This window comes from Dromiciops gliroides, chromosome 3 (genome assembly GCF_019393635.1).
Source record: "Dromiciops gliroides isolate mDroGli1 chromosome 3, mDroGli1.pri, whole genome shotgun sequence".
In the NCBI taxonomy this organism is placed as follows: domain Eukaryota; kingdom Metazoa; phylum Chordata; class Mammalia; order Microbiotheria; family Microbiotheriidae; genus Dromiciops; species Dromiciops gliroides.
The window spans coordinates 618,514,036-618,584,986 of NC_057863.1; the positions used below are offsets into that span (position 1 = coordinate 618,514,036).

Sequence of the window (70,951 nt, forward strand, 5' to 3'; positions counted from 1 at the left end):
AAAGGACTGGATGGATGGACTAGTGGACAGATGGATGGATGGGTGGGTGGACAGATAGGTTGGGGCTGGCTAGGTGAAACTGCTTGAGTAAGTGGAAGGTGACATAGAAGGACTGTAATTGTACAGGGGTGTTGAGAGAGGCAAGGACAGATGGGTGGATGGATGGATGGATGGATGGATGGATGGATGGATGGATGGATGGATGGATAGGTGGATGGACAAATGATGAAAGAGCTGAGAAAACGGTATGACCTTGGAGGGGGTGGAGGGCAGTAGATGGATGGGTTGACAGCTACTGTGCTACCGGAGACAGGAGTACTACAAGCAGACAAGAGGGTGGAGGCGGGAGTGGAGGGAGGAAAGGGAATCTGAGTCTATCTTTTCTGTCACTGGAGCTTGTCAGCAGGCTTGAATGGAGAGAGGCAGAAAAGGAAGGGGGGAAGGGGAAGAGGTTTCCTTGAGAGAGTGAGAGCCCCCGTCCAGTCCCCCCATCCCCCACCCACTGACCACTGGGGCTTCTCTGAAAAGATCTTCAGGGCAGTGATATGGAGAGGAAAGAGCCCTGACCTGGATTTGGGAGACCTGCATTCAGATCCTGATGCTGGGGCTTATTAATGATATGACCTTGGGCCAGTCACTTTCCCTTGGAGTTTCGATTTCCTTATCTATAATATGGGGATATGCTCCTTATTTCACAGGGTTGTCTGGGGAAAGTGCTCTGTAAACCTAAAAGCATTGCAAGACTTGAGTTGTCATAAGTATTGTGGGTATGTTCATATGTGTGTGTACCCACAGGGGTCATATAGATATGTTGTGTCCATAGCACCAGTCATATGCTGGACATGTGTGAGTATGGTGTGCATGTGCATGGGAGCTCCTCCTTCCCCTACCCAACCTCCCAGCTGGCAGGATGGGGGTCTTCCGCCTATGTTTGTGCAGTGGGCCCTGGGGGAGGAGAGAAGGCAGCCCTGGGGAGACCTCCTGATGGATAGACACTTCAATGTGTGAAGTGATAACCGGAAGGCGGGGCAGGGCACCCAGGTGTCAGATCTGCAGGCTCCTCCTTGGCAGGAAACCCACAAACCCAGCTCTTCCCATCCCACCGTCCCTCCCTCTCACTCCCCCTCCCCCCAGTCCCGCAGCCAGAGAACACGAACAATCTATGGATCAGTTAAACAACTGGAATTTCTGGAGAGCCTGTTGTGTGTCAGACCCTGGGCTCAGGCAGAATCACAGAATTGAGAAGGGACTTCAGAGGCCACTAAGTCTATTCCTAGAACTATGTACATTAAAGCAACCCCCACTATTACATGCCTGCCAAAGAGTCACCCTTTGCTGCATGGTCTTCGATGAGGGAGAGGCCACTACCTTCCAGGGCAACTCATTCTACTTCTGAACAGTCTGAATCCTTAGGAAGTTTTTTACTGCCAAATTAGCTGCTCTGCGATTTCTACCCACTGCTCCTGGTTCTGCCTTCTGGGGGCAAGCAGAACATGTCTAATCTCCCACATGAAAGCACTTCAATTAGTGGAAAACAGATATCAAGGTTCCCCTGAGTCATCTCTTCTCCAGGATAAACAATCCCAGTTTCTTCAACCGCTCTTGAAGATCGTGTCTACTCAGCACATACATACAACAAATTAGAAAATATAGGAGATAACGTATACTATATATACACACATACATACATACATACATACGTATATAACATAATATAAATTATAATAATATCTACAATATCTATAGACACTAAGTATATATCTTTATGCATACATATTCAGTGATGGGGGCAGAGGCAAAATGAACAAATAAAGAAATCAGTTAAGGGTTCATGTAGCAAGTGACATGTGAACTGAGCCTTGAATGCAGTTAGGGATTATAGGAGGTGGAGGTGAGGAAGGAGTACATGCAGGCATGGCAACAACCCTGGGCAAAGCCATGGAGATAGTAGATGGAATCTTCAAAAGGGAACAACAAATCGACCAGTTTGGCTGAAACATAGAGTAAGGGAGGGAGGGAATAGTCAATCAGCCTGGAAAGATAGGACAGAACTGGATTGTAACATTAACAATTGTATTTAACTACTACGCATAGATTTATTAGCTCTTTTTTGATACTATTTATGTTTTATCTATGAACTTGTTGCTCTTTGAGAGTAGGGATTGTTTCATTCTTGGTCTTTGTGTCTCCAGGACCTAGCACATAGTAGGTGCCTAATGAATGCTTATTGATTGATAATATCACTTTAAGGTTTACAGTACTGCAGGTAGTATTATTCCCATTTTATAGATGAGGAACCTGAGGACCAGAGAGGTTAAGCTTGCCTATGGTTCCACAGCTAGTGTCAGAGGCAGGATTTGAACCCACATCTCCCCAATTTCAAGGTCAAAGCCTCTTTTCTCTATACCACACTATCTCTCATAGGTATTTTAAGACCATAGGATCATAGACTTAGAGCTAAAAGGGACCTTAGCAACCACATAGTCAAAGCCCTCCCCACTCACCCCAATATGTAAGAAGGAATCTTAATCAGATTTGCTCAGACTCCTCCTTCCTCCATTTTACAGATAAAGAAATTGAGACCCAGAAAGGGAAAATTACTTGTCTGTGCCCAGATCCTTCACATCCTCTTATAGCCCTCACATCTTTATCCTTGAAGGAGATGGTCCAGAGCACAGGGGATTGGGGGCACATCTATCCAGATGTTTCCAGATGCTGTTCCCAGCAGTGTGGGGGAGGGAAGGGAAGATTAGGAGCTCGAGGGAATTTTAAGAGCTTATAAAAACAGCTCCATTAATACAAACACTTAACGTCACAATGTGCTTTCTATTACTGCTTCCTCAGCCCTGTGAGGGAAAGCAGGGCAGAGATGACTACCCCAAACGACAGAGGAAACTGAGGGCCACAGGGGGTGACTTGTCCTCAGTTATACAGCAAGAAACCACAGAATCTGGCCTGGGTGTCTGGAGCTAAGGCCTCCTGTTCTTCCTTGTCCTGCCAACGTTCTATCCACGTGCACGTATGGGACAGTGGAACAAAGGTTAGTGGTGGCAAACTGGGCATGTGGAGTTTTGGGATTTCAGAGAGGCGATGTCCCAAGGTACGCTCTTCCCTACCTGATCAGCTGTTTTTCTTCAGGTTCTACAGTTTGGTAACATAGCCTCCTTCCCCATGCCACCTTGGGTTTTATGGTCAGGGCTTGGGTGGAGTTTGGGTAGTATGAGTAGGCACTGATTGGAATTGGAGGTGGGGGGAAGAGTCCAATGTTGGGAGCTAGGTGACTTGGTTTGAGTTTTGGCTCGGATCTATGCTACAGGAGTTGCTTCTCTCCTGACCTCAGTTTCCCTACCTGTAAAACGAGGGGATTGAACAAATGGTCTTTGAGGCTCCTTCTAGCTCAGACATTTCATGTTCTAAATTCAAGTTTCTCGTATCTCTGACATTCTTAGTTCTAAGGTCAGTGTTCAAATGTCCACCTGGTTCTTATGAATTCCAATTCTTTTTTTTCCTTTTTTTCTTTTTCTTTTTAATTTTTTCCCCAATTCTTTAATGAATGAATATTTATTGAGTACCAAACATGAGCCGGCTGAGCTCTGTGCAAGGTATTCTGGAAGATGAAAGAGAAGCAGCGCCAAGGGGCAGGTACACACTGGATTGTTTAACAATAATTCGAGGCTGCATGTGAATAAGTGAGTTCTTAGGGTGGGGTGGTTAGGACAGTCAACTTGAGAGAAGCAATACTTCCTCTGTGTTTGCTGGAAGGAAAAGTTTGGGATCTGTGGGAAAGATGGGGCAGAACAAGCCTGGCATGACTTCTCGGGAAGACGGTGTAGAAACTTCAACCGGCAAGAAAAGCAGGGTGTGTACCAGGCAGCCCAAGGCCACCTAGCACAGACTGGGAGAGGGCGGGGTCCCATAGGGCACGAGTGAATGACATTTGTCCAACCAAATGGGAAGATGTGAGCAAGGTCTGTGGGCTGGAGTTCTGGGTAGAAGGGGGAAGAAGAAAGAATGGGGATATGGCAGGTGAACTGGCAGCCTTAGTCTCTGCCTGGCATGGTTCCCTGGCCCCTAGCCTTGGGTCCCCCTTCCCCCACCTCCAGGAGCTCAACAGGCAGGATTGGGGTGGAACCCACTTCAAAGGGCTGGGGGAAGTCAGTCTGAGCCTGAAAGGAAGAAGTTCAGCCTTCTGCCACCCTCTGGGGATGGGGGAAGGAGGGGCCTCCTAATTAGATCTGTTCAGACTTCCTCCCTCCTCCCTTGCTTATCCCCCTCCCTCTTCCACCTACCCTGCCCCTGAAATAATCATAGCCCCCATTCCTCGAGCACCCTCATGTTACAGGATGCTTTAGTTACCACAGTTTGTAGAGTAGATGGGGTAAGTATCCTTAATTCCCATTTTACAGAGGAAGAGACTGAGGCCCAGAGAAATGAAACGATTTGCCATGGTCAAAAATAACTAGAAGGTGATGGGGTTGGGACTAGAGCAGTTAAACCAAATCAATCTACATGACCTCGTCTGATAGCATATGCAATATTCTGTAACCACAATCCCCTAGTATATTTCCATTCTTCTTAATCCTTGCCTCTCTTGCATCCAGTCTATGCTTTCCATGGGTTGTTCCTGATGCCTGGAAGGCTCTTCTTCATAATGGAATTTCTCCCTCTTAGCTTCCCTGGCTTCCTTTGGGTCTCCCACCCACTTCCCTGACAGCTACTTTCTCTCCCAGATGACTTCCCTCAATTATGCACATATGTTGTATGTACCTAGTTATTGTTATTTTATTTTTTGCGGGGCAATGAGGGTTAAGTGACTTGCCCAGGGTCACACAGCTAGTAAGTGCCAAGTGTCTGAGGTCAAATTCGAACTCAGGTGCTCCTGAATCCAGGGCCAGTGCTTTATCCACTGCAGCGCCACCTAGCTGCCCCCTGTACCTAGTTATTTGCATGTGACCTCTCCCATTATAGTGTAAGCTCCTTGAGAACAAGGCCCATTTTTTTTTTGGCCTTTCTGTATCCCCCATACTTAGCACAGTGCCTGGCACATACTAAGGACTTAATAAATATTTGTCGATGATTTACTGACTTACTGGAGGCTGGGGAAGGATTTGGAAGAGTAGAAATAGAAGGGGCATGACCATTGTCTACAAACATTGGATGGGTTGCCATAGGTAAGAAAATGTGTTCTGAGCAAACCCAGTTGGCAGAATTAGGATGGATGGGTGGAAATTACAGGGGGTAGGTTTCAGATTTAGATGTTTCTCTCGACAGACTGATCCCCTTGCTTGAAATGAAGGCTCTCCCTTCTAAAGCTGTTTAAAGGCAGCTGATGGCTCAGTGGCTAGAGCCCTAGACCTGGAGTAGAGATACACCTGAGTTCAAATCTGAGCTTAGACACTTAGCGACTGTGTTACCCTGGGCAAGTAACTTAACCTCCATCTATCTCAGTTTGCTCAACTGCAAAATGGGCATGATAATAGCACCAAACTCTCAGGTCTGTTGTGAGGATGAAATGAGGCAATGTTAGCAAAGTGCTAAAGAAAGTGGCTAGCACATAGTAGGTGCTTCATCAATGCTATTTCCCTCTTCATTTTTTTTTCCCTCCTCATTTGTGCCTCTTGGAATCACTAGCTTCCTCCTAGGTTTGACTCAAGTGCTAGCTCCTAGTAGTGGTTTATGGTCATTTGCCCTCTGTTAGTGCTTTGTATGTATTTGGCATATAGTTTGTATTTCTATTCCTTTGTGTGATGAATGCAATATAATGTAATAATACAAACTCCTTAAGGGCAAGGGGTGTTTGCTTTAACTTGGTATCCTCAGCACTTATGACACACAGCCTAGAACACAGGAGGCATTTAATAAATGTGGGGTTTTTTTGAAAATTAAAAAAACAAAAGCTTGTTTAATTTAATCGAAGGAAGAGTTTTCTAACAATTAGAGCTATTCATCAGTGGAATGGGCTGCCCCAGGAAGTAATGAACGCCTCATTCAATGATGGGGATGTATTTACGCTGAGTGACCACCTGTCAGGGATGTCACAGTGGGGATGGCAACATGGCCTGTGGTTGCACTGGGTGAACTCTTAGGTCTCAACTTGGAAATCTTAGAACTGGAAGGGACCTTAGAGGTCATCCAGACTAACTCCCACCTTTTACAGATGAGGGACCTGAGGTCCAGAGACATTGAGGGACTTGACCAAGGTCATGCTGCTGCTGCTATTCTCGTTCAGTTGTTTCATCATGTCTGTCACCCCATTTGGGGTTTTCTTGGCAAAGATACTGGAGTGTTTGCCATTTCCTTCTCCAACTCATTTTACAGATGAGGAACAGAAAAAAACAGGGTAAAGTGACTTGCCCAGGTTCACACAGCTAGTAAATAGATGACTCCAGATTGAAACTTTGGAAGATGCGTCTTCCTGTCTCCAAACCTGGCACTCTATCCACTGCCCCACCTAGTTACCCTAGGTCATATGGCTAGTCAGTATCAAAGACAGGAATTGAACACAGATCTATGTATGTATGTATGTATGTGTGTGTACACACACACACATACATACATACATAGACCTGTGTTCAATTCATATATATATATGTATATATAATCACACAAATTGTTTTATATGACCACTTTCTGCACATGATTTTATTTATTTTTTCTTTCCTCAGCAACGAGTACAACTCTCTAAAAAGGTGTACTAGAGTTGTAATCTGAACCTATGGTGGGGAGGAGGAGGATGAATTGAAGCAATTTCTATATAATTAGGACTACTTACCCTTGGGGGTAGGGAGTAGCTAGGTGTCAGTGCATAGAGCACTGGGGCTAGAGTCAGGAAGACCCGAGTACAAATCCAGTCTCAGATACTTTCTGGCTGTGTGACCCTGGGCAAAGTCACTTGACCCTATTTGCCTCAGTTTCCTCATCTGTAAAATGGGTTGGAGAAGGGAATGGCAAACCACTCCAGTATCTTTGCAAAGAAAATCCTAAATGGGGTGACAAAGAGTCAGACATGACTGAAACGATTGAACAACAAGATACTTGGGGTGGGTGGGGTTTGGGGGTAAGGTTTGGAGATAGAAAGGAAAGCAGGGGAATCCTGGCTGGGGAATCCATGGGACAAATTCTGTTCAGGAAGAGCACCAAGAGAAAAAAATTGGGGGGAAAGAAGGGTACGGTTTGGTTCCCGGCTCTTCTTGGGGCTCCTGGACATTTCAAAGGCTTCTAGATGTCATCTTGAAGGGGGTATTAGAGGCAATCCGGTTCAACTGTCCCATTATATGGATGATGAAATTGAGGCCCAGAGGAATGAAGTGACTTGTCTAGGGTCACATTGCTGGTATATGTCTGAGCAAGGATTCAAACTCAGGTCCTGACTCTTAGGAGCTCTTCATAACTGTGCCGTGTTGCTTCAAGGATTTCATATGACCTTAAAGGTCATTAGTCCAATGCACTCATCTTCCTCCACCCCCAATATGTTATTCTATTGATGTGGGGGGCCTCCCAGTATGGAAAATCCCTCTGCCAATGTAGATATTAAACTTGTCTATACTTATCATCCTAAGAAAGGAGTCATTAGGTGAGTTGGCCCTTGGCACACAGCTATCATGAATTGAAGGCAGCATTTGAACCTAGATCTTTCTGGTTCCAAGGTGAGGAAACTGTGCAGAAAAAAATGAGATGAGCTCAAGTTTAAATAGATTGTGTTGTTGTTCAGTTGTGTCTGACTCTCTGTGACTCCATTTGGGTTGGTTGGTTTGTTTCTTTTGGTAATGATACTGGAGTAGTTTGCCATTTTCCTTCTCCAGCCCACTATATATAATGTCAGCCCATTTTTTTTTCTTTTTTTTTTTGCAGGACAATGAGGGTTAAGTGACTTGCTCAGGGTGACACAGCTAGTTAAGTGTCAAGTGTCTGAGGCTGGATTTGAACTCAGGTCCTCCTGAATCCAAGGCCAGTGCTTTATCCACTGCGCCACCTAGCTGCCCCCCAGCCTATTTTTTTTTTGTATATTGGTAACTTTTTTCCTGAATTTGTTTTCTTATTCCTCCTTTTAAATATTTATAATAAGGAATGGCTGGGTGGGGGAGGGACAGATAAAAATCCAGTGAGAGAATAAATTCTATTCAAACTTATTTTCTAAAAAGAAAGAAAAGAAATATGTGCTGTAATTATTTTCTAGCAGTTCCTTTTTCTCCTCTAGCAGTCCCCAGTCCTCCAGGTCAGAGCCACCCCCATCCCTTCCAGTGCCTCTAGGGAAGAGGCTGGTGAAGGTGAGGATTATCCAATGAGACCATAATTTCTCCCTTCTAGAACTACTGTTGCCATCACATTGGCTGCTAAGAACAATAAATAAACATGAGACAGGGCTTTCTACCCATCTCCCTCAGTTTCCACGGTTTCGATGGTATTCAGGACCCGAGGGCCCTTTCCAGGCCTTTATAGGGTAATTCCATCTTCATTAGTGCTTATTATGTCTCTATAAATACCACCTTTCGGTGGTGGTTTATAAAGAGCAATCAACAGAACTTTTCTTCTTAGAAGCAAGTCACCCTGAGCACTGGCAGGGGAAGGGATCTGGGCTAGGCAGAGGCTAGTGTGCCTGGGTGTGCTCAGCTTTGTGGGTGCAGGTCAGTGGAACCTAGGATTACCCCTAGCCCCAAGTACACTCCTGTCCCCCTGATAGTATCTTAGTCTGCCAGCCCTACTCACAGACCTATAGAGCTTATAGAATTCAGAGCAGGGAGAGAGCTTAGAGCATAGAATGTCAGAAATGGAAAGAAACCTTAGAACAAAGGCTATTAGCTGGGGGTGGGGCAGGGGGAGGAACAGTATCAAATGTTAGAAAATAGAATGCACAGGGAAAAGAGACCTTGGAACAAAGAATGTCAATGCAGAGAGGGTTCTTATAACACAGAAAGTCAGAGTGAGGAAGGAACCTTCGGACAAAGAACGTCAAAGTTGGGGAAGATCTTAGAACATAGATTATCAGAATATGGAATGTCCATGGTTCGGAAGGGCCTTAGAATATAGAATGTCAGAACTGGATGTGACCTTAGAATATGAAATTGTCAGAGCTTAGAGAGGGTCTTAGGGAATATCAAAGCTGGGAAGGACCTTGGAATATTGATTATGAGAATATAGAATGCCACAGCTGGAAGGGACCTTGGACAAGGAACGTTAGAGTTGACAGGGAGTCTTAGAACATAGAATGTCAAAGCTGGGAAGGACCAAAGAACGCTGACTATCAGACCTTAGAATGTCAGAGGCGGAAGGGACCTTAGAATACAGGATATTAGCGGGGGTGGGAGGAAACCTTAAAATACAGGATATTAGAAAATAGATTGCCAGAGCTGGATGGGGACCTTGGAACAAAGAATGACAAAGCTGGGAAAGATCTTAGAACACAGACCATGAGAATATCGAATGTCAGAGCTGAGACAGGTCCCTAGAACATAGAATGCCAGGGCTGTAAAGGAACCTTACCATTCATCTAGGGCAAAGCATATGTGCGTCATATTTAAGTCTCTATGTGTAACAGTGCTTTATTCAGTGTCCCAGAAGTCTCAGTACCATTTTAAGCTTTATTAGCATTTTCTAACATTAAGCTTTAATGGCTTAAAATGGCACTAAGGCTTCTGGGACATCCTGTATATTGTAAGCGAAAAGAGTGTTGTATGATGGGCTTTAGAGGTAGAGTCTATCTATAAGATCACTTAGCCAAGCCTCATCATTTTACAGATAAGGAAACTGAGGCCCACAGAGGGACCCGTTACTTGTCCAAGGTGGCACAGTTAGTATGTAATATAGAAAATCTATCCAACCCTTCCCTCTGTAATACAACATTTAATTGAACACAAAAAATAGGGAACACCATTATAATCATGAACACGATTATGAAAGCTGCAACTGTGGGAGCAGGCTCTTGCTTACTCCCCACACGACCTTGGGCTTACTGTCTATATGACCCTTCCCTCCTCTGAGCCCCTCACAGATGAAGAAACTGAGGCTTCATCTGCAAAAATGAGGGGTTTGGACCAGGTGCCCTTGGAGGCCTCTTCAAGTTCTGAATTTTCTCACGCTGTGGCCCTTTCGCTCACCATATATAAAACACAAATTCCCCTAAAGGCTTGACTATGATACCTATGTACAAAGCCAAACATAGGCTAGCCACATACCGAATCTCAAATGCAAAATCCACAGAAAGAACTTGGCACTTTCACCCACACCAACACATTTTCACACTCACAACAAGGCACATACACACACACAGCCCTATAGACTTATCCAGAGTCTTCCACAAAACCTACAACGAATTCCTACAGAGCCCACATACATGCAGATCTATGCAACATAATATATACAGAATCCTCCCACACCACCACGGACAGCACACAGAGCCTTATATGGAAAAAAAAAACCCCAACAAATGACTGGTTTTAGAGTTAGAGGACCTGAGTTTTAAGTCCTGCTCTTCTATTATTTCCCCTTTCCTCAGTTTCCCCTTCTGGAAAATGAAGAGTTGGGCTGGATGATATTGTCAGTCCTCTATAGCTTTAAACCTTATGATCCTATATACACACATTAATACAATTCTGTCCTTCTCTCCTCACCTATACCCACAAGCCCATCCTAACTCCATATTCTGCCCAACTCCCACACACCCAAAAGGCTATACACGGGAACCCAGGAGCCCTTCCAATTACCTTGAGCAAAGGCTTTAATCCCACTGCCTACACAAAGCTCATTAATTCTCCTCCCACCTCCAGGGGAAACCTCTCTATCCAATTTCCAGATAGAGAAACTGAGGCCTAAAAGAGTCCAAAAGAAGGCCTGGCCTGCCACATCACCTTCAATACCCTCCCTCCTCCCCTCCCACACCTTTCCTTTTAAATAGCCAAGGCCAGTTCTGCCTTTAGACCAGGCCCCTTCGGCCCCTGGGGAGAGGAAATGGCCTTGTGAGACTGAGGGTCGATGAAAGCTGTTGTTGGCTGAGAATTCCTGGCTGAGGCCAAATGGGAATTAGGCAAGAGAAATCTTGGGTGGCCAGGAGGAAGGGAGAGTGGGAGAAAGGACATTTCCAGGTTTCTCTCCCTTAACACCAGCAGGTTCAGTTGGGGAGGGAGATGAGATCATGTCTGATACAACTTTGGGGAGAGGTTACTTAGAGGGGCCGGCTGGGGGGAGAGGAAGGGCAGGAAGAAGGGGAAGCCTCCTACTTTTTACTGGACCAATTCATAGATCATAGGATTTGGGGGTGGGAGGGTCTTAGATCAGAGTTTGGTCAAGTCAGTGAAACTCTCTGTTTTCTGAGAGGTCTTTTCCAAGTCTAGATCCATGAGCCCATCACTTTATGAGTTGGAAAGATGCTTACATAGAATGTAAGAGTGGACCTTAGGGGGCAGCTAGGTGGCACAGTGGATAAAGCACCAGCCCTGGATTCAGGAGAACCTGAGTTCAAAGCCGGCCTCAGACACTTGACACTTACTAGCTGTGTGACCCTGTGCAAGTCACTTAACCCTCATTGCCCTGCAAAAAAAAAAAAAAAAAAAAAAGAACACGGACTGCTAAAAAAAGAACACAGACTGCTAAAGGCAGCATGGTATAATGGGTAGACTGCTGGACTTAGCCTCAGGAGTTTTTAGTCTTTAGTTGGTGTTTAGTTGTTTCAGTGACCTCTGACTCTCCAAGATCCCCCCCTCCCCCCTTGGAGTTTTCTTGGCAAAGACACTGGAGTGGTTTTCCATTTCCTTCTCCTGGATAAATAGATCTGAGAATAATCAGCATGGAGATGATCACTGAATCTATGATGACTGTTCTCCAGCTCATTTGACAGAAGAGGAAACTGAGGCAAGCAGGATGAAGTGATTTGCTCTGGATCACACAGCTAAGTAAATGTCTGAGGCTGGATTTGAACTCAGGTCTTCCTGACTCCAGGCCCAGTGCTCCACTTTGATGCCTACAATCATCAGATCTAGGTTCTAATCTAGGCCCCCATACTTGATAGTAATGTCATCGGGAACAGTTCACTCAACCTTTGAACTTCAGTATTCTTATTTGTAAAACTGGGAGAAATCATGATACTTGCACCTCACAGTGTTATTGAGAGGAGAGAATTCTGCAGATCTTAGAGTACTATATAACTGAGGTGTTAAGCGTTTGTGACACCTTAGAAAATTTGGAAGCCCTTAATTCTAGAAACTTAAAAGTGTAAATATTAGAACATAATATTTTGAAAATGTAGCAACTTCCTTTTTTTTTTTTTTTTTACAGATGAGGAAACAGGGGAAGGGTTATCCTAGAGCTGAAAGAAACCTTAGGATTTATTGGGGAGTGGGGGAGGTACACGAATATTACACAAGGGGAAACTGAGGTCTGGAGAGGGGATGTTGACTCGACAGGTTACCTGGCTGATTAGTGGCAGAGCCATGGCTGAAGCAGGAATCTCCCACCTCCCACTCACTTCCCAACCATCAACTTCCTATGGAGCGGTGCCCGGCCTCCCAATCGCTCCTTGCTACCTGGGTGACCTTTGACAAATTAATTAACTTCTCTGGGCTTCGTGTTCCTCGTCTGTAAAATGAGGGAGCTGAACTATGATTGCTAAAACCACTTCCGGCTGGAAAGCTGTTATCCTGCGAGAGGCCAAAGTTCAAATCAAGCATTTATTAAGCGCTATTTGTTAAGGCACAGTGCTAAGCGCCGGGGGTCCTTGTCTTCGAGGACCTCGCAATCTAACGGAGGAGATAGTGTACAGAGAAGATATATACAGGGTCGAGGGAAGATTTGTGATTTCAGAGGGGAGGAGTGGGGGGTCGGGGCATGGCTGGGGAAACGCGCAAAGGTGGGCTCTGAGGTGAATCTTGAACTCCGGAGGCGACAGAAAAGGCCACTTCCCCCACCCCCCCAAACCACCGCCCCAATATAAAATCCAAAGTCCCGCGGAAGATCGCTGGGGCGAGTGAGCTTCCTGGGACCCAGGCTAGGATGAGCCGGTGCTGGCGCCCTACGGAGGATGCTCGCATCCAGGATCCCTCGGGGTTTCCCCTTCTCCCGGGATGGCTTTCGGTTCTCTCCCCCTCCCCCGGGCCTCTCTTCGGCCTCCCCCGCCCTCCCCGCAGTCCTGCCCCTTTAAAGACATTCCTGAGGGAGTGGCTTTGGTGACATCAGCGCGAGGCATGAATGAACAGGAGCTCAGTTCTCACCAAACTTCCATTAAGGAATCGTGGGCAGGAGGGAGCAGTCGGAGGTGTCTGCAGCCCGGGCGGTAGCCGGGGCAGGGGCAGGGGCAGGGGCAGGGGCAGGGGCCGGGGCTGGACTGGGCTGGGCTGGGGAGCGATCGGTCCGAAGCAGAGGCAGGAGCCAGGGAAGGTTGAAGACAACCCCAGCTTGCTGGACACCGAGGCAGCGCGCCATGGAGCTGCGGGGACTCCGGGCGCCCCTGCTCGCCCTCTCCTTCTTCCTGGGCTACACGCTGGCCGCGGCGCGGGGCAAGGAAGGTGAGCGGGCCGGCGGCCGGCAGAGGGTCTTGGGGCGGCGGCGGCGGAGGACGAGGATCAGGGCAGTCCCGCGGAAAGCCGCCCCCGGGAGGGACCGGGACCTGCTCCAGTCGCTGCTACTTGCGATATTGACCTGGCGCCAGTGGGTCTCCGGCTTGGGGCTTCCGAAGGAGAGCCGGGGCTGAGCCGGGCCGGCCCGGGGAAAACCCCCATCTCCCACCCCCATGCCTAGGTCCCAGGGGGGCAGATGCACCGTGATCGGAAGCGGAGTAGGGTGGGGTGAGGTACGGTGGGGTGGGGGCAAGGGGCGGGAAGGGGGAGGGGGCGAGGCGGCCGCCGGACCGAAGGCCACGAGGTTGTGATGCCGGGCAGCCGCGGGGCGCCGCCGGAGCCGGGGGTACTGAGGCAGGGCAGTAGCTTCCCCTGCGGGCGAGTTTGGGGGATCACTTGGAAGTGGGGACAAGGAGACTCTAGTCGGGCTCTGGCTGTACACTAACCCGGCCCCTCTTATTTGAGGGGGCATAGAGTATTATTGTGGGGGGCGTCTTTCCTTTTGGGGGGAAGAGAGGGGAGGCTGTTTGACAGTCCCAGAGCGCTTGCTGTAGGTGAGCCACATTTCCCAGAGGTTCTGAGCTCCTCCCCATACTTTGTTCCCAATCCCTTGTTCTGCGCGATGCCCTCCTCCCACTCCCGCTCCCCATCCCCCCCAAACTGCAGGACCCATCACCTTGCAACTTTTGAAGGTGGGGTGTGGAAATGAGAGGCCGGACAGGAAGTCTCTGTGCCCCAGGTTCTGTGAGAAGGGGTGACTCAGAGCGCTGAAATGCAGTCGGTGGGGGTGCGGTCTCCCGGCCCGGTGGTGTGTCTATCACGCCTTTGGGGGGAGCCCCGGACTCACGGGGATGGTGATTCAGCCCCTACCCCAATCCTTCAGATTTCCCTCCGCTCACATTGAAAGGGCTGGGGTTGAAGGGAAAGAGTGAAATGGAATCCGGGAGCCCACTAGCCCCTTGGATTTCTGAGCTGTCTCTGCTCCATACCACTTATCCGCCCCGGGAGACATGCCTCGAAATTCTGAGCCTCAGTTTCCTCATCTGTAAAATGCCCTCTCACTCACAGGAGAGGAAAGCACCTCCAAACCATATTTAAACAGCTTTTAATGAGGGTCAAAAGCTTGCCATAGTGAGCTTGCTTGAGCTGGGGGACAAATGCTCCGCTCCCTGGGAGGGCAAGTCTACGAGATCCTGGCTGGGACTAAGATAGGGACATGCCCCTCCAGGTAAAACACAGCGGGGCTTTATTTCTCCTTTCTCCTGCCTCCCCATCTGGGGGCTACACCCCTTCCTTTTCTGACTCCGTTTTTACTGGCCAAGAGTGATTGAAAAATTGAATGAGGACGTTTTTCCCTCTGGTAACTGAAGGAGGGAGAAGGGAGAAGAAGGGAAGGGATTCCAGAGAATCAGTCAATATGCATTCATAAAAGGCTTACTCTGTACCAGGTATTCTGCAAAGTGATAGGGATACAGATAAAATGCAAAAAACCCAACCCCAAACCCCAAAACACACCTAGATAAGCAGCCATGGAGCTTGTCCTAGGGCTGAGAAAAGGTGGGGCTCACAGCTCCAATGAGGGTGACAGAGGAGAGCCCCATCTGCCTTCTCCTTTCATTTTCATCCAGTTTAGCACCATGCCTTACATATAGCAAGTGCTTAATCAGTGTTTGTTGACTGATTTCCATCCTCCTCATTAGTGGGGCTGAGGTTTTAAAATTCCCAGTTGGGAGGAAAAGATCTCCCAGAAAGCAAACAATTTTGGAAGTGGGGAGAAAACATTGGTCTTACAGGGGAATATATTCCTTCTTCCACCTGGGGAATTGAACCAAGGAGTTCTTTGGGAGAGGGTATGTATGAATGAATTGGGGGCCTCCCCAGAAGTGGATGGGCAGAGGATGAGCCACTCAGACCAACACCCCCCATGCCTCCCCTCCCTGTGACTAAGTTGGTTCAAGTATGGCCTTCCCGTAGTCTGAGGTTGGAGAGGAAAGACAGCTGGAAAATCTCCCTGCCCCCCCTTTCCTGCTGACCCAACTTGGTGGGGGGCTGGGAGAGAAAGGTATTTCAGGATGAACTGATGATTCAACCAGAGCTTCCCTCCATCTTATGGCTAAACTCAGCCGCTCTCCGGATTTCAGCCTTTCCAGGGTAGGCTGAGGGGGTAGGGGGCAGGGGGAGGGATGGGTTTCTCCTCTTAAGTATCCCAAGGCTGGTTAGTATTCACACAATGGTGGGCTGGGAACAGGGAGGGGTTCTGAGCTGTCATTTAGTTTCTGCCTGGAGAGCCCCTTGGGGTACAGTCTTCTGAACCTTTAGACCACCTGTAGATGTAGGTTTCCAATTCTGGCACTCAGGTTTTTCCTCTATGGGCTCAGGGCCTTGGTTCTTTCTCCCCTGATGTGCACACCAGTAAAACCACAGCCTGGTATCTTGCTTCCCTCTCCTTACCTTATGCTATCAAACTGCTTGGTACATAGTAATTGATGAATGAGGGTCTGGTGATTGATAGATTATCTCTTGCTCATCTTCTCTCTGGAGTTCGAGTCTTCTTACAGTACAATGGGACAATCGGAAGGGGATCTCAGAGAGAGGTGACCCATTTTTACTGATGGGGAAACTTAAGAGGGAGAAAGTCATCATGAAAGCATGTGGCAGAGTCCATGATCTTCATCTCATTAACATTCCAAAAGCATGGGATGAAAAGAAAGGTCACCAATAAAGAAAGTGGAAGCCCAGGGAGCCCCTGGGTTCAAATCCTGCCTCTTTTTCTTCCTGTGGGAAACAAGAAGGGGTGACCTGGAAGGTCCCAGTTCTGTATTTGTGAGGCCAGTTTCTGGGAGTCATCACTCAAAGGGACCCCTTTCCTTGGAACCGGCATCTAGTGATGAGCCAGTGAAACACAGGTTGCCAAGCCTGCCTCTAAGCTCTGATAGGCTGAGCAGGGACTTTTAAGGCTTTTCCAGGGAATTTCCAGCAAACGGAAGCCCCCCCCCCCCATCCAGGTTGTTTGATACCACTTAAATTGGGGCCCTGAGAGCTCAGGCATCTGGCATGGGATTGGGGAAGGTGGGGTTACTTAAGAGAGAAGCTGGTTCTAGAGGCTGGAGGGTTCCCTTTGAGGGGAGGTGGTTAACCCCAGGACTTTGCTCCACCTTCTTCAAACATCATAAGATTTAGTGCTGGAAAGGACCTTAGACGTTATCCAGCCCGAGTCCCCCCCCCCCATTTTAAATATAGAAAACTAAGGTCCAGAGAAATGACTTGCCCAAGGTCACTCATGTAGCAAAACAGCAGGATGAGCATTTGAACCTATCTGACTTCCAAAGCCAACGTCCTTTTCCCTACACCAACTCGTTAACCTTGTCCCCTGGGTCCCTGGCAACACTTACCAGCCTTTGAAAGTCTCCTCCCCTACCCACTCCACGGGATGAGGAGGGATCGGAAACACCAGTCCGGTTCTAACTTCCAGCCAGAAGATGGGGGTGGGGGGGGTTTCAGAGGGAGATCCCTTATTTTCCAATCTCATCTCTCTCTAGGGGAGGGGGGGTAGCAATGCTGAATTCCTTCCTCTTGGGCCAGAACATTCCATTTCCGAGGGGGGAGGGGGCGGTGGGGGTCTGTGATTTTCCAGGCCTGAGCATGTCCGAACAAATCAGCTCTCCCTCTCCCGGAGGGACCTCCCTTCCCTCCCCTCCCTTCCCCCCCCTTCCCTCCCCCCCCCCCCCCCCCCCCCCCCCCGCGCTTCCCCACCTCCCCTATCTCTCTCCCTCTGCTGGCAGGCAGGACACTGCAGCCTCTGACCTGGGGCCTGAGCCACGTCGGATTTCCTCTTTCAGATCTAAGCAGTCTGTATCCTTCCTCTGACTGGCTACTGTGCCAAGAAGAGCCAGGATACCCTCCCCCTGCCCCTTCCCCTCCTCAGGACTCCGGGACTGATAACCCCAGCTCACATGATATAATCATAGGATTGAGAGCCGTTAGGAATCCATCATTTGATATCTATCATTTTGCAAAAGAGGAAACTGAGGGACATGGAGAGAGCCTGACTCACCCGAGCCAGATGGCTGTTTACTAATAACAGAGTCGGTGTTTACTAATAACAGTCCATCCTTGAGAGGCCCTTCTCACTTTTTCTCTGTACCACTATCACTTAGCCACGTGTGGCTCGTGAGAGGTGCTAGGTGGCTCAGTAGACAGAGCCCTGGAGTCAGGAAGACCTGGGTTCAAATCCTACGTTGGGAACTTTCTAGTGCCTGTGACCCTGGGCAGATCCCTCAAACTCTCTCAGCCTCAATTTCCTCTTCTGTAAAAAGAGCACCCACTTCTCAGGATTGTTTGTGAGGTTCCGGTGAGATAACACAGGTAAAATACAAGTGAGATGTAAGTGCTAGTTATTATTAAATGCTTATTGATTGATTCATTGATTCTCCCTCTTGCCCATCCATGCTGAGGGTGTTGTGCAGTAGTGGAAAGAGTTCAGTGTTTTGGAATCCCAGCTCTTGGCTCCAAATGCTCAGCCTCCAATGTGCGAGCTGGATGACCTTGGGCAGTTAGCTGACCATTTCATCATCTTTACCATTTCCCTTATCTTTCAAATGAAGGAATTGGGTTCTAGGCTTTCTGGGGTCCTTCCCGATTTTAGATCCTACCTCTCTCTGCCTTTGTTTCTTCATCTGTTCCACAGGGGGAATAAAGGCACCTGGATCTCACAGGACTGTTCAGGATTAAATGAGATCAGGGCCCGAGGACACTTTGTAAACCTAAACCCTCAGTTATCATGATCTTCATTTCCCTGGCCTGGGCCCCCTACGGCCTATGGGATGGAGGGTCCTAGGCCTCTCTGCACTCTGGGCCTTCTCTGCCCCCTAAGCCCTGAGGGAAACCCTTGATCTTGGCCCTCCCCCGGCTTACTGAATGGGGCCCACTTGGGCTTTTTCTGGGCCTACCTTGAAATCTCCCCATTTAATCCCAAAGCTTTGCTCCCTTTGGAGAGGTAATCACTGCTCTCCCTCCCACCCAAACTCCTTGTCATCTGCTGGGCCCCTGCGGCTGTGCTTTTTTGGGGGCTTTACTGAGTAGGCAATAGGTGTCTGTATGTGGGGGGTGACCTGGATACTGGGAGGGTGGGTGTGGCATCTGGGTCGAGCAGAGAGCCAGGAAAGCTGTGGGGCAGGATGGGTAGAGACGGTCAGGCATGGCTAGTCCTGGGCCTCCAAGATGACCCTTGAGGCCACTGCTCCCCTCTTGGCTGTTGCTTCCTTCCGGAGCAGAGCCTAGCCTCTCTTTCCCCCCAACACCCCCCCTTCCCCCTGACCATAGCCTTTAGATTCTCCCTTCCTCTGGTCCTCCCCACACCCCACCCTACCCCCACCCATCTTTGTATCATAGCCCCAGGGCTTAGTCACTTCTCTGGGCAGCCTGGGTCACCCAAAGATAATTCCTGTCTAATTCTATTGAATAAGCATGCATTAAACACCTACTACTACACTGTATACTTACCTAGTGCTAGATTCACCACTGGGAGAATATTTTTTAAAAGATGGGCTTTTTAAAATTAGTATTTTATTAGTATTGGGTACTCCTGGTGGAGAAATTTCTTTTACTGGTGACTTGCACTTAGTCCTTAGTCCCTCCCTCTTTTCCCCCATAAGTGTTTTTCTCTTATTACAGTGCCTGACACAGAGTAACAGGCACTTATTAAATGCTTGTTGACTTCCTCCTTCCTTCCTTCCTTCCTTCCTTCCTTCCTTCCTTCCTTCCTTCCTTCCTTCCTCCTTCCTTCCTTCCTTCCTTCCTTACTTCCTTCCTTCCTTCCTTCCTTCCTTCCTTCCTTCCCTCCCTCCCTCCTTCCTTCCTTCCATCCTTCCCTCCTTCCTTCCTTCCTTCCTTCCTTCCTTCCTTCCTTCCTTCCTTCCTTCCTTCCTTCCTTCCTTCCTTCCTTCCTTCTTTCCTTCCTTCCCTCCTTCCTTCCTTCCTTCCCTCCTTCCTTCCTTCCTTCCTTCCTTCCTTCCTTCCTTCCTTCCTTCCTTCTTTCTTTCCTTCCTTCCTTCCTTCCTTCCTTCCTTCCTTCCTTCCTTCCTTCCTTCCTTCCTTCCTTCCTTCCTTCCTTCCTTCCTTCCTTCCTTCCTTCTTTCCTTCCTTCCTTCCTTCCTTCCCTCCCTCCCTCCTTCCTTCCTTCTTTGCTTCCTCCCTTTTCTTCCTCCTTCCTTCTTCCCTCCTTCCCTCCTTCCCTTCCAAAGATACTGGAGTGGTTTGCCCTTTCCTTCTCCAGTGGATTAAGGCAAATGGGTTAAGTGACTTACCAGAGGCTGGTTTTGAGTTCCAGTCTCCCTGACTCCAGGCCCAGCACTCTATATCCACTGAGCCACCCAGCTGCCCGGAAAAAACAACAACAACAACAATTTAAATGAGTTGAGATCCCTTGGTCTCCTGGGCTGCATGGTGCACACAGCCCAGTAGAATGAGAGGGAAGTAACGCTGAGGGAGCTAGGTGACTTCTTCAGAGGAAGGGCCTTGCCAACCAAGGATCAGGAGAGGCTTCCTGGAGGAAGTGGCAGCTTTGAGTTGGGCTTTCAGGAATTCGTGGGGAATGCAACAAATAAGAAGTAGAGGGAGGGCCGTCCAAGTGGGAGATAGAGAGCGGGCACAGAAATTGAGGCAGGGAGATGCAGGGTGTTTTGTGGAGGAGACAGGGGGAGAAGCCCAATTCTCTTGAGCCTAAAGTGATTGAAGGGCAAGGATTGGGAGATGAAGCTGGAAGAGGGCTTGGTGATGGACTGCAGAAGGCCTTGAATGCCAGGCAGAGGAGTCGGGAGCCCCTGAAGATTTGTGAGCAGGAGCTTCCCTCTCTCCGTGCTTGCTCTCTGAGCCCTGGACCCTTCCAGTCACCCAGGTCTTGGTGGTCAGGGGGAGGCAGGAGCTGGGAGGGGGTTGTCACCATGACAGGGGCTGTCTAAAATGTGAGCTGATCTGCCTACCCAGCATCGGTGAAGGGGCCTCAGCCAGCTGTGTCTGTTTGGGGGGATGGGGCTTATATCTCTTCCCTGGAGGTGGGGAGGAAGTAATGGGGGGGAGCATCCGTGCTTTTGACTTCATCTCTCCTGCTCTGTGGGCTTTGTGGCTGCTTTGTGGTGAGAGGATCAGTTTCCAAAACTCTCTCCTTCTCTTCCCCCACCCCAGCCACAGCCCCATTGAGCCTTGGAATTGTTCCCACCTGTTAAGGGCTTTCTCCTCCTGGGTGCCCCAGGCTGTCTGCCCCCACCCCTAGGGGTTCATGCACTCAGGGGGTGGACAGCACACTCACGTATTCCAGGCTGGGAGAACTCGTCCCGGTCCCTGGGTGTGTATGGGTGTTGAGGTGGGTGCATTGGACAACCGACCCGAACCTTGAACATCCATCTAGTTCTTCTGTCCATGTGTTTGTGAATAGGTTGAGGGGCCCAGTTGGGGGGACTCCTGCTGGGGAGGTCTGTGGTATCACTTAACATGCCCCATCCCCCCCATCCCCCCACTCCATCCAGCTGCCGCCCTCCTGCTGGGCCTGGATTTGGCTTCAGGTTGGCTTAGAAACCCAGGGCTGTTGGGGGAAGGGGAGGGCTTTGTGGTCCCAAAGCCCCATCTCTTTCCTTCTCCAAGAAGCTCTGTTCCTACCCCACCCACATCTCAACACTGTGGGGTAGGGAAGAGAGCACTGAATGCCAGATCAAAAGAACCTGGGTTTTTGCTTTTGTTTTTTTGCGGGGCAATGGGGGTTAAGTGACTTGCCCAGGGTCACACAGCTAGTAAGTGTCAAGTGTCTGAGGCCAGATTTGAACCCAGATACTCCTGAATCCAGGGCCAGTGCTTTATCCACTGTGCCACCTAGCTGCCCCCAGAACCTGGGTTTTAAACTGACTTATTGCCTGTGTGACCTTGGGCTAAGCACTTCAGCGCTCTTCGCCTCGGTTTCCCCATCTGTGAAATGGGAGGCTTGTTCTAGATAGCCTCTGAGGTCCCTTCCAGCTCAGAATCTATGATCAGAGATCCTTTGGTTTTTCTAGATCAGGAGTTCTTTTTTTAATTTTTTTAGATTTTAATTTTTGTATTTTTTGTGGGGCAATGAGGGTTAAGTGATTTGGCCAAGGTCACACAGCTAGTAAGTGTCAAGTGTCTGAGGCTGGATTTGAACTCAGGTCCTCCTGAATCCAAGGCCAGTGCTTTATCCGCTGTGCCACCTAGTTGCCCCAGATCAGGAGTTCTTAACCTGAGATCTGTGGATAGATTGCAGGGGGGTTATGAATTTGTTTTAGGGGGAAAATCCCATTTTTGTTTTATTGGTTTCCTTTGTAATCCTGGGTATTTGACTGTATGCATTTGAAAAGCTGGCCACAGGGGCTTCCCCACACTGCCAACGGGATACATGATGCAGTAAAAGTCTGATAGATGAGCCCTTCAAGATCTAAATCTATGGTCCCATGGCTGCCTTCTAGGGATGCTTATGAGAGTGCTGGAGCTACGGGGAGATGCTGGGAAGCTCACAGGCACAACGGGGCTCCATGGGGGTCCTCAGAGCTCAGTCTGTTGACTTCTCTACTTTCTCTTTCAGTGGTACTATTGGATTTTGCTGCGGCTAAAGGAGAACTAGGTTGGCTGACACAACCCTACAACAAAGGTGTAAGTTTCCAGGCCTGAAGGGTGGGGGTCAAGGGGTGAGGGTTGGGTGATACCCTTAGGCCTAGCACACAAAGGGAAAGGGAAGCTTAAGAGACATCTCGGAGCTGGTTGTCACGGGGAGAGCTCTGGATTTGGAGACAGAGGGTGTGTTTTCAAATCCTACCCCTATACCTTCCAACCTGTGACCTCGAGCTACTCATGTCCCACCTCTGGGCCTCAGTTTCCCCATATGTAAGATGAGGATTGTTGGACCACACGGCCTCCAAAGTCTCTCCTAGCTCTAAATCCATGATTTCCTCTGGAGTTTCCTTTGGAGGCGGAGATCTTTTCAGGATATGCTGGAGCCTGGTGCTTAATTGTGAGGTCTCTGACCCGCTTCCTACCAGCCTCTTGGGAAGACTTTCCTGGGGAAGAGAGGAGTTAAAGGGCTCCCAGGAAGTGGGGCAGCCACACCACCGACCCCTAATCTCCCTGCTAGGCAGGGGGAGCCTAGCTCCTTCCTGTTTGGCGCCCCTTCTCTTTGTCCCCCATTCCACACTACTTTCCCTATTCCTTTGGGCACCAGAAGGCTTGGCTTGGTTGTCCATCTCTTCAGATCATGGCTGATTTCTCAACCCCTCCCCCACCCTCCCCTGCCAGGCTAGACTGGATGTCCCTTCTGACTTTAAAGGAGGAAACAAGGTAGTGAAGTAGACAGAGCACCGGGCCTGGACCCAGGGAGGCCTTAGTTCAAATCCTGTTTCAGACAGTTATTAATAGCTATGTGATCCTGAGCAAGTCATTTAACCTCTTCCTGCCTCAGTTTCCTCAACTGTAAAGTGGAGATAATAACACTCCCTCCTTCCCAAGGTTGCTATGCAGATTAAATGAGATGATTTGATGACATTTGTAAAGGATTTACCTATTATATAAATGCTTATTCCCATCTGTTTTTGTTTGTTTGTTTATTTTGCAGGGCAGTGAGGGTTAAATGACTTGCCCAGGGTCACACAGCTAGTGTCAAGTGTCTGAGGTCGGATTTGAACTCAGGTCCTCCTGAATCCAGGGCCGGTGCTTTAGCCACATTCCCATCTGTTTTTTCCCTCCACCCCTGAAATTTGTTCATTCGTGGTTTGGGAGTTAGGATACCTGGATTCTAATCTCATGCTGATCACGAATTCACCGTATGAGTGAGTTAGAGGGGCCAAGTCCTTTCTTCTTTCTGGTCTGCAGCAACTTCCCTTCTAAAACACTGAGGTTGGACCAAAGGATCCCCCAGAGGAATTCTGAGTTCTGAGGTTCATGATCCCTCCCTGTTATGATATTAATGATAGAGCTAGAAAGGGTCTCTGACCTCATCTGATTCAACTCTGTCATTTTACAAATGGGGAAACCGAGTCCCAGAGGAGGTTAGCCGTGAGACGCCCCCCCCCCCCCCAAGCCACTGTGGTCAATATCAGAGCAGGTGTTAGAATGAAAATCTCTTTGTACAACAGCGAGGTTGCCCAGCCCGGGGGAAGGTGGGGCTGGAGCTGTCAGAGGAGTAAAAGGGCGGAGCTACCTGGGACTACGAATGCTTCTCCTCCCTTACTCTGTTCCCATTTGCATATTATTCATTCCGTGTCCCTGTCTGCCCTCCCAATTCCATCAGCCCTAGCATCTTCTGCCCCAGACCTCCATCCATCGTGGGCATCCGGGATTGGAGGATCACAGGATTGGAACTGGAGGTCACCATAGAAGCCACCTTATCTAAACCCTCTTTGAAAGAGTAGAGAGGGGGGCAGCTGGGTGGCACAGTGTATAAAGCACCGGCCCTCAATTCAGGAGGACCTGAGTTCAAATCCAGTCTCAGCCACTTGACATGTACTAGGCTGGATCTCTTTCCACTGTTCATGTGGCTTTTTTTTGCTTCAAGAGATATTGTGGTCTAATGGTTAGAGTGCTGGCCCTGGAGTCAGATAGACCTAGTAGCTTCTGCTACTTATTAACCATGTGATCATAAGCAAATTGTTTGCTCTCAGTTTCCTTATATGTAAAATGGGGATAAAAATGGCAGCTCTGACTTTTCATGTTCTAAGGGCTTTCCCAGCTCTGACATCCTGTGTTCTAAGGGCCCTCCCAGCCCTGACATCATCTCTTTTCTGACTGCCTTACAGTGGTACATGACACAGAATATGATGGATAACAAGCCCATCTACATGTATTCCGTGTGCAACGTAATGTCCAGTGACCAGGACAACTGGCTGCGCACCAACTGGATCTACCGCAGTGAAGCGGAGAAGGTGTTCATTGAGCTCAAGTTTACTGTGCGGGACTGTAACAGCTTCCCTCAGGGGGCTAGCTCCTGCAAGGAAACCTTCAACCTATACTATGCTGAGTCGGATGTGGATTATGGTACCAACTTCCAGAAGCGCCAGTTCAAGAAGATAGACACCATTGCCCCTGACGAGATCACAGTCAACAGTGACTTCGAGTCACGTACCGTGAAGCTCAACGTGGAGGAGCGCTCAGTGGGACCCCTGACGCAGAACGGCTTCTACCTGGCCTTCCAGGACATCGGGGCCTGCGTGGCCCTGCTCTCTGTGCGCATCTACTATAAGAAATGCCCCGACATGCTGCAGAGCCTGGCCCGATTCCCCGAGACCATCGCCGGGTCTGACTCGGCCAACCTTGCCAAGGTTGCCGGCACCTGTGTGGAGCACGCCTTGGTGGTGCCGGGCGGCGAGGAGCCCACGATGCACTGTAACGTCGATGGCGAGTGGCTGGTGCCCATCGGGCAGTGCATGTGCGAGGCGGGCTACGAGAAAGTGGAAGAATCCTGCCAGGGTGAGTGCCCACCCCTTTCCCCCTCCTCCGTCCCCGTTCCCAAACACTCTGGATAATGATAACAGCCCTTTCCTTTTACTATTTAAAAATGCCTTATGTCCTGGAGTCTCCATACCTATTGTGAAAGTGGGGCAGAGATGATTCTTCCCATTTTGCAGATAAGAAAATGGAGGGCTACCGGGGGAAGTGATTTGCCCAGGTGGCCAGTAAGTAATGGAGCCAAGACCAAATGTCCTCTTGACTTCCTGTTTCAGGGGGTTTGCCATTACTCCCCTGGGCCTCTCCATGCAAAATGTCAGAGGACTGATGAGTGGCCAGGGATAGGCTGGCAGAGCCCCCAGCACTCCCTACATCCTCCTTACTTGGCAAATAAATAGCAGGCATTTAATAAATGCCAACTATGTGACTGCAGGCATGTCCCATGGTCTCTCTTTCCTCACTGGTAAAATGAGGGGATCGGATAAGCCCAAAGGACCATTTTGTTGTTCCTTCAGTCGGGTCTGACTCTGTGACCCTGTGGACCACAGCCTGCCAATACTCCTTAGGGGCTTTCTTGGCAAAGATACTAGAGTGGTTTGCTATTTCCTTCTTCAGTGGTTTTAGGTAAACAGAGGCTAAGTGATTGCCCTGGACAGGATTTGAACTCAGCTCTATCCTGTCTCCAGGCTCAGTGCTCTCAAGGCCCCACCACTTCTTCTTCTTCTTCTTCTTCTTCTTCTTCTTGATTCTGTTATCTTTTATTCAAGCAAATTCAGTTCCACCACAATACTCTCCACCCCAAAATTATATCTTTAACGATAGGCAGAAATTAGGTACTAGAAAAATTATACATATTTTTTCAAAGAAAAAAATAACCTTAGAACTACAGTCAATAAACTAAATTGGGGCCTAGTCGATTTTTCTAATGTACAAAATCTTCTAGTATATTACTATTTCAGAAAAGAGCACCATGAATGTTGTTAGTTTAATGTACTGAATTATACAGAACAAAACTAAAATCCCCACTCTTGCCCCATATCAACAATTGAAAAAAATAATAATAAAGACCCAAGAGGCAACATAGTATAGGGAGAGAATGCTGGTTCTGGAAGCAGGTCCAGATTAAAATCTCAGTTCTCCCATTTTACCATTGTGATGTTGGGCAACTTCTCTCAAATTTAGTTTGCTCAACTGTAAAATGAGGGAGTTAGACTAGATGGCTTCTAAGATCTCTTCCACTTTCTATGATCCTGTTAATACTGACCATATATGTCTTACATATGTTTAGGCAAGTCCAACTGGCAAAAAAAAATTCAGAGTTATAAAACATTTCTTGTAAAAGGTTACAAATTGTTTTCAATGCTTCAAATCTCCGCAAGTGCTCAGTTTCTTTATGTGCTATGTTATTATTAGGCTTCATATGGAGAGAAGAAAAGGGAATGGGAGATCAAATCAGGGTCAGTGAGTTAGTCCCATCTGTGGTCTAGAGCTAGAAGAAATCATTAGAAGTCATCTAGTTCAACACTCCATTTCAGAAATGAAGAGAGGCCACGAGAAGTTGTGACTTAGCCAGGGTCACATAGAAATATCCTTTATCAGAGCCATTATTTAAATCCAGGGGCTGACTCCCAAATCAAACATACTTTCCAACGTACATGCCAGTGATCAAGAGTTTGCTGTACTGTTCTACAACGAATTCTATTCTAGGATATTTCCTAACGTAAGAAACCTAGACAAGTCAAGATAGTTGGGGTGTAGTCTGAGCAAGAAAATCTTTATAAAATTAGTCCATTAAGACTAAATAATTTCTAGTCCTTCTAATTCTGAAAGCCTAAACAACTCATGTAGTTACTTTCCTTTATGTTTTTGTTTTAAGTCTGGCAGTGGTCTCAGAGTATCATCTACTGCCCAGCATCTGGAACCTAAATCAGTTTTATGTCAAATATTTCAAAATCTTAGCTTTTCAAAATTCTTACATCTTATCTATCCCTCTTGATGCAATTTAAGCCCTTCCCTCTTTTATTCAAAGAAAGTTCGAAGAGATGATGGACAAGAAGCATCACTTTTTAAACCCTAGCATTTGGAAGACTACTCACTTTTGGCTTCAAGTACCCTATCCCCTTTAGAATGCAACTCCATTTCCACATTCCTAGTCTACCCATAAAAATAATTGATTTCTGGTTCTTTTAACCATACTGCCTCATTTAAGCAACTAGAGTTCCAACATCTTAACATTCAGTTCATTGAGTTTTGTTATATAATGCTAAAATCATGTAACAGTAAATAACTAAAAAACATTAGTATATAGCTAACGTCAAACATAGTCCAATGACCAGCACAATGTCTGAAAAAAAAACTTTAATTAATTAGACAACTACAAGCACCTCAAACAATAGCTTATCGTTACAACACTTGGGTATCTTTTCACAATCTATGGACAAAGTCAAGAAAAAGTGGCACCATAATTAATGTGTAAAACTGGAAACAAATTACATTCATCGCACTGACTTCTAAAAGAGGCAAAATACCTCTGTATATTAACATTCTAAAATCTGTATTGCCCACTATGGTTGTGTCCTGGATTCTACACACATAAAGCAAACTGCAGCTTGCAAAGGGGAAATCGTATTCTTTGTACTTGAGTTCATGGAAAGACCAAAACCAAAACAAAACAAAAAACCCTAGTGCAATTTGTTGTTAGAAACACGTAAAGCTACATGAACAATGAACGTGATCTCTGACCTCTGAGACTTCAGGGTTTTTCTCTGTCCATTGCACTGCAAATTCTAACTATACCCCTTGCTTTTTAGACACAGAATACTCTTTCTCAAACATGATTTTCATTGCACATGTAGAAATGTTTCCTTTCCTCAATTTAACCTGCATATAGTTCAACTTAAGTGCTTGTAGGCAGAAATAAATACCACATTGTAGCATGTTGTCCCATTATAAGGGAAATTTCTATTTTTCCTTAAAAGCACTTTTCAAAGAAATGATGCAAAATATCCAATGGGAGTGGAAGTGTGTAATCCATGTTTTAGAATGAGAAACAAGTCTTGCTTTCTGTTAAAGTGCCAAATGGGAAAAGAAATCTTGTAAATGAGAGCTGCTTTGTTTAAAATCCAATGTAAAAAGAATTGCTATGGAGTTAGAAGTCTGTATAACTTCAAAGCAGCTGATGTCTGCTACATGCAACTTAGAGGCTACAAATCACTCAAAACTTGGTAGCTTTAGTCTGAAATTGGAGTCTCATCCCAAATCTAATGGAAAGAAACATTTACAGGTTACATTTACATAGACTATAATACAAGAATGATATCCCTTTGCCAGCAGATAAAATTCTATTTCCTTGCCATAGCTTTCTTGATTCCAACTTGATAATTTCCTTTTTTTTTTTTTTTTTTGCGGGGCCATGGGGGTTAAGTGACTTGCCCAGGGTCACACAGCTAGTAAGTGTCAAGTGTCTGAGGCCAGATTTGAACTCAGGTATTCCTGACTCCAGGGCCAGTGTTCTATCCACTGCGCCACCTAGCTACCCCTATCTGGAACCATTTCTAACATCGGGATCAGGAAATCTGTAAATCGTGCAGCATCTTCATGAGGCCAACCATATTTCTCCACAAACACATCAAAGAGGCTCTAGGGCTTCAGCTTCATAATATGCCGTAGTTCTCCTTCTTCACTGGAATAGTCTTTACCCGAATGTGGTTCAAACAAATCATCTCCAGTTGCAAGTTCAAATGCCATACATGCTGTACTCCAAATATCAGCAGGTGTACTATAGCCAGTATAGATCTATGGATCTATACTGATGAGTCTGAATATCTTCTGTGAAGTGCTTGTGTACCCAGCAAGCATTTCCCAGATCAGCAATTTTAACTCGAATTTTATCTGCATTCCTTGGATCCAGGGGATTCACCAACAAGTCAGCAGCCTGGGTTTTTGTTTTTGGCAACTCCCCAGTACTGGATGCCGAAACTGTTCTGCTCCTATCATGAGATGGACTGTTTTCTTCTTGCTCTCTTAGAATTGATCCATCTGAAACTGTAGAGCCACAGGCCACAGACTCTAAAACCCCAGAGAACATTGAAGCTGTAAACTCTGAAAACTGTGACTCAGGAATTTTATGTCGTCCATTTGGCAAATCACCATTAAATTGTTCATAGGAGCTACTATATGTATGATTGCTTTCTGCATTTGGCTCATCAAGATTATATTCCTCTGGATTTGGGCATTCTTCCTCCTCATCTTCTTCATCTTCTATTTGTTGTTCCAAGAGGAACAGACCATTTTCAATATGGCCATTTGTTTTGGGGGATTCTATCCCTGTAAGGTCTGTGTTGGCAAGTTCCCTTTCAACATCATCATCTTTTTTCTGTGTTTTCTTTTTCAGTGTCTTCTTTCTCCTCTTGATCTTCAGTTTCACCATCATCCTTTGCAGGTTCTTCATCAGCTGCCTCCTCTAATCCTGCTGTTTTTAGTTTGACCTCTGGGTGGTATTCATCTTCCTGATCATTTGTGGGTATAGTTGAAGTGATGTTTTCTTCTATTTTTTTCTTCTCACTCTAGTTCTTCTATTTCCTGAAGGCATTTTTCCAACAGCTCTGCCTGCCTTTTCTGTTTTTTTTTTTTTCCAGTTTTTTCTTTTTGTTTTTTAGATATTTTTCCTATGGGCTTTTCTTGTGGAGCAGTACTCACTGCTGAGCCAGAAGGAGGAAGAACACCTGCTTTCTGCCACTCTGTGGCCTCTGCCACCATCCTATGGACACATGTGTCATCTACACACATCAAAATGCTTTCTGGCTTGATATCAGTATGGATGATCTTGCACTTGCTGTGTAGATAATCTAAACCCTGCAGAACCTGTTGAATTCCACTTTTTACACAACGGATGGGAAGACCGTGGTAGTTTGATTTGATTATGCACTTTAGGAGGCGATGACCAAGTACTTCAAAGACCGTACAAACATGTATTCCATTCTTGCCCGAAATTTTGAAATCATCAATTAACTGTACAACCATGTCTTTGTTTGGGTCACTTGGGTCACTTTCACGAACACATTTGAACAATTTTATTTCATCCAAGGCTGTCTCTGTATAATGCTGGGCACTTTTTACAACCTTCATTGCCACAAATCTTTTTCCCTGCATATCCTAGCATAGCCAGACTGCAGAGAAGTGTCCCCATCCTAGCTGTCTAATAACATGGTAGCGGCCATTGAAAAGGTCTCCAGTTTTCACTGCAATAATCCGCAGGGTCTTCTTGCTCTTCATCATCAGATCCCAGAATTTCCTCTTCTGGTTCTGGTGGTGCTGGTTCTGGTAGAGGTGGTGGTGGTGGTGGAGGGGGTGCAGAGGGAGCTTTTTGTTGCGGCTCCGGCCTTTCCAGGAGCTCATCCCGCTCGGGGAAGGGGCAGTAACGGGGAGCTGGAGCCAAAGGGGCTGCAGCCTCCTTCACTCACTCCACCGGTCCAGGGCACCACCACTTCTAAATTCTCTGATGCTGTGATCTCTAGAGGTCTCTCCCTGTTCTAGTATTCCAAGTTCTGATGTTCTGTGATTTAGGGTCCCTCACCAATTCTGACATTCTGTGTCCTAAGGGTCCTCCCAGCTCTGATATCCTGTGTTCTAGGGCCCTCCCAGTTCTGACATTCTGGGTTCTCAGGGCCCTCCCAGCTCTAAGACTTTTGGTGGTCTCTACCCCAGCCCCATTCATGGCTTTGGTCCTGCCTCAGACACCCCTCTGTGTTTCTCTTAGCTGGCTGGTACGTCTTTAGAAGCTGCTCTGTCTAATCTGAGGAGGGTTCCTTCCCCCTCAAGAAACCCCCCAAAACAACAACCCCCTACCCAGGAGGCTAGTCCATGGACACTCTCTAGCCTGAGACAATGGCTACCAAGGATGGGAGGGAGGGAAGGGGGTGATGGGGAGTTTGAGCCAGGCAAGCTGGCCGCTCCCCACATGACATCCTCAGAGAAGAATGTGAGGGTTGGGGGTAGGGGGGAAAACTTTCCACAGGCTGGTGATTCAGGCACTGAGATAAGCACTGGGATCCTCAGAAAGGCCTGGTAGGGGGTCACAGGGCTCAAACAGAGAAGGCTCCTCTCTCTCTCTCTCTCTCTCTCTCTCTCTCTCTCTCTCTCTCTCTCTCTCTCTTTCTCTCTCCCTCTCCATCCCTCCCTCCCTTCATCCTCTTCGGAAAGGTACCTAGAAGGTAAAGGATGCTGGCAGGGTTTCCAAATAGAGACTGTGCTTTTGCACTTTGTTTCTCTGTGTGTGCGTGCGTGTGCGTGTGCGTGTGCGTGCGTGTGTGTGGTTTGTGCTGTGTGTGTGTGGTGTGTGTGTGTGTGTGTGTGTGAATGGGAAGCTGATAGGGGAGATTGGGAAGGACTTTGATTTCAAAGAACCTTGGGCCAGGCAGCTAGGTGGTGCAGTGGATAAAGCACTGGACCTGGATTCAGAGGACCTGAGTTCAAATCTGTCTCAGACACTTGACACTTACTAGCTGTGTGACCCCTGGGCAGTCACTTAACCTTCATTGCCTGCAAAAAGAAAAGAAAAAAAGAAAAAAAAAGAGCCTTGGGCCCACTGCAGATGCTGGCTACTGGTTTCCCATCATCCTCTTATACCCCAGCAGTTGTCTTGGAGGGCCGTCCCTCCCCAGGTCATGCCTCCTGCCCTCCTCTGGGCTGGCTGTTCATCTCTTCTTGCCACAAGTGGCCTTGGAGTTCATATATTCTATCACTTCATTTGATAGAAGGAGATTTAGGGCCACAGGGGAAGTGATTTGCTCAAAGCCACACAGGTAATGAGGGGGCAGAGCCAAGACTGGAACCCAGGTGTTTCCTGGCTCTCACCCCAGTGTTCTTTTGACTGCCCTGTGTCTCCCCCTACATGCTCCCTCCCTTCCAGAAGGGCCAAGTGGCTCTTCTGGCCAGGCCTATGGAGACTAGACCCTGGAAAGCCAGGAATGGGTAAAAGGGAGAGACTGGAAGACTTGAGGGGACAGGATGTATCAGCGGAGGAGGGGTAAAAGTCTGGCTGAGGGAAGGGGGCCGGAGGGGTAGGTTGGGGTGGAGGCAAATGAGGCTGGGAACATTTCAGCTGATGGGCTGGCTGGCTGTGGCCAGGGAAAACTCCCTCCCTCCTTGAGGAAGTAGCAGAGGAAGCTGTGAATGGGGGCCAGCCCTCTTTCCTTTCCTGTTGGGCTATAGTTCTACTTTGCTGCCAATTCCCTTCCCCCTCCTTACCACCCCTTCCCCATCACTGATCCCTTCCCTTACCATGGGACCTCCCTTAGGTGAGGAAGGTGCTTATTGCCAAGCCTTGGGCTAATTGGGCCTCAGTTTCCTCAACTGTATAATGGGGGAGATTAGACGCGGTGGTCTCTAAGGTCCTTTCCATATCTAAATCTATGATCCCAGGATTGATTGAGGACAAAGAGCTCTGTGTGGTATAGTGGAGAGAGCCTTGGCTCTTATCTCTGTGTCTTTGGGCAAGACACCTCCCTTCTTTGTGCCTCAGTTTACTTATTTGTAAAGTGTCTTGACTGATTAGCTGCCCCTCTAATGCCCTTTCTAGCTCTAAATCCCAGGCAAGTGGGAGAACCTGACTTCATTTAGGCGTTTCATTGACAAAGCAGGCATCCACACTGGTAGAAGAAGCTTCTCCTACTTAGGGATGAAGTCTTTGAAAATTAGATTGCCAAGGATTTCTTAGAAGCCTAGGGTGTCGAGAAAGGGTTAAATGGGAGGGCTGGCCGGGGAGCTCAGTGCTTACTGTGCCCCTCCCCGGGTGCTCTGTGGGGCAGTGGGCGGGCAGGCTTCCCCAGAGAACTCCCAGCTATGTCAGGAATGACATCCTACTCCCCCCCTCCCCTTGAATCCCCCCCAACCACTCCCACCCCCAGTTCTTAGATCTGGTGGCTTTATTTGATGGATGGGGGAGCTGGGATGAAGGGAGATACCAGAGAAACCCTACCTGGTCTCTTTATTTCTCCCCTGGGGGCTGCTCTGTCTGTCTCTGCTTCCTGTGCTGGCATCAGCAAGGCCTGGCCGGCTGGGGGCCATGATGGCGCCACTATGGGGGGTGGGAGCAGGCTGGGCCAGGTAAACAGGTGGCAGGCGGGCCCCATCCTCATAGGGCAGAGCCCGGCAGCTGTTGGACCAGACATGATGGGAGAGGGGGCCAGGGCTGGGGCTGGGATATTCTCAAATGCTCCTCAAGGGTCCCAGAGTCACAGGGGCATCTCAGCCTCTCCCCTTGGGGGACATCAGAACCCCATTCTTATGTCTGAGTTAGGAGGATGCTTAAGTGGACGTCTCAGTCAAACTAGGACTGCCCTCACCAGTCTTGGCTGGGAAATAGACATTTTTGTTTTTACAGAGTTATAGACTGTCTGAGCTGGGAGGGCCCTAGAACACAGAATGTCAGAACTGGGAGAAAGCTTAGAACATAGAATGACAGAGCTGGGAGGGAGCTTAGAACATACAATATCAGCTGAGAGGACCCTTTGAACACAATGCCAGAGCTGGGGGGCCACGGTGGGGAGTTCAGAACACAGAATGGCAGAACTAAGAGGAAGCTGGGAAAGGGCTGGGAAAGTCCTTGGAAATCATCTCACCTAATAACCTCACATTTCACAATTGAGGAACCAGTGCCCCAGTAAAGTAAAGGGATTTGGCCTAGATCATCCAGTGCCATAGAACAGTGGATAGAGCACTGGCCCTGGAGTCAGGAGGACCTGAGTTCAAATCCAGCCTCAAACACTTGGCACTTACTAGCTGTGTGACCCTGGGCAAATCACTTAACCCTGATTGTCTCCTCTTCCTCGTTCCCCCTCAAAATAAGAGTTCTTGGCTCATGCCCTTGCGCAGGGAGGTGGATTTAGCAGCTATTTTCCCAAGGTTCCCAAGGCTGGCGATGTCATTTGTTCACTAGACATAACCAGACCTTCTCAAGGTCACCAGAAGGTCCCAAGCCCCCAACTGCGGTCCTTTCCATCTCCAAAGATGCAATCTTATTTTGTGAAATTGAAGGTCCTTGAAATAATCTGGGGCAGTATTTGTCCCTCGTCGTCGTCGTCTCTGCTGGTGCCTTTCAAGTAGCTTGAGAAGTGACTGGCTGAAAAGTGGCCTCAGGGGCTCCTCCCCACCCTTCCTGGGTGCTGAGCTGGGGCTTCTCCACCACTGGGGTGACTGTGCTGCTAGGCCAGCCTGTAAGTCCCAGGAGCACGTGCTATTGGCAAACAGGGCCATGGGTGGCCATGTCTGGGCTTGGGTGCCCATCTCACCCCTCCCTTCATGACCCAGAGATAAGTGAATCCTCTGAGCCCAGTGGAAGGAAGGAGAGGAGAGAAAGCAAACAGGAGATAAAACCTGCCAGGGAGAGCAAAATGGGAGCCATGAAGCAGGCGGGGCTGAGGGCAGCCCCCTTATCTCGCCTCGGTTAGTCAAAGAATGCGCAGGAGAGAGAGAATTCCTGGGGTGTGTATAAAGGGCCCCTTCTCGTGGCCTCCTGCCACAGTGGCCACGAGTTTAAACTCTAGGTCTGTGGTAGGAAGCACAACTTTCAGGGGACACCCCCCAAAAAAATTCCAATGGAGTGAGAGGCTTTTTAGGTCAAGCCTAGAGTAGGGGGGAAAGAGGGGGAAATTCTTCAGCATTGCACAGCTCCAGTTATCAGCCCATCCCTTATTTGTCAGGTCAGTGACTCTAAGGTCACTAGCTTGTTGTCCATCCACGGGCAGGACAAAGTTCAGTCCCTGGCGTCCCTCTTCCTCGGCTGGGAGCCAGACCTGGCATGGCAAGAACAGCCCCATCTGATGGTCCAGTGCTCCCTCGGGGGAGGGCATCGGGAGGTAAACTGCTACTCTAACCTTTGACCCTGTGACCTTAACAACCCCACCACTGGGCTGGGAGGTGGCCTCAGGATGGGAGGGGTCCCCGAACCTTGCATCAGTCTGGAGGGTGTCTGCCCCTGAGTCACCCAGCGGTGCCACCTTGGGGGCGGGCATCTGACAAACTGGAAAAACCAGGGTGCAAGGCCAGGTGCAGCTGTGCCCTAGTTTCCCTCCTCAGCCTGGCCCAGGGCTGCCATCCTTGCCGGTGTGCTCAAGCCATTCTCTCCTGCTCGAGTGCATGAGGGAGCATGGGGAAGCAGTGAGAATCCATCGCGTGTAGGCCGTCTAGGGCCAGACCCTCCCTTTGGAGGCCCCGAAGGTTCAGTTTAGCTCTTTCATTTCTAGGACAGTGAGATGCTAGAACTGGAAAGTGTCTTGGAAATCATTTAGTCCAACCCTCTCATTTTACAGAGGAGGAAATGAAGGCTCCGGGAGAGAAAATGATTTGTCTAAGCTGACAAAGGTAGAAAGCAGGGTCAGAATTTGAACCTGGGCCTTCTGCTTCCAGTCCAGAGCTCCTGCCATTATAACCCAATGTCCTGTTCATTCATTCAATAAACAAGCACTTTCTATTTATGGAGCCTTGTGTTCAGTACTATGGAAGATATATAGACTTTCCCCCACTTGTAACAAATAGTCAAGCAAAATAAATCCCTACCATGTCCAAAGACACAGTGGATAGAGCAATAGACCTGGAGTCAGGAAGACCTGAGTTAAAATCTTACCTCAGACACTTCACTAGCTGTGTGACCCTGGTCAAGTCACTTAACTGCCACCTGCCTCAGTTTCCTCATTTGTAAGAAGGGGATGGTAATAACCCCTACCTCTCAGGATTGTTGTGAGGACCCAATGAGATAATAATAAAATGCCTGTAGGTTCCTTCCTTCCTTCTTTCCTTTCAATAGGGCAGCCCCTGCTCTGATGGGGCTCACAGTCTAGTAGGGGTATAAGACACCAACACAGATAACCAGACGTTGGCTGGACTTCATAGCTGCTCAGCTCCCAGTATGGAGGATAAATAGCAAGAGCAGTGTATTCTTTGACTTCTAGTTTTAGAGAGGTGTGTGGGGGGGTCACCTTTCCGGGGTCAAAGAGCTAGTATGTGTTAGAATAGGACCTTAACCCAGCTCTCCCTGGCTCTAAGGACAGCTGTCTAGAGCCAGATGTTCTTAGTATTAATGCACAAGGGTGATTGTGTGATAATTGGTCCATGAGGTCTCTTAGGGTCGGACTGAATACCTAAACGACAACAAATTACATGATAAGTACATTGGGAAGGTGAGATGCCAAGCTGCACAGGGGCAGAGAGTTTGTCCAGTTTCGTGAGAGTATAGACGTGTGAGATGTGCAGGCTCAGTGGATAGCGCGCCGGACCTGGAGTCAGAAAGACTCATCTTTCCTGAGTTGAAATCTGGTCTCAGACATTTACTAGCTGTGTCACCCTGGGCAAATCACTTTACCCTATTTGCCTCAGTTTCCTCTGAGCTGGAGAAGGAAATGGCAAATCACTGCAGTTATTTTTACAAGAAAACCCCAAAAGGCGTCATGGAGACATACGTGAAAAACAACTGAGCAACAACAGAGATGTAGAGCGTAGTGATGTGAGGCTTGTCTGGAAAAGGTGGACTTGTGGAGGGCAGGCCTCCGTCCACTGGCTGACTTGTTCCACCATGAACAGTGAGGAGAGTCTCAAGGGTCTTTGAGATCTCAGTCCTTAGGGAGTAGAGTTGAGGGAGACAAGAAAGGCGTTTCCTGCTCCCAAGAGTCTGGAGAACAATGGCGACTTGGGGATGGGTGCTCACTGTCCCAAGGTTGGGAGCTTACCCCGGACCCCTTCTGTCCCTCATCCCGATCCAGCCTCAACTCCTCGCTTGTAAGGGGGGGTTGGTGAGTGGGGGGGGGAGCAGGAGAGCAATGCAAGGGGCCGGATCCTGCACATTCTTGTCAGGTGAACACACGCCCTGTTTATCTTCCCTCCTCAATCTTTAGTAACACATCCTCAGCGGAAATCTCTCCAAATTCTTTCTTTCCTCACTGTAGGCCAGCGGGCAGGCAGGTCACCCCTCGGGCCTTTGGGGCCAGGGAATTGGGGGGCTCTTTGTTCTTGATACCCCCCTCCCCTTTTCTGCAGAGGAGACGGATCAGGGCAGAAGAGAAGGGGTCGGGGCTGGGGGGAAAGAGGGCTCAGGGTTAGAGGGGGGGGGGATCAGAGCTAGGGAAAAGAGGAGCCGAGCTGGAGAGGAAGGGAGTGGGATCTGGACTATGGTATTTTTTCAAACTGTGCAAATATTTTCAGCAGGAAGCCATCCAGCCTGCTGTGGGATATTTGCTTCTCCTCTTTGCCAACCAGAGAGCCGGGAGCTGGGAAAACTGAGACCACGAAAAGCTCAGCTGGCCGGAGTCTGCTCTCGCAGGCCTCCTGCTCTGCCCTCCCCTCCCCTGGACATCAGGAGTTGGGACATTTCCCTGGTTGTTGAGTGTGTGGTGGGGAAGGGGGAATTTATCTGAACTTGGATCTGTGGTTGTCTGTCCTCCCTGGGCCTCATCGGCTAATTCAGGACATTAGCCGGCCTGAGGTTTGATTTCCCTGGAGCCCAAAGTTAATCTTTCTCTTTCTCTCTTTCCTTCTTTTCTTTCCTTCTTTCCTTCCTTCCTCCTTCCTTCCTTCCTTCCTTCCTTCCTTCCTTCCTTCCTTCCTTCCTTCCTTCCTTCCTTCCTTCCTTCCTTCCTTCCTTTTTCTTCCTTCCTTCTTTCCCCCTCCCTCCTTCCTTTCCTTCTTTCTTCCTTTCCTTTCATACTTTCTTCATTTTCCTTCCTTCCTTTCTTCCCTCTCTTTCCCCCCCTCCTTCCTTCCTTCCTTCCTTTCTTTCTTTCTTCTTTTCCTTTCATACTTTCTTTCTCTTTCTTCCTTCTTCTTCTTCTTCTTCTTCTTTTTTTGGCAGGGCAATGAGAGTTAAGTGACTTGTCCAGGGTCACATGACTAGTAAGTGTTAAGTGTCCGAGGCTAGATTTGAACTCAGATGCTCCTGAATTCCGGGCCGGTGCTTTATCTACTCTTCCTTCTTCTTTATTTCTTCCTTCCTTTCTTTTTCTCTCTCTCTTCCCCTTCCTTCTTTCCTTTTCTCTCCTTCCATCCTTTCTTTCTTCCTCCTTTCCTTCCTTTTGGGGGTCCTTTCTTGGATGTGGGGTGAGAGTGCAGTGATGAGCCATTCTCAACTCATATCACTGATAATCCTGCCCTCTGAAGAGATGGGGATGGGAGGGCCTGATGAACACAGTCCATAAGAAAGCAGTTTGGATAGAGAAACAGCTGGGGCCTCTGGACTGCACTCTGCCGTACGTGTACAAGGGGCTGCCGGCCTCTTTCCTGGACTCATTCCTGAGTTGAGGGATTGGGGAGTTATCTCGGATAGCTGAATGTGGATTTCCTAGCCCCGGGATATTGTGGGCTCCCTCACACTCTGGGCCTTTGACCTCCCTCCCTCTGGGTCTCCCTCCAGTCTGGGGAGTAGACTGGGGAGTAGAGTGGGTGAGCAAGCATGAGACCGACCTTGGGCAGGAAGATCAAACACAGGTTGGAAGAAAGGAATGCTGCAGATTGTGCCCTGTCTCTGGCAGGATGCCCTCCTGATACCATTCCATGGGAGAATAAGCATGCTGTTGCTCCCTTTCAGGAAACAACAACCTATAGCCTTGAGCCTGAGAGTCAAAGCCATGGGGTTCCATTCGTCCCCTCAGAACACTTAACCTTGGCTTCCCAAGCCTTCTTATCCAAAATCTCCTTTCCCACCTACCCAGCTCCCATAGAAGTCTTCCTTTTGCACCTTTCCAGTGGGTGCATTGTAATTGTACGCATCAACCAAGCCAGATTATACAGGATGGTCAACTGGGTGTCATCTCCCCTCCTCACCCTGGGCTCTGTGAATGTGGGTTCTTTCACATTTTGGCAACTGTATCTGCTATTATTGGTTTCCTTTGTAATCCTAAGGATTTTATTTTATACATTTAAAAACCTGGTCTGGAGAAGGGATCCATGAAACAAAAGAGGTTGAGACTAAATAGACTATACTGTAAACCTCCCTGAGGGCAGGGACCGGCTCTGGCATAAGTTTATTCCTCCCTCCAGCCCCAGTGCCTTCCTGGGTTTAATATCTGGTTATTGCGTGAAGCAATGAAAGAAGCCGGGTGAGGTGACAGGAAGGGTGTGGGATCTCTGCTTGGAGGATGTGGGTTCAGATCTGGCTTCTGCCACTGACCACCTGTGTGTCCTGGTCACGTCCACCTACCCTCTGGGCCTCAGTTTCTTCATCTGTAAATGAGGAGCACTGGTGGGATTTAAAGGGGGAAGGGAGGGAGGAAGAGAGAGAGAGAGAGAGACATAGAAAGAGAAAGAGAGGCAGAGCGAGACTGGGGGTGGGAGGGGGAGGCTTATGAGGAGTCAGTGGGTCTGGGTTCTGTTCTCAGTTCTGCCACAAGCTAACAGTTTAACTTTGCTCACAAGTCCGTTTCTGTGGATGCTTGAGGCCCACTGGAGACATGCAGTTTGTGGGAGGAAGTGTATTTCCCAGACTATGCCATGGAACTCAGTGGGTCAGTACTAGGGAGCAAGTTGTGGGGAAATTGGCCTTGTCAGAAGGAATTGTGGGATTATAGGACCAAGAGCTGGAAGCTACCTAAGACCTCATCTGGTGTGAACACCCCTCACCCATTTTATAGATGAGGAAACTGAGTTCTAGCGAGAGGACAGGGCTTGCCAGAGGAACCATCCCTCCCCACAACCACGCCAGGGCAGAAGTTCTGCTGGCTGCTTGTTTAGGCAGCTGTCTGCCTTTGAGACTAAAGGATGCTGTGTTTGGAAAAGGGCTGGATGGGGCGGTGGGAGGTGCTGTAAGTGGGATAAGATGGGAGACCAAAAAAAACAGGTGCAGAAAACCGGACTGCTCCAAATTCCGGGAAAGGACCTTCAATGAAGAGGGAAGGAAGAGCTACTTCCTTGCCCTGCTTAGCAAAGGAAATCCCCTAGCACCCCAGGGAAGCAAATTCCTCAGGAGGAAAAAAATTAGGGATGTGATTGGTTCTCCTTCCTCTACCAGGAAACAGCTGGAAACAGGTGGCCGGCCCCTAGACTGGCAGGCCGGTCCCGTGACTCCAAAGCTGACCCTCAAAGCTAGAAGGAGCCTTAGAGATCATCTATTGTAATTCATTTACAGAGAGGGAAACTGAGTCTCAGAGGGGTTGTTTAAAGTAACCCAAGTATTTAGGAACAGAGCCTGGGGATGAGCTGGGGGCCTTGACTCCAAATCTAGTGTTCCTTCTAAAGTGGGTTGGGGAGAAAGATCCCATGGGGTCCGAGAGGGAAGGTAAAAGGAGGCAATGCCAACACAGAGAGGCCAGGGTTGGTAGACAGACGGGTCTTGGCGAGCAGCCAATAGCTTAGCTCCAGCTCTTGGGGACTATGTTAGTGATTGAAAAACTGGACCTGGAACAGGATGGGTTCTGATTCTGCCACTTGTCCTCTGAGGGACCTTGAATAGAGCACTTCAGCCTTTCTTCTCTGTGGAAGAGTGTGCCCACCCAAGGCCCCTCGCAGTACTCACATTCTGCCATCAGTCAACAAGGCAGTAGGTTCTTACACAGAAGCTGAGGGAGATGAGGCTCGGCAGATGGACTGGGAGCACACTGGGAAGAGGCTTGGATAATAGGCCAAAGGGTTTGGACTTTGTCTTGTAGTCACTCAAGACTCCTGAGATACCTGCAAAGAGTGTGGTGTATTTAGGTTATTCCAACATCCTGTGTGGGACATCATGGGTGGAGAGGCTGGAGCTCAGGAAACCAGTTAGAAGACGGTTCTAGGGGCAGCTAGGTGGCACAGTGGATAGAGCACCGGCCCTGGAGTCAGGAGGACCTGAGTTCAAATCCGGCCTCAGACACTTAACACACACTTACTAGCTGTGTGACCCTGAGCAAGTCACTTAACCCCAATTGTCTCACTAAAAAAAAAAAATTAAGAAGACGGTTCTAACCATACTGGTACAAAGTGGTCATAGGGAGGGAAGCATTAAGCATTTATCCAGTACCCATTTTACAGTTGAGGAAGCTAAGGCAGACAGAGGTTAAGTGACCTGCCCAGGGTCACACTGGGCAAGTAAGTGTCTAAGGCAGGATTTGAACCCAGATCTTCCTCAGTTCCTGGACTTCTCCAAGTCCAGCACTCAGTCTCCTTCACCACACTGCCTTAGGTGGGCCACAAAAAGTGGAAGAAGAATCCCTGGGACCCAGCAGCTGTTTTGTAATTTTTTTTTTTTTTTGGTGAGGCAATTGGGGTTAAGTGACTTGCCCAGGGTCACACAACTAGTAAGTGTTATGTGTCTGAGGTCAGATTTGAACTCAGGTCCTCCTAAATCCAGGGCTGGTGCTTTATCCACTGTGCCACCTAGCTGCCCCTCCAGCAGCTATTTTGTGAGGTTTGGAGGGCCTGAGAGCCCCAGAGAAGTCTCTAAGATCTAACGTGGCCCTTGGCTTTCTCCCACAGCCTGTTCTCCTGGCTCCTTCAAGTCTGAGGCCTCAGAGAGCTCCTGCAGCCCATGCCCCCTACATACTCTACCTTCCTCCGAGGGTGCCACCATCTGTGAGTGTGAAGAGGGCTTTTTCCGGGCTGCAGAGGACCCTTCATCCATGCCCTGTACCCGTAAGTTACTAGAACCTTTGGGGTGGGGGAGGGCAGGGGAGTCTGGACTATAGGGGTGGGGAGGATATTCTAATGACATCTAAGGGCCCTCCCAGCTCTGACATCCTGTGTTCTAAGGGCCCTCCCAGCTCTGACATCCTGTGTTCTAAGGGCCCTCCCAGCTCTGACATCCTGTGTTCTAAAGGCCCTCCCAGCTCTGACATTCTGTGTTCTAAGGGCCTTTCCATTTTTTATATTCTATGTTCTAAAGACCCTCCTGTTTCTGACATTCTGTGTTCTAAGGTTCTCCCAGCTGTGACATTCTGTGTTCTAAGGGCCCTCCTGGTTTTGACATTTTGTGTTCGAAGGTTCTCCCAGCTGTGACATTCTACGTTCTTGCCCAAGGTCACATAGGTAGCAGTAGAATGAGTCAGGATTCTAACCCAGGCCTCTTGACTCCAAATCTAGTGACCTTTCCATGACACTAATGTGAGCTATATAAGCACTGGGCATGTAGGGTCACATGAAAGTGGGAGAGATAGTGCCAGAACCCAAGGTACATCTTGGCTCAGCACAAAGCTCTCTGTCTGTTTCTCTGGGACCCGAGTCCTCAGTCTTCTTGCCTTCTCTCCTTTCTTTGTGCCCAGGTCCGCCATCTGCCCCGAGCCACCTCACCGTCATTGGCTTAGGGGCCAAAGTGGAACTTCGTTGGAAGCCCCCCCAGGACACAGGGGGTCGGGAAGATATCACCTACACTGTCACGTGTGAGCAGTGCTGGCCTGAGACTGGGGAGTGCCAGCCCTGCGAGCCCGCTGTGCGCTACTCCCAAAACCCCCACGGGCTGTCTAGCAACAGCCTGATTGTCAGTGACCTGGAGCCCCACATTAACTACACCTTCGCTGTGGAGGCCCGGAATGGTGTCTCAGGCCTCGTGACTAGTCGAAGCTTCCGGACAGCCAGCGTCAGCATCAACCAGACGGGTAAGAGCCCCGGCAGGGTGCAGCTTCCATACAGGGGTGGCTAATGGGTATAGCTCATACCCAGGGGTGCAGTTTATACTGAAGCAAGTTGGAGTCTAGCATGGGTGGGAGGGCTGGTGGCCAAATGGAAGGTAGGCCTAGATCTATGATATGAGGCAGGGAGAGAGAAGCATGGGGGTGGAGGGCCTGAGAGAGAAGCCTGGTTTTGGAGTCATCACCATCAGAGTCCAATGTTTGGGCTTGTCCTGTCCCCCACCCCCATCACTTCAAGGCTAAGTCTCAGGCCTCTATCACTCCTGTGTCACACAGAGCCTCCCAAAGTGAAGCTGGACAGCCGCAGCACGACCTCCCTGAGCGTGTCCTGGACTATACCTCTGAGGCAGCAGAGCCGCGTCTGGAAATATGAGGTCACCTACCATAAGAAGGTAACCGCATCTCTGGGCTCCCCTGGGAGAAGGGGAGAGCAAAGCCCCTGAGCCTTATGGCATGAGCTATGGCCCCCTTGGATGGGATAGTGCCAAATAGATGATTCCCATTATGGGTCCTAGAAGGCTATTAAAATGTGAAATGTCAGAGCTCGGAGAGGCCTTAGAACATGGAATGTCAGAACTGGGGGCCCCTTAGAACATGGAATGTTAGGAGTGGGAGACCCCTCAGAACATAGAATGTCAGAGGTGGGGGGCACAGAACATGGAATGTCCTAGCTGGAAGGCTTCTTAGAACATAGAATGTCAGAGCTGGAGTAGCCTTTGCCACTATCTCGTTCAACTCTCTAACTTTTCAAAAAACAAATCTGTCTGATGCCCGGAGAGAGAATATCCCTCAAGTTGCAAATAGTCAAACAGGGGTTTGAACCCAAACCCACTATACTTTCCTCATCTCCACACTGCCTTTCTGGGAATCAGCCTCCTAGCAGCAAATGTGACCAGGGCCCATCTCCTGAGTCAGGTCCCTCACCTTCTACTGGAGGACAAAGGGGGCAGGGACACTGAGCATCTAGGCTTCTGCTGTAGGGGTAGATGGTCTATGGCAGGGAGTGGGGGATGTCCTAGAGACATCTCTCTGTGCTTTGTACCTGACAGCTTGTGTTGGGAGATGCTGGGCTCCCAAGGGATGGGACCTGTGCCTTCTGGCTGCTTAGCTAAATACCCACCTCCCTTCTCTTCCCCCCACAGAAAGACACCAACAGCTACAATGTTCGCCGGACCGAGGACTTCTCTATCACCCTGGATGACCTGATGCCAGGCACCACCTACCTGGTCCAGGTCCAGGCCTTGACGCAGGAGGGCCAGGGTGCAGGCAGCAGAGTGCATGAATTCCAGACCCTCTGTGAGTTGGGAGACCTGAGGGGTGATTGTGGGAGGAGGTCCCCCTAAAGAGGAACGCTATGAATCTTAGAAGGATCTCAAAGCACTTAAGAGATGATGACATCCTCTCATACTGAATAAACTGAGACTGGGCAACCTAACACTGACTGGCCTAGGGGTCTCAGTAGATTTTAGGAACTTAGAATGGAAATGGGAAGGAGAGGTGGGCAGCAGGGCCTGAGTGAGAGAATACAGAGGGCTTTAAGCGCTTGCTGCAGCAGGAGGCTAACTTGGAGTGGGGGCAGGGCTATGGTATCTATCCATCAGTGCATGCAGGGTAGCAAGGAGGGCCAGTGGGATTCCTAGAAACCCCCTTCTTCCCTCCTCATTCTGGATTGTTCCCTTCCCTCCTTGTTCTATAGCCACTGAAAGTTCAAGCAATATGGCGGTGATTGGTGGGATATTGGGTGGCTTATTCCTGCTCCTGGCCTTGGCCTAGCTGGACTTCTCATTCACACGAAGGTAATGACACAGTGATATAAATGAATAAATCACGCTGGCTCACCTTTCTAGTTTTCAGGTTCACAAAGAGCTATTCTTCCCAACATTTCGGTGGGGGTGGTCAAGGCTTATCATAGCCAGTTGATGGAAGAAGAAATGAAGATTTAGAGATATGAAATGGTTTCTCCAGGGTCACACGGTTCAGGAGTGAGGCAGTGTGGTAGAATGGAGAAAACTCCGAGCTTAGAGTCAGTATGACCTAGGTTCACATGCACTCCAGGCTGTGTGCCTCTCTTTTTTTTTTTTAAGTGGGGCAGTGAGGGTTAAGTGAATTGCCAGAGGTCACATAGCTAGTAAGTGTCAAGTGTCTGAGGCCTGGATTTAAACTCAGGTCCTCCTGAATCCAGGGCCGGTGCTTTATCCACTGCATCACCTAGCTGCCCCCCAAGGCTGTGTGACTCTTGAGCCCTCCGTGCCTTTCTTTTCCCATCTGTAAAATGGAAGGGTAGCACTTAATGACTCTCAGGGCAGAAATCAGGACAGGACTCTTTCCTCCTACTCTCCCCCTGCTCCTCTGGCCAATCTTGGGCATGTGCTTCCTTCCCTCCTGACTCAGTGAGCCTGAGATGTCTAGAGGAAGGTGGCCACAGGAGCGTCCCAGCCGAGGCTCTGGCCAGGAGTGAGGGGAGGCCATGCCGGGGCTGGTCCTACTTGTTAATTAAACTTATTATTGTCATTTCTGAAGTGTCTGTGTATGGACTTTTCACCTGGGCTGGAAAGGCTAATTAGGACTAATGATCCAGGGTTTTAATTATGGCCACTTAGTGGGGAAGAAAGGGGTCATATGGAGTGAAGGTGCTGAGCATCCAAATGGGCACGTTTGGCAGTTTCCTCCTACTCCTCCCAAGAGAAGGGGATGGACGGGGTGTGTGACATTGAGCCAGGCCCCCAGGCTGGGCCACGTCCTGTCCCAACCTTGGTCAATGTTGCAATTTCAGGAGGAAGAACCTGCGAGCCCGGCAGTCTCCTGAAGACGTTATACTTCTCCAAGTCAGGTAAGGACAGCCTCCCCTTCGGCAGTTTAGCTCTTCTCTTCTTTTCCAAAGCCCTCTCTGTTCCAGCTCTGCTCAGGCTCTCCGTGTCCTTTGACCAACTTCCCTTCCCCCTATCCCACCCGCCAACCCCCCACCCCCATTCTAAACCAGTGAGATTGACCCTCAGTGTGGAAGAGCCATTGGATCAAGTCAGAGAAATCTTGTGTCTATTCTCTCTTTCCCAGCCTTGCTCAACCTCCCAAGCATAATGTCATGCACAACTCTTTCTTCTCCCCTCTCCAGAACAATTGAAGCCCCTGAAAACTTATGTGGATCCCCACACCTATGAGGACCCCAACCAGGCTGTGCTGAAATTCACCACAGAGATCCACCCGTCCTGTGTCACTCGTCAGAAAGTGATTGGTGCAGGTGAAAGATGCTCCTCTCTTCTGTCCTGTTCCACATTTTCCCTTCTCTCCCAGCCTAGAATCAGAGAACCTCAATGGTGGGAACCTTTTGAACACAGGATATCAGAGCTAGGAGGGCCCTTAGAACATGGAATGTCAGAGCTAGGAGGGCCCTTAGAACATGAAATGTCAGAGCTGGGAGGATATAGGGATGGGAAAGGGTTTTCATAAATTCACAGGATCATAAATCTAGAGGTAGAAGGAACCTCGGAGGTCATCTACATCAATCTTTTCATTTGACATATGTCCGGAGAGGTCTTGTAACTTGCTCAAGATCACATAGCTCCCCAGTGGTGGAGCTAAGGATCGAACCTAGTTCCTCTGACCACAGACACAATGTTCTTTCCTCTAGACCATGTTCCTTGTCATAATCATAGGATTTAGAGTTGAAAAGGACCTCGGAAATCATCTAGACCACCCTGTGTCCCATTCTATAGATAAAGAAACTGAGGCTCAGAGAAGTAAATGGCATAGATGGGACTTGAACCCAGGGCTTTAGACTTTTGGTCCACTGATTTTTCCACTCTGCCATCCAAGAGCTATAACCCCATGAGGTGGATGTATTTTATCTCTATTTTACATATGAGGAAACTGAGGCAGAAAGATGCTAAGTAATAATAATATAATTAATAATAGCTAACACTTATACAGCACTTACTGTGTACCAAGCACTGTGCTAAGCACTTTATGATTATTATGTCATTTGACTCTCATGACAACCCTAGGAGGTAGGTGCTATTATTACCCCCATTTTACAGTTGAGGAAACTGAGGCAGAAAGCTGTTAACTGAGCTGTGCAGTGTCTCATAGCTAGTAAATGCCTAAAGTGGGATTTGAATCCAGCTCTTTCGTGACCCCAGGTCCACTGTTCTAACCACTTCTCCATCCAGCTGACCAATGGTAGTGAGAGCTAAAACATGGTGGGGGATGATAACTAGGTCCCAGAGTCCCAGCTGCCACCCTGCAGCCTCTGTCCTGGACAGGGCCCAAGGGAAGGCTGCAGTTGCTCAGTCTTCTCTTCTCCCTCTTTTTTCCTGACAGGTGAATTTGGGGAGGTTTTCAAGGGGTCGCTGAAGGCTTCAGGGAAGAAGGAGGTGCCCGTGGCTATCAAGACTCTCAAAGCAGGCTACACAGAGAAACAGCGGGTAGACTTCCTGAGCGAGGCCAGCATCATGGGCCAGTTTAACCACCACAACATCATCCACCTGGAGGGAGTGGTCTCCAAATGTAAGTACCCCCTTATATTGTTTGTTGGGCGGGGGCAGGGCAGGGATGCTGAGGAAGGAGTCTGGATCCACTCACTTTCAGGGGTAATAAGGATGGAGAGCAGAGAGGAAGATGAGGGGCTCGTTTAAGGTTGTATAGGGAGTTATTAACCAGGAAGGAATTCACACTCTGGCTCCAAATGCAGCGGATTTTTTTTTCCTGGTACACCAAACTGCTTTTCATTCACTAACATTTCTGGAAGAAAATACAAAGATAAATATAACACACTTGGAGCCCCCATAGGCGTAGAATCTAGCAGAAGGCATATGTTGGACACACATGTGCACAGACACATGTGTCCCCCTAACCCATAGCACAGGGCTCTGCATAGACAATAAACACTTAGCAAATAGTTTTCAGCTTCCTGAATGAATGAGTGAAATGGGCCTTGAAGGATGAGTAGAAATTTGACTGGTTAAGCATGGAGGCAGGAAAGAGGTGTATTCTAAATGTGAGAAATTTAGTTAACAGAGAAGAAAGAAGGAAAGGGGTTGCCAGTGTCCAAGGCATGTTAGGCTGGAGATATGGGATGGGGATCTCTATTATATAGTTGAGGAAACTGAGGCCTGTGGGGGTTAAGTGACTTGCCCAGGGTCACACAGCTAATAAGGATCTGAGGCTGGATTCGAACTTGGCTCTTCTCGACTCCAGGCCCAATAGTTCTATCCATTTTGCTACCTAGATGAGAATTTTCCCCACAATAGCTGTCCTTCTTCATCTACAGATAAGCCCATGATGATCATAACAGAATACATGGAGAATGGCGCACTGGACAAATTCCTTCGGGTGAGTCCTTGGGGTCCATGCCAGGGTCGGGGAGGACTGGATGTCCCAGACACACCATGGCCGGGATAGGATTAGGGCAGTTTGCTTGCCTTTTCGCACACTAACCCTGCACATCTGGGACCTCCAGGAGAAGGATGGCGAGTTCTGTGTGATCCAGCTGGTAGGCATGCTACGGGGCATCGCATCGGGCATGAAGTACCTGGCCAGCATGAACTACGTGCACCGGGACCTGGCCGCCCGCAACATCCTCGTCAACAGTCAGCTGGTGTGCAAGGTGTCCGACTTCGGGCTCTCCCGGGTCCTGGAGGATGACCCTGAAGCCACCTACACGACCAGCGTGAGTGAGCTTGGGAGTGCCCAGGCACTGTGTGGGAGGGAGCTAATGCTCTGATCTCCTGGCAGCTAATGGAGCTGCCTCCTGAGGGAAAGCTGCGAAAGCCATCTGCCCACCAGACCACAGTACAGCTGGGTTTCATAAAATGTGGGTTTTCAAAGAACTCCCATATCTGTTCATGCTCACACCATCCCTAGGAGGGATGTATGCCACGTGGAGAAACTGAGGCACGGGGAGGTGTTGAAGAATATTCAGATTACATAAAATGTCAAGGACTAGCAACCACATCTCCTGCCTCCTGACTGCACAGCCATAAGACGTTAGGAATCAAAGTGAAGTTGGATGATGGGATGGATATCAGAGCTGAGAGTGCCCTTAGAACACAGAATATCAGAGCTAGGAGGGCCCTTAGAACACAGGATGTCAGAGCTGGGAGGGCCCTTAGAACACAGGATGTCAGAGCTGGGAGGGGCCTTAGAACACAGGATGTCAGAGCTAGGAGGGCCCTTAGAACACAGGATGTCAGAGCTGGGAGGATCCTTATAACACAAGATGTCAGAGCTGGGAGGGCCCTTAGAACCCAGGGTGTCAGAGCTGGGAGGGCCCTTAGAACACAGGATGTCAGAGCTGGGAGGATCCTTAGAACACAGGATGTCAGAGCTGGGAGGATCCTTAGAACACAAGATGTCAGAGCTGGGAGGGCCCTTAGAACACAGAATATCAGAGCTGGGAGGGCCCTTAGAACACAGAATGTCAGAGCTGGAACAGGAACCTTAGAGACACCAACTCCAAGCAATTTATTTCATAACTAGAACCTAGAGGAACAGAGAGTTGAATTGACATACTTAACATGACACAACTTTTGCCAGCAGAGCCATTAAAACATCCAATACTCACATTCACGGATGGGCCTAGTGAAGCAGAAATGGGCTAAGCAAAGAATATTGAGAAATTAAATCCCTTCCCCTGAGCCCACCTCGCATCCCTTTCTTGGCTTGAGGCTGGAATGCTTGGCCTACTGGCATCCTGAATCCATCCAGTAACAGGGTCCTTCTGTCCATCCCCTGCAGGGCGGGAAGATCCCTATCCGATGGACAGCCCCTGAGGCCATCTCCTACCGCAAGTTCACCTCGGCCAGCGATGTGTGGAGCTATGGCATCGTCATGTGGGAGGTGATGAGCTATGGAGAGCGGCCCTACTGGGAGCTGTCCAACCATGAGGTAGGTATCTGCACACCTGGGTCAGCGGTTGGTGCACATCCCAGCCCGACCCACTGAGGGTCTGTGGGAAGTTCATAGACTGTACGTGGAGCCGAGCAATACTAGTAAGCCCATCTGGTTCAGCCTTCTCATTTTACACACGAGAAACCTGAGGCTTCTTTGTCCGAGGTGTCTCTAAACCCAAGTCTCGTAAGGCGACAGCCAAGCGTTCTTTCCACAGTACCGTGATCCCGCTCTTAGAGACTTCTGTATGGCTCAGTGTGGCACCAGGGCTTGGGTCTGCATCAAGAACAGCCTCTTCCCTCCCTCTGCCTGAGCCTCAAGTTGAATAGAATCCTCAATAGCTCCCTATTAAGTGCTTACTATGTTCCGGGCACTGTGTTAAGAGCTGGGGCATAACCTCTGAGAGCTTATGTTCTAATAGGGAAAGACAAAAGGGGGATGAAAAACAAGGCTGTTACCCTTTTAGAGTGTCAGCATCTTAGGGAGAGGAACTGGGGTCACTTTTTAAACCTCTGTGTCCCCAGTTTTGAGGACTGGAGCCTCAGGCTGAGTAGAGGGACTTTTATGCAGTAGGCACTTAATAAATGCTTACATACGCAAGGTGTCCCAAAGGTCTCTATGCGGTTTAAGCTGACACACATATCTAAAGTATACTTCTTGGAGGGGATCTTAGGGGTCACCTTGACCAACTGGCTCTTTTCAGTTAAGGAAACTGACTTGTCCGATGTCACACAGGTAGTACTTGCCAGAGACAGGATTTGCACTCACGTCTTGGGATTGGATTTCCCCCCCAGCTAGGGGGTCTTGCTCATTTATCACAAAGCTCTAAAGCTTCATGCCCTCTCTTCTCTTCCCTCCCCACCCCACCTTTAGGTGATGAAAGCCATCAACGAGGGATTCCGGCTGCCAGCTCCAATGGACTGCCCCTCGGCCATCTACCAGCTAATGATGCAGTGCTGGCTGCAGGAGCGGGCACGGAGGCCCAAGTTCCCTGACATTGTCAGTATCCTGGACAAACTCATCCGGGCCCCTGAGTCCCTCAAGACCCTGGCTGAACTTCGACCCTAGGTAAGCCTCTGGGGAGAGCCTGAGGGGTGGCATCACCCTTATCCCATGGCTCGGGGCCCCTCAAAGCCCCCCGGGCACAGCTGTGGTCCGCTACCTGGGAGGACACAAGCTGCCAGGAGTGGCTCACGCTGCAGCTCTCGGCCAGCGGCTGGAGCCAGCCTTTGGGCCTGGGCACATGGGTCCCCATTCTGAGGAAGGAGCCAGGGCATCCTCCCCCTCCTTAGCTTCTAGGAGGCAGGAGGAAGCCGGGTAAGAGTGATCTCAGACACTCCTCAGGCTATGCAGGAGCAGCTTATGCCAAGGGGCATAGCTCCCCAGAGGGCAGGGCCATGGCAGGGAGCCACCTGCATGACAGGACCCAGGGCAGGCATCCCTGTCGGCACTGGCTGCTCAAGTGGGCTGTGAGGATTCCCACTGGAGGCCCATGCCAGCCGGAAGAAGGAAGCTGGGAGGATTTGGGGTCACAGCACCATACGTTGTCAAGGCTGGGAGGCACCTTACAGATGACCTGGGCCACATACATCTTTCTTTTATCATTTAACAAAACTGAGGCCTAGAAAAAAAGAACAGACTATCCAAAGTCACTCAGGAGGTTAATTATAGTTTGGAGCTTGGACTAGAAACATCTTCTGACTCCCAGCCAAGCAATAAACATTAATTAAGTGCCTACTGTATACCAGGCATGCTAGGTGCAGAGATATAAAGCCCAGAGTGAAGCAGTTCTGCCCTCTGGGGGCTTACATTCTAATAGGGGAACACAGGACCCAGAGGGCAGTGGTGACCACACAAGAGACCATGGTGCACAGGCTGTCAGTGGGGTTGTTTCCTAGGCCGTGATAGCGCAGCCTCTTCTGTAGGGCCCAGCCCTCACCCCCGTGGGCCTCCTGCTTTTTCCCAGGGTGTCCATCCGACTCCCCAGCACAAGCGCTCGAGGGCATTCCCTTCCGCACCGTGTCCGATGGCTCGAGTCCATCAAGATGCACCAATACACAGTAGCACTTCATGTCATCGGGCTACAACGCCATCGAGAAGGTGGTGCAGATGACCAATGAGTGAGTATCTCTCCCCACAGCCACAGCCCTCCTGCCTGCTGGGACCTTGGCCCAGCCTTCTACTGCTGGGATCCTGAAGCGTGGGAGCTCAAGAGGGGAGCACTGGATTGGGAGCCCCAGATGCCTCCAGACTTAGTAGTGTGAGAGCCGGGAGAGGCCTTAGATCACAGAACGTTCAGAGAGGGAAGGACCTTAGAACTAGAATGTCACAGCTGGAAGGGGCCTTAGAACATAGGGTGTCAGAGCTGGGAAGCCTTTAGAACACAGAATGCCAGACCTGGAGGCGCCTGAGAACACAGACTGTCAGAGTTAAGAGACTCTTAGACAACAGAACATCAGAAAAGGCAGGACCTTAGAACACTGGATGCAGAGCTGGGAGGGCCCTTAGAACACAGAATGCCAGATCAGGGAAGGCCCTTGGAACATGAGATATTTCACTGTGAAGGAACGTTTAGAGCTTTCTAGTAATTTACAGAGGAGAAAACTGAAGGCTGAGAGGGGAAATAATTTGCCAGAGTCATGGGACTAATTCATGGTGGAGCTGAGCCCCAGATGCCCGTTGCTCCAAGTCCCAGTTTCTTTCCATTGACTCGGCTTCTCTGTCTGCATCTCAGAGGCTGCCCAAGCCACAGGGGAAGTGGTTCAGGGAAAGGAGCCTTGGAGCACGCCATGAGCAGAGGCAGTGACTGGGGAAACCAGCTTCATCTGGTTTCTGAGTTTGTTTGAGGGCCTGGGCTTGATGCCTGCTCCCCATCCTGGGCCCCTCCCTGCTTTCCTGCCCCCTCCAAGCTATCCAGTGAAACAAAGCCTCCCTTCTCCCCCATTTCTGTCCTGGCTTCTGCTCTCTTAGAGGTACCAGGAGAGGGCAGAGGCCAGAGACAGATCTGCCAGGCACACTGACTGTCATCATGATAGAGTGAATCACAAGACCTGAGTTTCAAATCCTGCCCCTGATACTTATTACCTGTGTGCCCTTGGGAAATTACTTGCTTCTCTGGACCTAGATTTCCTCATTTGTAAAACAGGATCAGGTGGACTAGATAATTCTAAATCTCTTTGAACTGGGAATCTTACATTTTGCCCTTTAATTCAGACATAAAAAGGCCCATGGCCCATTCTTTTAAAATGAAGACCTCTCTCTCTCCGTGTCTCTCTTTCTTCTCTCTTCTTTCTCTTTTCTTTTTTCTCTCTCTCTTGCTGGTCTCTTTTGTTCTCTCTCTTTTCTATGTCTCTCTTTCCTCTTCTTTCTCTCCCTCCCTCCTTCTCTCTCTCTCTCTCTCTCTCTCTCTCTCTCTCCCCCTCCCTCTCTCTCTCTCTCCCCTCTCTCTTTCTCTCTCTCTCTTCTCTCTTTCTTTCTCTTTGTTTTGCCTCAGTCTCTGTCCACTCTCTGTATCTCTCTCTCTGACTCTGTGTATCTCTCTATTACTCTCTCCCCCCATTCCCATTTCTAAATTAAAGTCTCTGGTCCCTCTCCCTCCAAGCTTCCCAACCCCTGCCAGGTTCCTGACAGCTTCAGGGTTTGGATGCTTGACAGAACATCTTGGAAGAGCTGCATCCTTCTCTTGGTTTTAGGATGGGGACCTTTCCCGGCATGGCATGGGCCAGGCCCTTGGAACAGAGCCATGGCACAGACTCCTTCCGCCCAGGGCCAGCTTCCTTTGAAGGGTGGGACCTGCTAAGGGAGAACTCCACCAACCCACCCCAAAGGGGGGAAATCACCTTCTGGCCTTTTGTGCCTCTATAAATAAATGATTATTTAAGCAGCCTGATTTCTGAGAGGTCAGAGGTCTCCGTGAGAATAGGCCCCTGGCCTGGAAACAGGCCCACGAGGGATTTGGAAGCCAGTGATGAGGTCAGAGGGGAGAGCTAGAGCCTTGGATACTAGATATTGACTGGTCCACGTGCTTCCCCTGGGGACAGCCAGGAAGCCACTTAAGACATCTTCTTGGACTGGTAGCTGGAAGTGGACCCTACTCTCTCTCATCTCTCCCTCCCCAAGGGATCGCCTGTGTGGGGGAAACAGCATGGGGCGGGGGGGGGGGTGTACAGAGGAGGGGGAGGAGGGAGGAGACAAGCTTGGGAGAGTGCAGAGGAATTCATTAGATAAGGAGAGGACTCATTGCCCTGCGCCCCCCCCCCCCCCAAAAAACAGAAAAAAGATTAAGGAAAGGAGAAGAGGAAGCTCTGGAGAAGATGGAGCTGTGAATGATGAGATTTTTTTGCTTCCGCAGAGAGGTGCTGGGGCTGTTTGGTCCCTGGACATGGTATCTCCTCTCCCTCTGCCATCTAAGAACCCAACCCTTACCATTCTATGCTTTCAGACCCTTCCAGCCCTGACATTCCATACTCTAGGTTTCTCTGAGATCTAACTTTCTATTCATACTTTCCTCCTGCTGTTTACCGCAGGCCTTTTTCTCTACTTAAAATCCTACTTGTGAGAGAGGGAGAAATTGCCCTACAACCCCCAGGGGAAAAAAACAAAGAGACAATTCCTGTCCTATGGGGTCAGCAGAAGAAGGTTATGGGAATTACCCTCCTGGAGAATCCCCAAATAGCTCTGGGTTCCCTTTGCTAATTGATTTCCCATGAGCAGTCATCTCTTGGGTTGGGTGAGTTTGGGCTCATGTTAAATTAAGGTATTAGATTAAATTCAAGACTTGATCCAAGCTCTCTTGCCCCTACTCTCTTTGTAAGCCCTAAGCCTCATGACTCATTCTTCCCTGACTCCTTCCTTTCCATTCCAGAGAACTTATTAACAAGCTAAAGCAGGGTGAAACTTCTCTGGATACTGGATAGGGAAACTGAGGCAGAGTTCTAACTTAGGATTGGGCTCCAATTCCCTAGGAGGTACCGGAAAGGACCTAGGGATGGACAGACTACTAGACTTGAAGCTGTATTGGGTTGGAGGCCTGACTGTAGGATCACACCTTTGTCTCTGGGACAACACTGGGACGAGAGTCAGGTGTAGCTTTTACATAAGGAAATGGTATTGAGGTGCTTAGGGTAGTGAAGGTCAGGGAGGGGAAGCACTCAGGAAGTAGGATCTGGTTTGAGAGCAAGGCTGAAAAATGACCTTAGAACCCAGAATGTCAGAGCTGGGAGGGCCCTTAGAACATAGAATGTCAGAGCTGGGAGGGCCCTTAGAACATAGAATGTCAGAGCTAGGAGGGCCCCTTAGAACAGAGAATGTCAGAGCTAGAGGGTCCTTAGAACACAGGATGTCAGAGCTGGCAGGGACCTTGGGAATACAGAATGTCAGAGCTGGGAGAAAAGTCTGGAGTGTCCCAGTTCCCTCATTGTACAGAAAAGGAAACCTAGAGGGAAGAACAATATGACCAAAGCCATATAGACGTCACCCTGCCCATCACTATGGGTGTTGGACTGGATGACCTTTCAGTGACTTCCAATTCTAAATCCATGATCCTATAAGTTCATCAACAGGAAGTTCAATTCAATTAGACAAGCATTTATTAAGTCCTCTACTGTATGCAGAAAGCACTGTTCTAGGCACCAGGAGGGTACACTATATTTAGGTAAAACAGGCTTCCCTCCCTAATATATGTCAGCATGGTGTCTTGACTCTGGAGACAGAGGACCTGGGTTCAAATCCCACCTCTGATGCTTACTACCTGTGTGACCTTGGGGGAGTCTCTTCACCTCAGTTTCCTCATCTGTTGGGACCCCCTCCAGATCTAGGTTCTGTGAATAACACTGTCTATATTCCTTTCTAATAGCCATAGTTGCATTTGGGAAGGAGTGGTATGTGTTCTGGGGCCTTTAGGTGGGCAGCAGTAGTCCTGAGATGAGGCAAAGACTGAGTCTCCCTTGACAAGGCTACCCTTCCCCTAGACCTTTCTGTCCTGAGGTCTGGGTCTGCCTTTCCTTGCTCAGCACACCCCACTGGTAAGCTCCCAAAAACCTGTGGGAAAATCATGTCTTAAGAGATGCCAAATAGAAGCAATACCATATAATTAGCTCTTTTAACGACCCAGAGACTGGGCCCATAAAAACTTGGGTGTTTCATCTGTTTGGGTCTAGTGGGTGATGATGGCGGCAGGAGAGAGTAACAAAAACTATAATAAAGATCTCTCTGGGGCGTTGGGGGAGCATGAGCAGGTCTGGGGGGGGGGCAGGCCATGGGGAGGGGACTGGGAGAAGGCCAAGATCCTTTCAGAAAAAGAAAGAGTTATTGCTGATCATTACGGATACCTGGACTGGAAGATGGTTTTTCAGAGGCTAGAGCACCCCTGTGTGTGACCAGACACAGGAAACATTTCATCCTCTTGTCTCCCTGTATAGTGGGTAGAAGGAAATGCCCCAGGGAGAAACTAGGGAGGTTTGGTTGTTCTGTTAAGTGCTCTGAGATCACTGGATAGAGTGAGGGCAAGTTGAGGAGACATCAGAACTCATTCTGGGAAACCACACCTTGAATGGTGACATCTACAGGTGGAGGGGCTTGGGCAACTCCCTTGGGGTTCTCTGTCATGGTATCCCCTACTTTGGGCCACTAGTTATTCCAGCCACACAAGGAGACATTCAGATAATTCTCTCCCACAATCCTCTCCCTTCCCCCCTGCTCCAAGATTCTATGTTCTAAGGTCTCTCAAGAGTTTGTTTTAAGGTTCCATACAGCTGTGACATTCTGAGTCCTAAGGTCCTCTGAGCTCTGCCATTTGGTGTTCTAAGGGCCCTGCCCCAACATTCTAAGATTGGACTTTCTATGTGCTAAGGTTCCTTCCACATTGAACAGTCTAAGTGGTAGGGGTTCCTCTAAGCTCGGACATTCTCTCCTCTGAGGTCCGCTATTCTATGGTCTAAGGTCTCTCTAGGCTCTGACATCCTCTGTTCTAAGCTCCCTTCTGCCTTCTTCCCACCTTGGATTCTCTATTCTAAGATCTCTTCATTTTGGACATTATGGGTCTAACGTCTCTTCTGGTTCTAAAGGGCTGTGGTTCTCTGTGGTGCCATAACACTCCCTCTCTCCCTCCCACAGGTCCCTTGTCCCACCTCTCTCCCTCCCTCTACTCCCAACCTCTACTTCCCTCCCACAGCTCCCTAAACAATTATCTCGCCTTCCAGTTCCCAGCTTCTCCTTCTCTTCCAAACCTTCCTTCCCTCCTTCCTTCCCTCCCTCCAGTCCCTAACTCTCCCCTCTCTCCCTCCCTCCTGCACAGCGATATCAAGAGGATTGGGGTCCGCCTGCCTGGCCACCAGAAACGAATTGCCTATAGCCTCCTGAGCCTTAGGAGCAAGTGAACACCGTGGGGATCCCCATCTGAGTGGAGCCGCCCAATGTGGACAGGAGGATGGGCCCCGTTCCTGCACCCCACCATCCCCCCTCCACAGCCAATGGGACACATGAAAATACTTGAAGAGAACTCAGAATTAAAACAGACCATGGCCTCCTCCCTTCTGGATGAAACTGGCTGCTAAGTAAGGAGAGGCCATGGTCCTCCCCCCTGCCCCTGCCCCCAGCTGCTCTCTTCAGTACATGGTTGAAGTCCCTCGTTGATGCTGCCCAGGATGCATCTGTGTCCGCGAGCTTCCAAGCCCCTTCTTGAGGGTGTCTGGTGCCCCTTCCCCAGGCCAGATTACTACTGGGGTGACAGCCTGTTTGAGGTTTTTCTTCAGTCTTCTGCTTCTCTGAGAAAGGAACCGGGACCCTGATGGGCATTGAGCACTTAACTGTACCTTCTAGGAAAGCAAGCCCTTGAATCTTGTGGCATTTCCAAAACTGCTCCGTGGGCTTCTTTTACCCACAAGGCAGGGGGAGGGGTGGTCCAGGCCGAGACCATCCCCAGGGGAAAGGGAACCCCATCCCTATTCACTCTTTATAAGAGATAACCTAAAACATGACTCAACAGTTAGAAACCCAAACAACACCACGGAGACCGGATCATGACGGACAACCCAGCTAGGGGCTGGGCGGGCCTCTTCCTCTTTCTCCATCATTTTCTATTCATTTGGACCATCCCTTTCCACTCCCCCCCACCCATCCTCCAGCCCCAAAGTACTGTTGTGGCCGTGGCCTGTAAAGGTTTCATTGGATGTATTTTTATTTTATATATTTTGTACTTTGTAGAGAGTGTGTTCCTGTGGGACCCTGCTGCGGGTGAGACAGTAGGGGGAGGGGAGGGGTCCCGTATCTGACATTCCTGAGTCTGGGAGGAAACAGACTGGCCAGCCTGCACAGTCATATGCCTATGAAATTCCGAGGGATGGTCTGTCCTTTTCCTCCCTCTCCGTTTATATCCGGCCGCCTGCCATACTCCCTCAATGATGGTCAATAGTACTGTCAGTGTTATCTTGCAAAGGTTGGTGTTTTGTGGGTTATTTTTGTGATATTAATTTATTATTTTTTTATATTTATTGTTAGAAATTAATTATTTCTACTTCAGATTAAAGTTGCGGTTTCCAAATATGCCCGTGGTGTTTTTGTTCGCTTGGGAATAGGTATCTTGGACATGGGTCTCCCGAGACAGAGGAGGCAGTAGGATTTGGGGAAGGAGTAATGAATTTGGAATCAGAAATTCAAATCCCTGGTCTGTCCCTTGTGACCTAAATGAGCAAGTTGTACCCTTCTGTGCTCAGTTTCCCTATCTGTAAAATGAGGGTGTTGGGCTAGATTCATTCATTCGATGAGTTTATTTGTCAAGCACCTACTTCTCCTAGGTCACCGAGCTACCATTGTATCTGGGGGGAGAAGGGAAAATAGGAGACAAAGAAGTTAAATACAAATATACATACCAGGCAGCTAGGTGGCACAGTGGATAAAGCCCGGCCCTGGATTCAGGAGTACCTGAGTTCAAATCCGGCCTCAGACACTTGACACTTGCTAGCTGTGTGACCCTGGGCAGTCACTTAACCCCCATTGCCCCCCCAAAAACCCCAAAACAAATATATATACCAAGTTGTTGTTCGCCCTTCGTTCTCGAGAACCATGACATCGGGAGGTGATGTCATGACACCAGTAATTTGGGAGATCAGATAGGCTTCCTGTAAGAGGAAACATGAGCTAATCTTGGAAGGAGGTACTGCTCTTTAAGAGAAGGCAGCAGGGAGGAGGGAAATGATGTATGTGGTAACATCAAGTGAGCCAGCTTACTGAAGGGCAGTGGTCTGCATCAAGCCGAGAAGGTGTAGACGGGAGCCAGATTGTCGGAGGCTTTGAAGGCCAAACTGAGGAGGTTGTAGTATGTTCTACAGACAGGAGGGAATCATTGGAGTTTCCTGTGCAGGAGAGAAAGAGAAGCAACCCAGTGCATTAGGCGTATTAATTTGGCAGCTGTGTGGAGAGTAGATTGTAGGAAGGAGAAACTGGAGGCAGGGACTCTCATTAAGGTAGGGAATGCTAGGTGAGCACAGGCCCTGGAGTCAGAAAGACCTGAGTTCAAATCCAGCCTCAGACACTTACTAGCTGTGTGACCCTGGGCAAGTCACTTAACCCTCATTGCCCTGCCAAAAAAAAAAAAAAAAGAGCCTTGCCTCGGATTGACACCCCCCTGCCCCTCCATGTTATGTCATTGTCCTACATCAGGTCCGACCTTGCTGACCAAACTCAGTACATGGTTGAAGTCCCTCACTGATGCTGCCCCAGCATGCATCTTGTCCACAGGCTTCCCAACCCCTTGCTGTTTGATTCTCAGTATCAGTGCTGGGGAGTCCGTGCCCTCTGCAGAGCTCCCAGGCTTGTGTTCCTATCCCAAGCCAAGAGGGACCAGGACAAGCTTCCAGTTTCCATCCCCTCCTTTCAGCCCAAGGAATTTAGACAGCATGGGAATCCTCCAATCCAACCCCCTCAATTCAAGCGAATTCAATTCAATTTGGTTAGGGGGAGGTTTAAAGTCAGGGATTCCAGGTTCAAATACCAAGCTTTGCCATTAATTACTTGTGGTACTTTGGACAAATCACTTCCTCTCTTTGACAAGAAAGGAGAGGGGTGAACTAGAGGATTTAAAAGGTCCCTGCCAACCCCTAACTCGGTGAGCCTGTGATCTTCGGGGGCCATGTTCTTCATTTCCAAATCCCATATTTTTTCTTCCCAAAGCGGTTTGCCGTTGCTACTCTCTCTGGGCCTCAGTTTTCCCTTCATGTAAAATGGAACAATAATTCTTGAGGAGAGTGCTTTGTAAACACTAGAATGGGTTCTAGAAATGAGTGTTGCTATGAGCCCATTGCTACCTGCACAAGTAAAGAGAGGGCCTGAGGCAGGCAGGGCGACTACTCCCTTGCCCCATCCTGTGTGGGATTTTTCACAACCCTCTTAACGCAAGACGTGGGGATCCTTTCCTTTCTGCCTGGAGTTGTTTCTTTACAGGCTGCGTTTGATCCCATCTCTAGTGGTTTCCATCACCACCCACACAGCAATGTTCGAACAACCTCAACATTCTCTGAGCCTCAGTTTCCTCCTCCGTAAAAAGCGAATGCTTACTGTAAGCAAATTGCTTACTGGCTCAGAGAGTTGGGGAGGGAAGGGAGGAAAGGAGGGAGAGAATTTGGAACTCCAAATTTTTTTAAATGAATGTTAAAAATTGTCTTTACATGTAATTGGGAAAAAACAAAATATTGTCTTTTTTTTTTTTAAAGTAAATGCTTAGTACTACCCTTCCTTTGTAAGGATAGTGTTTTATAACAAGAAACAGTGGTGATGGTCCAATGGAAACAAAAGTGGTTCTGGAGTCAGAGGACCTGGGTTCAAATCCTACCCAGGACATTCTGTTACCCTGTCACTTAACCTTCTTGGGCCTCAGTTTTCTCACCTATAAAATGAAGGTAGTAGATTAGACGGCCTCTGAGGTCCTTTCCAGCTCCTTATTCATAGACACACCCTACAAACTCCCCCTCTGTGGCCAACTGAGGCTCCATTCAACAAGCATTCATTCATTCATTCACTTATTCATTAATTTATTTATTCACCTATTCATTTATTTATTCATTGATTGATTGCAGGGGAATGAGGGTTAAGTGACTTGCCCAGGGTCACACAGCTAATAAGTATCAAGTGTCTGAGGCCAGATTTGAACTCAAGTCCTCCTGAAGCCAGAGCTGGTGCTTTATCCACTGCACCATCTAGCTGCTCCCAACAATCATTTATTAAGTGCCTACTATGTGCCAGGTGGAATGCTAAACAATACATAATACAAAAATAAGAACTAGTCCCTGTCCTCAAGGGGCTTACATTCTATGGAAAAAGACAACCTGCCCACAAGTAAATGCAAAATAGAATCATTCTCGGCATGTGTGTTGGAGAGGGAAGGGGAGTGAGGTCCAGGAATGGGGCCTCAACAACCACTTCCCTACAGGGGGAGGCTTTGAGGAGGAGCCTTGAAGGGCTCAAGGAGTCCTGGGAAGTGGAGGTGAGGATGGAAGACATTCCGAGAATAGGGTACACAGTCTGGGTGAAAGGAAGGAGATGGGAGATGGTGTTCTTGCGTGGGGAACAGTTAGAAGACCAATTGGAGCCTAATACAGAGAGCTCAAGAAGAGCCAGATGGTAAAGGGCTTTCCACTTTATCCCAAAGGGATGATCTTGTTCAGCACCCAGAGCGGTGGATCCCAGGTATGACCCTAACTTGCTTGTGGGGCCGTGGTGGGAGTGGGCAGCTCAGGGCCAACCAGGCCAGCCTTCTGCCTTTGACCTTATTATGGCTAGGTACTTGGCAGGGGGAGGGGGTCTCTCATTGGGGAATAATTGATTCCTGCAGAGGACTGCTCAAGGAAGCTCCTGGGCTCCTTTCTCCTTGCCTAACCCTGTGTAAACACTAATAAATTCATGTTGACTTGACCTAACCATGGAGAGTTGGTCCTAGAGCTCCATTAGACCCATTTGCAGGATTTCTCTTACGAAGGCTTTTCTTAGCATTTTCTCATCTCTGCTTCCTTCAAATCACACCTTTTACAGGAAGTCTTCCCCTCCTCATTAACCCTCGTGCCTTCTTCTGGGGATCATTTCCAACTTAGCCTGTCGATAGCTTTCCTTTACACAGTTCTTTGCATTCGCTCAGGCAACACCTTGAGAGCCAGGGGCCCTTTCTTTTTAAAGCATTCTTTGTATCCCCTGGTGCCTGGAACATAGTAGGTGCTTTATAAATGTTTCTTGACTGACTGACCGATATCATTTGGGGATGCACAGACAAGAATCCTAACACAACCCGATGACTCTGCCCTGTAACCAGGAAGCTGGGAGGAGAAGGGAGGGATGATATCATTCTAAGTCAGAGCAGGAAATGGGCACCTTCTATGGGGCTCATGAGGATCAAGTGTCTGAAGGGCTCTCCCATGGGGAGGGATTATGCTTGTTCTGCTTGATCTAGAACCAGGACGGAACCAGGAGAACTGGGGAGAATCCACAAAGGCTTAACTTAGTGGGTGAGATCTGACAAAAAGAGCCATGGCTCAGGAGAAGTGGAAAAAAGCTTCTCTGGAACACAGTGGATCCTGTTCTACTGGAGGTCTTGGTCTACCAAGGCTGGAGGGCCAAATGCTTGTCGAGAGAGGCAGTTGGGTGAGACAGCCTCTGGTATCCTTCCTCATCCTCATGCTTGGATGCTCGGTCACTCAGAAGCCAGAGAAGTTGAGTGATTTGCCCAAGATCTCACAGGTAGTGAAGGCATCTAGGATAGAGCACTGAGTTTGGAGGCAGGAAGACTCATCTTCCTGAGTTCAAATCTGGCCTCAGACACTTCCTAGCTGTGTGACCCCAGGCTACTCATGTCATTCTGTTTGCCTCAGTTTCCTCTTCTGTAAAATGAGCTGGAGAAGAAAATGGCAAACCGCTCCAGGATCTCTGCCGAGAAAACCCCAAATGGAGTTGCAAAGAGTCGGACGTCACTAAAATATGGCCAAACATGAGTTGTGAGTGGGGCTTTGAATCCAGCCACTCTGACCCCAAATCCAGCCTTCTTTCCTGTTAGACTGAGATGCTGAGAATCTGTTGTAACCTGGCTTTTGAGTGGCTTAATATGGAGCCTGTGGCTACCACATGGTGGGGGACACAGTGGACTGCTCAAAAGAAGGGTTACCCTGTGAACAAATATTGTCAGAAGTGGAAGGGGCCTTTGAGATCATCTGTATCCATCCCATTTGACAGATGAAGAAACTGAAACCCAGATAAGAAACCAGGACTAGGACCTAGGGCTCCTACCAGGGCCACCTTCCTTCTTCTGCATCATATACGCCCCTAGTGTGCTGTTGGCCCCTTCCTAGGGAGGGAGGGAACGGCTGTGGCCTGAGGCCCTGGATACTCAACCATCCTGGGACTCAGAGACCTGGCATGGCCCAGATTGGAGACGTTACTTATATTCTCCGGGGAAGTTGGAATGATCTGCTTTGCTGTGATGGGCGAGTCGAGGGCCTCTGATCCCTAGACCGGGAGGAATGTGCCTGATGGGAAATGAGTAGCACATGACAAGCCAAGCTTTCTGAGGGGAAGGGAGGCTGGGAGGAGCCCTTTACTTGGGACATGGCTTCTTGGCCATTAAGTGAGAAGGGATCCCTGGCACCCCTGTCTGTGAAGGTTTCCTCAGTTTCCCCATCTGTAAAATGAAGAGATTGGCCTCAGAACCCTGGCCAAGGGCACTTTCCAGTTCAACATCTATGGCTTTATGAGTCACAGGATGCTAGGACTTGGAAGGGACCGGAGCTACTCCCTAGTCCAACCCCACTCCCTTCCTCCATTTTCACAGGATCAAGGTTTAGGTTGTAAAACATAATGATGGCTCAAATGTCCACAATCCTTTAAGGTATACAGTGCACTTTTGCCAAAACTCTGAGGTAGTGCTGCCCCCATTTCATCTGGGGAAACTGAGGCACAGTGTAGATTATTGCCACGTAGCCAAGTAACTGGAGGGGCCTGCTGGAGACAGTCTCACAGCCAGACCCGGGCTCTTTCCTCCATACCCCAGCTGCTTGCCTGTCACTGCAGCAGGACTGGAGAGGCAGGGTGTGACCGGGCAGGCCTGGCAGAGCCAGGCTTTGGCCAGCAGCCCGATTAGGCGTCAAACCAAGTGTACACGAGGTAGGCTGGGTGGAGCTGGGAGCCTGGGCACAGCTTCCCAACCTGCTCAGCTGGCCTCCAAGTCATCCCTCTCCCGTTAGTGGGAGGCCAGGCCCTGTTTGCTAAGCTGGGCTCTCGGAGCCCTTCCGGGTTGACAGCTTGTGTCTCCTATCAGCGGGCTGGTCCACCCGGGCCTGGGGATTAACCCAGACCACTTGTACAACCAGCCCGGCTTCCCACAGGAATCTGGGCCAAGAGGGCACCAGGAGGCCAGAACCAGCTCCTGTTCCCGCAGTGGCTGCTGATGACGGGACTGGCCCCTGAGACAATGGCAATCAGGTCTTCTGGGGTCAAGGTTTTGTGTGGAGAGCTAGGGGAGCCACTCAGTGATGAGGCTCCATCTTCAAAGCGCACAAGGATCTTAGCGAGCATCTGACCCAGCACCCTCTTTTTCAGACGGGGAAACTGAGGCCCCAAAGGGAAAAGGACTTACCCAATGTCCTATACAGTAATGAGGGAGCAGAGTTCTCATCCAAACCCGTGTCCCAGCTCCCTGGACTTGAGTTCAAGTCCAGTTCTGGTAGGTATTTTATTGCCATTTGACCTTGGGCAAGTCACTCTACCTTAGTCTCCTCAGCTGTTAAGATGAGGAAGCTGGTCTTGATAGAGGAATAGCTTCTAGTAGTTTCCCCTCCACTCAGTATGTATCTTGTGGATACCCTATTTATTAACGTGCATGTTACGTCCTTCCACTAGAGCTTTTGTTTCTCGAGGGCAGGCTCTGTTTTTGCTTCTTTGCAGCCCCAACACTTAGCACAGTGCCTGACATGTAATAAGTGGTTAATAAATGCTTGGTGATTGGTCCCTTTCAGCTCTACATCTATGATGTCAGAATTGGACTCCAAGGAGAACAGATTCAAACAGGACCTTAGAGTCTACTTACTCAGCCTTTTACAGAGGAGGAAACTGAGGGAGGCCTTCCCAAGTAGGAAGTAGCAGAGCTACACTCAAACCCAGGCCTTTGCATCCATATCTAGAGCTTTTCCCACTGGACCATGGGCATAGGTGTGCTGAGCTGGAGGGCTCCCCAAGAATGGGGCAGAGGGGCAGCTAGGTGGTGCAGTGGATAAAGCACTGGCCCTGGATTCAGGAGTACCTGAGTTCAAATCCGGCCTCAGACACTTGACACTTACTAGCTGTGTGACCCTGGGCAAGTCACTTAACCCCCATTGCCCTGGAAAAAAAAAAAGAAAGAAGAATGGGGAGGGGGCAACAGGTGGGATCAAAGACAATGGGAACAGGCCTGGGGGCAGAGCAGGAGGCTTCCCCACCTCCCTCGGCTCACCCTAGGAAGGATGAGAACCCATGCTATGGCAATGAAACAGGGCAGGAAGACCCCTGTGGGAGGCATGGGTGCTGGGGCCCAGGGTATACAGAATTCTTCATCTTCAACTTGGTTTCTTCATCTGTGAAATGGGGTGGAGCCCTCCCCTCCCCCCAGCCCCTCCCCACCCTATGCCTACCTCTCTCTGCTCCAGGGCTACAATGGGCCTTTGATGGCCTCAGATGAAAGTTTCTGCTATAGACCAAGGTGCCAATTAACCTGGTTCTCCTACTAGCCTCCCTCCCTTCTTCCCTCCCTCCTCCAGCGGTTCTGGACCTGATCTGGCAATTAAAATTCAATTCCATTAGGCACTGTGTTATTATTCTTTTTTTAATTAATTAGTGAATCTGAATCAATGCGGGGGGGGGGTGTGGAGTGGGGCCTGGAGAGAAGTTAAGTGATACCTTAAGTGAATATGGGATCCACGCCCTGCATTAGTCTGGAATTGGGACCAGAGTGCTCCAGACAATCTCTGGGCAGAGGGCTTAGAGGAATGGGAGCCCTGGATTCTCCCACCCAGAAGTCTCAGCCTAGGCACCGCTGGTACATGGAAAAGAGGGCAGGGATCTGAGTTTTAGTCTGGTCTCCACCACTAAGCGACGATGTGACCTCGCAAGAGCTTTTTCAACTCTCTGTGCCTCAGTTTCCTCCTCTGTCAAATGAGACAGTTGAAATCGGATGATGTCCAAGGGTCTTTCCCACTTCTAAGCTCACAGAAGATTTTGATATTGGATGTTCTAAGTAAGGATTCTTCTAGTCACCACATTGTAGGTTCTCGGTTCCTTTCCAGCTTTGTCATTCTGTCTGTCACAAGGTGAACCCCTCTACGTGAACAAACGATTCCATCCCATCCCACTTCCTCCAGCAGACTTGACATTTCCCCTCTATCACTTGTTTTCAGTCTCTCCATGTCTGCTGGCTGCTTCCCCATTGCCAACATGTACTACCATGACTCTCCATCCTCAAAAAACTCCCTCCACCCATTCATCCCCATTAGCCCTCTTCCTGTAGACCTCCACCCTTTCGTGGCTTAAGACCTTGAGAAGGTTGTTCACAATGGATGCTTCCCTTCCTCTCTTTTCACTCTCCTTTGAACCTTCTGCACCTGGTCTCCGACTTCATGGCTCAACCCAGCCTGCTTTCCCCAAGGTTACCAGTGATCTAGTTGTCCAATGGTCCAATGGCCCTTTCTTAGTCCTTCTCCTTGACCTCTCTGCAGTTTTTGACACCATCGGTCACCTTCTGATCCTTGATACTCTCTTCTCTCTAGGTTTTCAGGACACCCCTCTCTACTGGTTCTCCTGCCTATCAGACCAATCCTTCTCTGTCTCCTTTGCTGGATCTTCATCCAGGTCATGCTCACTAACTGTGGGCATCCCAAAAGGCTCTGACCTGGGTCCTCTCCTCTTCTTTCTCTTCTCTTCTCCTCTCCCCTCCCCTTCCCTTCTCTCCCTTCCTCTCCTTTCTTCTCCTGTCTTTTTTCTCCTCTTCTCCTCTCCCCTCCTCTCTCCTCCTTTTCTCTCTTCTCTTCTCTCCTCTTCTCTTCCCATTTCATACTATTTTACTTGGTGATCTCATTGAGTCCCATGGGTTCAATTATTCTCGATGCTCATGATTCTCAAACCTATTCATCCAGCCCTAATCTCTCTGTTAACCCCCCATCTCTCATCTCCAACTGCCTATAGGGCATCTCTACTGTACATCTTAAATTCAAAACTGAATTCATTATCTTTTCCCCCAAATTCTCTTTTCTTCCTAACTTCCCCATTACCATCCAGGATATTGGCTCCCTCCCAATTACCCAGGCTCAGAACCTAGAAGTCATCCTGAACTCCTCATTCTCTCTTACTCCCCCCCCATATCTAAACTGTTGCCAATGGGGCAGCTAGGTGGCACAGTGGATAGAACACTGGCCCTGGAGTCAGGAGAACCTGAGTTCAAATCCAGTCTCAGACATTTGACACTAGCTGTGTGATCCTGGGCAAGTCACTTAACCCCAATCGCCTCACATCATCATCACCACCACCACCACCACCACCACCATCATAATAACTGTTGCCAAGATCTATCAATTTGACCTTTGCAACATCTCTTGAATATTCCCCCTTTTCTCCTCTGACACTGCCCCCACCCTGGTTGCTGGCCCACATCACCCTGTGCCTGGACTATTTTGATAGCCTTCCAGTCGATCTTGATCTTGCCGCCTGAAGTCTCTCCTCACTCAGGTGATCAAATCCATCTTCCCAAAGCACAGACCTGACCCTGTCACCCATCCCCATCCCCACTCCATAGACTCCAATGGTATCCTATCATCTCCAGGGTCAAATGCAAACTCTTCTGTTCGGCATTCAGAGCCCCTCAGAACCTGTCTTCCATCAGCCTTTGCAGTCTTTTTACACCTCCCCGGTGTTTTCACTGGTTGTCCTCAGGCTTAATTCTCTCCACCTCCACCTCTTGGAGTTCCCTAACCAGGCTGTAAACTCCATATTTTTCCATTCTTTGTCTCTATCCCTAGCAATTAGTATGCACTTAATGTTTATTAACTGAATGACTGACCCACTTTAAGTGGGTCTATGAGGTCAAAACTATTTTCAGAAAAAGGGAAGAAGGGAGGGAGGAAGGAAGAAAGGAAAAGAAAGGGAAGGGAAGGGAAGAGGGAAGGGAAGGGGGAAGGGACATGTATTAAGTGCCTTCTATGTTCCAGGCACTGTACTAAGCGCTTTACAAATATCATCTTATTTGGCTCTCACAATATTACCACTACTAGCACAAAGGAAACATGAGATGCTCATATTTAGAGATATCTCCATCCCACGTGTTCAAACGCACTATTTGTGTCCAATCTGTGGTAGAGCCTTCTGTGCTGGACTGATCAGCCACAGTGGAACACACTGTACCTTGACCCCAACATTGTGATGTGATTGGTCCTCTTGGAGTATGAAGAACAAACAACTACCACCACCATCACTAATACCACCACTACCGCCACTACTAATACTACCACCGCTACCGCCACCAGTAATACTACCACCACTACCGCCACCACTAATACTACCACTGCTACCACCACCACCACCACTAATACTACTACTACCACTATCATCACCAATACCACCACCAATACTACCACCACTACTACTATGATTTTAATTTATAATATGGTAAATATTGCTAGGTACAAGACACATAAACAAAGGTCCTTGGGAAGGCCCTCAATAATTTTAAAGAGTATAATGGAGGCCTGAGACCAAACAAACAGTTTGTTCAAAGGTCCCCTCCTATTCTGCCATCCTACATTCTAAGACCTCTTCCAGCACTAACACTGTAATCTAAGGGTTCTCCCAGCTCCCATAGCCCAAGCTCTATGGTTCCTTCCAGTTCTAGTATTCTAAATTGTCACGTTCCTTCCAGCTCCAATGTTCTGTGCCTTCCACCTTAAACTGCAGGTGGGAATCCGTTCCACCTTAAGCCCTTCAGGGCCAAAGTCTGGCAGCCGCTCCCTGCCTCAGCATTGGAGACTCCTACCCAAACGCTAGCAGCCCGCCTCTCTCCTCCCTGGTATGGCTTTCTGCAGCCAAACCATCTGAGCTAATCACTGTCAGCAGAACTCAGCTTGAATTTTCTGGGAACCCGTCGGGGCTCGACCCGCCTGAGAGGAGTTGTTATTCTGCTCTCAGGTTTCCCCACCCTCATCACTTTTCAGGGAGGCCTGGGCTCGTCTGCTGCTCCACCAAAACTCCAACCCTTATCTCCAGCCCTGGGAGCGGGTCAGGGATATGAGGGGCGATATTGAATGGAGGCAGACGAGGAAATTGAGCCGGCTCCTTGGAATGGCTGATTGCAAATGGGGAGGGGCCCTGGGGCAGGAGCGGCGGGGCAAGCTGTCAGAAAGAATCAGTGAGCTTGGGGATGGAGGGGGAGGTCTCCCAAGGTTGATGGGTCAGGCCTCACTTGTTTATATTGGTGGGAGCAGGGTCTGGAGATCCAGGAGATCAAGTAACTGGGTGGAGGAGGCTGGGGTTGGAGTTTGGTGGGGTGGGGAAGCAGAGGTCTCCCAGGGCAGGTCTGAACGTTTTTACTTGTGGGAAGTCAAAACTCAAATCTTCTAGTTCCTCCTCTGCCTGGGTTTGTGACAAGTCCCTGCCTTCACTTTGCTCATCTGTGAAATGAAACAATTGGTTGGTCTTGAAGGTCCTCTCCAACCTGAGACTCTATATACTTAAGTTGCCTCCCACTCTGACATCTTGTGTTCTAAGGCCTTCCCAGTCCTGATATCCTCAGTTCTAAGGGCCCTCCCAGCTCTGACATTCCATGTTCTAAGGGCCCTCCCAGCTCTGACATTCTCTGTTCTAAGGGCGCTCTCAGTTCTGACATAGCATCTTCTAAGGGCCCTCCCAGCTCTGGCATTCTCTGTTCTAAGGCCCCTCTCAGTTCTGACATAGCATCTTCTAAGGGCCCTCCCAGCTCTGATAATCCGTGTTCCAAGGGCCCTTCCCACCTCTGACATCCTGTGTTCTAAGAGCCCTCCCAGCTCTGACATTCCATGTTCTAAGAACCCTCCCAGCTCTGGCATTCTCCTCCCCACCCCAGTTCTGACATTCTATGACTCTGTGAGCTGCTTACCACAGTAAACTTGCTCTAGCTAATCCAATATACACTCAGTTATGGGGGCTTGAAGGTGGGAGGCAGGGCCGGGGGTTCAGCTTTCCTGGTCCCGAGTTTTCTCCTCACTCCCCACCCCCATCCCTCTTGGCACTGGTGTATTGCTGAGCCCCTGGTGGCTTGCTCATAAAATGGCTCTGCCGAATGACTGGGGCTCAGGAATGCGGGACCTCAGAGCTTTCCCTCGGCCTCTCCCCTATGGCCCAGGGCCCCCCTCCCCGCTACTCTAGGCAGCCAGTGACTCAGGGCAGACACTGTTAAAACATAAACCTCTTTCCCCTTTGTCCCCAACCCTTGGGTCCCTTTGTCCCTGAGGCAGGCTGTTAATAGGATTGGGGTGGGGGTGGGGCGAAGAACCTCTGCCTGGGAGCCGAGGGGCAGCTGGGCCTCCTGCCTCCCCGTGGGCAGCTACAATGGGCAACCCCCATGACGTCACAATGCCCCCTGCTGTGATGTCATCAACAGCCAGTCAGGCTGGAGAAAGGCACAATGAGGGGCCCCTGCCCTCCCCCGGTCCCCTCTGCCCCAGAGCCAGTTGCAGTGTCTTCTGGGATAAGCAGACCTGGCAGGCTGACTGGGACCCCAGGACACCTGCCTTTTTTCCCAAGAAGCAGGCCTGCTGTCCCAGCAAGGTGGGCCTGGGTAAAAGCCCTCAAGGGAGGGTGCCAGACTGGGCTATTGTGCTCGGAAGGGGCGGAGGAGGGGGAGAGGGCACAGAGAGGGGGGATTTCTGGGCCTCAGGCCCTTCCAGCAGAAGACAGGGTGAACTGGGGCAGTGGCGGCCCCGGAGATGGCTTTGCAGAGCATCAGCCTCTTTCCCCAACTGTACAGCTTTCCTAAGACCTCCAAGGTCTGTTCATTTTGTCCCTTTGCTGCTCCTGGGCAGGAGTAGTGGGGCAGAGAGATAATCTCTGGGTTCCAGAGAAAGGGAAACCCCATGGACCTATAGAATGTCAGAGCTGGGAGGGCCCTTAGAACAGAGAATGTCGGAGATGGGAGGGCCCTTAGAACAGCGGATGTCAGGACTGGGAGAGGCCTTAGAACAGAGAATGTCAGAACTGGGAGAGGCCTTAGAACAGAGGATGTCAGAGCTAGGAGGACCCTTAGAACACAGGATGTCAGAGCTGGGAGGGCCCTTAGAACATAGGATGTCAGGAGTGGGAGAGGTCTTAGAACACAGAATGTCAGAGCTGGGAAGGCCCTTAGAACATAGGATGTCAGGAGTGGGAGAGGTCTTAGAACACAGAATGTCAGAGCTGGGAGGGCCCTTAGAACAGAGGATGTCAGGACTGGGAGAGGCCTTAGAACAGAGAATGTCAGAGCTGGGAGAGGCCTTAGAACAG

At 49.2% G+C, this 70,951-nt stretch overlaps 2 protein-coding genes across 2 annotated transcripts; one reads left to right on the top strand and one right to left on the bottom strand.

Moving 5' to 3' along the window:
* Positions 1-13,331: 13,331 nt before the first annotated feature.
* Positions 13,332-57,972, top strand: EPHA2 (EPH receptor A2). The gene is given in 21 exon segments (XM_043997629.1): positions 13,332-13,493; positions 22,132-22,199; positions 24,335-25,004; positions 41,415-41,570; positions 42,197-42,529; positions 42,839-42,954; positions 43,705-43,858; positions 44,259-44,358; positions 45,336-45,375; positions 45,377-45,392; positions 45,675-45,800; positions 46,880-47,065; positions 47,829-47,890; positions 48,018-48,227; positions 49,295-49,444; positions 50,321-50,503; positions 50,505-50,515; positions 51,414-51,510; positions 51,512-51,567; positions 56,742-56,809; positions 56,812-57,972. Coding segments are annotated over 21 exon segments (2,922 nt in total). The 5' UTR covers positions 13,332-13,408; the 3' UTR covers positions 56,847-57,972.
* On the bottom strand, positions 28,512-30,149 carry LOC122746216 (SRSF protein kinase 2-like). Its single transcript, XM_043991688.1, is given in 4 exon segments — positions 28,512-28,773; positions 28,775-29,353; positions 29,355-29,546; positions 29,548-30,149. Coding segments are annotated over 4 exon segments (1,620 nt in total). The 5' UTR covers positions 30,135-30,149.
* Positions 57,973-70,951: the final 12,979 nt, after the last annotated feature.